Here is a 72089-nt window from a genome sequence, read left to right as displayed (position 1 = left end):
TAATAAAAAAAAAATTTTTAAGTAAGTGCTGTAGTATAACTAGCAGGAGACAAGTAATAATTGAAGTAAGTTTGGAGACATTATGTTATTTAATCATTTAATTAATAAATATTTTTGTTGTAACTCTTTTCGGTGTAGTAATTTGTAGACGGCCCTAAGCACTCGTCTAACTGCAGGTAGCAGCAGCAACAGCAACAGAGAGCTGAAGAGAGCAGGCAAGTGTTCATAAACTTCTGGTGTACTTACAAACTTTCCAATCCATCGTTTTATAAACTTGACTAGCCGGCGGTCGCGTAATTTTTGTAGGATAGCAAATGAATTGGTGTGCATAAGTTTTCATGCGATATCATACAAACTCTTTCATGAGAATGCGTTGTACATTTTATTGTGAAATGTAATATTTCTATGAATTTTAAGTTTAAGTGAAAAAATAAGTTGATGCCTGTTTTGAACAAAAATATACAACAAACCAGTTCTCTTCCCTCGCAGCGTTCTTTTTCTAAATGCTGATGTGTTCTTTGTTTTGTCAATTTGCATTTGTTTTCTAACTTGCAGTGTGTTGACCACTCAGGGCCACTGCAGTTAAAAACCTTTGATTTTAACCAAATACATCATAACATGGTTCAGCGTTCAAAATACCGACCACAAATCGGCTCCATGTGTGGATCACAACCTTTGAAATGAGCGATTAGCAGGTCACAGCTGCAGCTGAACTATTGATTGTTTTGCTCTGACTGTCTTTGCAATTCATAATTGTCTTATTGTCCACATGAGCAGTGATAACCCATACGAAAAGAAAATTGCGATGACTAACAGAGCAGCAACAGCAGATCTGCAGATGCCCGAAGCGATCATAAGGGTTCAGCTACAGTGGAAAACTCCATGAAATTGTTCAGACCTCTGTGGTGTGATTTCAATTTGCCAGCAGTTGAGGCTTGTCAGAAGGCAAATTGACAACTTTTCATAACATTATTCAGGCCTACTTGTCATCATTTCATTTAATTCAAGCTGAAATATGAATAGAATACAATAGAATTAGAAAGAGCAGAAAAGAAAAGCATAAATACTCTACTTTGACTATGGTCAAATTCACAATTTATATTCTTACTACAGAGATATAATTACAGATCTCTAAATGGGTAAATCTGTATAATGCAGGCTAGTTGCATTACAGATCTTAAGTGCAACTCTTCTTGCTGGAATTAGGTACATACAGTCAAAAGTTTATTTCAACTAACCACACAATTTCAGACACACAATTTCAATTTTTATGTATACAGTACATATATATAAATATATATATATATATATATATATATATATATATATATATATATATATATATATATATATATATACACACATATATAGTACATGAGTGAGTGAGTTACAAGTGACTCACGGGACATAACAGGACATTAAGTGAAATATCATGGACATGACTAAAAAACATTCTGTACTAGCCATGCACTTACAGCGGGAGATTTCCTTGTTTATTCTGGTGGATGTGTACATCCCACCTCAGACCACGTGTGTTCCATCCACACTACTAGGTTTTCATTTTTAAAACCACACAAGTTTCAACTCTGTAGCGGAACTCATCTCCGTCCATATTAACACTTCTGACAACACATATCACATGACCATTCACATCCACTGGGCACGTGCATTCCGGTGTCAACAGACAGTAATAGTAATAAAATTAGGTGTTAAAAAGAGACCCATATTTCTGATATAGAACTTTTAAAAATGGGTCAAATTTGACCCGAAGACAACACAAGGGTTAATAGCACTTCTTCTGTCTTACTTGTGTCTCATTAAAGTCGTACACACAGTACTGTCCAACTTCTATCTGTGGACATGTTGCTATGGTGTTTGCATGCACAAAATATAGTGTAACGTGTTGTTATCAACTGGTATTGCCAACAATGGCTAACCTGGCTAGAGCTAACATCCTGACTTGTACTGGAACGCGATCAACTCAGGTGTGACATCATTCCCAGCTTTGGCTTCCGACTTCCAAGGTAAATGGAACACAGCATACATCCTGCAACACCTCGACTCCCCAGGGACATGCGCAAGGATCCTGTTTGTGGACTTTAGCTCGGCGTTCAACACCATCATTCCAGAAATACTTCACACCAAAGCACCATCAGCCAGCTCACTGTCCCAGCCCCAACCTGTCAGTGGATCGCAGACTTCCTGACGTTCCGCGGGCAACAGGTGAGGCTGGGGAACATCTGATCCAGCATCTGGACCATCCAGTTCTGGTACCCCCCAGGGATGTGTGCTCTCCCCACTGCTCTTCTCTCCTCTATACCAACAACTGCACCTCAGGAGACCCGCCTCCCCATGGTTAAATGACTCCAATCGCTCTTTTCAACGTTCATGTCGGAGGGCTGAACGAGAGTGGAAAACCACCAAGCTTCAGGTGTACAGGATCCATCACAAATAACTATTATCTGAATATAATAACATGGTTAAGGAGGCGAGGACATCTTACTTTTTTAACCTTATTGCTTCCAAGCGTAACCCCCAAATCCTTTTTGACGCCGTTAACAACATTGTAAATCCTTCTCCTCCTGAAGTGCCAGTCTTTTCAAATAAAGACTGCAGTGACTTTCTATTTTTCTTTGAAAATAAGATCAGAGATGTCAGGAATAGCATCATCTCCACTGCTACTGTATGTTCTTTTCAGTCTACTCGGCTATTCATTTTGAATCGTTTTGCTCCTATTTCTCTGCTAGAACTCACTGACTTGGTGAGCAGTATGAAATATCCTTGGGTCTGTAAGTACTTGTACTGTATGTACTCTCTATAATCAACTGCTCTCTGCAAACTGGCTGTGTCCCATTGTATTTCAAACATGCAGTTGTTCAGCCACTTTTAAAGAAAACAAATCTGGATCCATTAATTCCCGCAAACTATAGGCCAAGATGACTTTTATTTCCAAAATTTTAGAAAAAGTTGTTGCGAAACAGCACTCTGCTGTTTTGGCCACACACAACATACTAGACAAATTTCAATCTGGCTTCCGTCAGAAACCGCTCTTCTTAGAGTGTCCAATGATTTAATGATGTCTTCTGATGTGGGTAAATGTTCTGTTTTGTTGCTGTTGGACCTTAGCACAGCTTTCGATACTGTGGCTCACGTCATCTTGCTGGAAAGATTTAAGCACTGGGTTGGTATCTCTGGGAGTGCCCTGGACTGGTTCTCCTCTTATCTTTCAGATATAAGCTATTCTGTGTCACTGGGTCCCTATTTCTCTGAAAGCGCTGCCCTTTTTTGTGGGGTGCCGCAGGGCTCTGTGTTAGGTCCAATTTTATTTACATTGTATATGCTTCCCCTACGCCACATAATTAGGCAATTTGAAGATAAAAATTATCATTTCTATGCTGATGACATCCAGCTATATGTTTCTTTTAATCCGGAAGAGACTAACAAAGTATCAGTGCTGCTCAAATGTTTGTCCTCCATTAAGGATTGGTTGGCGAATAATTTCTTGCAGCTTAATGAAGATAAGACCAATGTCCTTATTGTTGCTCCGGATACTACAGCCTCCAAGGTTGTTCAGCTTTTGGGGTCCCTTTCTTCAGCGGTACAGCCAAATCTTAGAAACCTTGGTGTTATATTTGATCAGAATATGTTTGTTGACCAACATATCAAATCACTAATCCACACGTTTCTTTCAACTGAGAAACATTGTTAAACTTAGAGCCGTGGTTTCGCAATGTGAACTTGAGATGATCATTCATGGTTTTATATCATCCCAGCTTGATTACTGCAACTCTGTTTTCACTTGTCTCAGCAAGGCGTGCCAGGACTGTCTACAACTAGTCCAGAACTCTGCTGCTAGGCTGTTGACCAGGTCCAGCAGAATGTCGCACATTACTCCTGTCTTATCCATGTTACATTGGCTTCCAATAAATTTCAGGATCCAATTTAAAGTTCTTGTTCTTACATTGTCTCATGTTTTTAGTCTTTTAATCTTCATTGGAATTGTATTTGTTTTTGCTTGTTTATTTTCTGTTTTGGATCCTATTCTATTTTAATCAAATGTCTTTTGTGTGAAGCACTTTGTGACTCTGTCTGTAAAAGGTGCTATATCAAATAAAAAATAAATTAAAAAAAGTATTAAATTCCTCAAATTTGCAGACAGCTGGCCCTCTGGTGTGTTCAGAACAAACTGGAGCTGAAACGCTCTCAAAACTGTTGAGATGACGGTGGACTTCAGGGTGAGTACCCCATTACATCATTTCGTGGGGATACAGACGTCTCTTTCGCCATATAAGTCCATGGTAAAAAGTATTTTTGGGGTTCATGGCATCACGTGACGGAGACGGAGGAAGTTGTAATCCCACTGTTTGGCCGTTATGTAGAATTGCCTTCAAAGCCCGGTGCACTTCCTGGGGGACTGAGACACCATCAAGAAAAAGGCCCAGCAAAGGATGTGTGTTAGATTCCAGACTGTGGACTGGAATGTAAATTATTATCCTGACTCCAACTAAATTTTGACTCTGCAAGCATTACTTTAATAATAACAAAGCTCTGAGAAAACACACCCCAAGGCAAGCAAGAAGGAACTTGTATAAAGCAAACAGGATACAACAGATTACAACCTTATAAGTAAAAAAATCTAATGCAAATACAGTATCTATAAAACTACTTATTTCATGTTTGAATAGAAAAAAACATGAAAGTCAGAAATAAAAAACAAACTTATTTACAGCTTGCAATTGTTAGTAACAGCCTGACTAGCAAACCACCGTAGATAATAACAGTAGATCCGATTTCTTGGTTTGGGGGGCAAAATTCTTTTCTCTTTGTCTTACGTCTTTGTGATCTTAGGGGATAAGAGTGTAAACCTTAAACCATATCCAAATCTGGGCACCAGGTTCTTGTACAAATGACAATAAGTTTGATGCATGCAGAAATTGTCCGTAGAACGTGACTCACAGTTGTATTTAGGGCCCGAGCGCCGACAGCGGCGAAGGCTCTATTGAAACTGAAGGAATTATTCTATTTACATTTGCAATTGCACCATGGGACATGTATCTATATATGCTCTGACAACTAACACAGTTAACATAGCTATTCACAACGCCATTATCCTAAATTATTAACCAGAAAAGCAAGAGTCAAAAGTGCCAAAAAAAGCACTGAAAAAAAGAGTCAAAGTGTAAAAAGAAGCATCAAAAAAAAGCTTTAAATTAATTAAATGTGCAGTAGGTAAGACTTATAAAACTAACTTTCTGTCATATTTGCTGATACTGACCCTATTCATGGAAAAAAAAAGGTTTGCAAACGCTGTGGTATTGCAAAACATCTAATCACCAATCGGAGGGTCTAACTGTGTGTCAATCACTGCTCATGCATCATTCTCCCTCTGGGGGGCTTGGAGACTGTTTACAAGGTAGTAGAGGTACCTGGACTACCTACCTACAGCACCTTTAAAGAAAAGATTTAATTTCAGAAGATTACTAACTGAGCAGCTTTGTATGTAAGCTTTTGTATTGTCCTTGGGTCAAATTTGACGCATTTTTAAAACGCTTCTATATCAGAAATTTGGTTGGTTGGTAGATAGTAAAAAAATAATAACACAGGTGGTTCCATACAATCAACACACTTCAGAAGTAAAATAAATTATCAATTCACTACTTTCATTGAATTTGGGTGTTTTATTCGATTTTATAGCATTTTAATTTTTTTTTTTATAAAAGAACGTTGAAAAAAGCTTCAAAAAAATAACACAAAAACACCCACAACAAAAGCATCAAAAAAAGCGCTGAGAAAATCAACAAAGACATCGGATAAAAGGGCAATAAACTTGGAGAAAAAATGGTTGACGGAAAGACAACACAAGGGTTAAATAACTTGTACTGTAGATACAATTTGGATTTAATTACGGGACAAAGTCCGGGTAATGAGCTGCAGGTACTTTTTGTTATTTTACGGATTTATTTCTTAGAGTGTGGGTGTGTGAAAAAGTGTAGTAATTAAAGTGTGAAATATATTTATTTTCTAGTCATCCAGTTTGGCTGTATGTTGGATCGGTGAAATTGCAGTTTTAAAAGATCTGTCAAACCAGCTGAGCAGCTCCTAATCCCTCCATGATCCACAAACCGATTAGTCCCTCCCAAACACACATGTCTTCCTCATGCCCTATCTTTTACAGGGCAGCCATCACTTGACATATGCCAGCAAGCATTCTGTTTTTTACACCATTGCACATGTTGCCATAGCAGTTCCAGGGATGCTGGTCAACACCTGTTTCCAATTTATGATTGATTTAGAGATCACAAAGCCTAACTCTTTAAACTGTAACAGATGTGGAAATATCATGGACATTACTGCCTTCATCGATAATGTGAATGATGGCTATACAATAGGGAATAATGCCTTTAGTAAGTAAGCCAAAAAACAAATTTTTAAACATTTTTTTTTATATATTATTTATTAATCTCAACATTTATTTTCACTAAAAGATAGGTTCAACAGAGGTTCCAACAGTATTTTTTTATACCTAGGTTTTTGTTATACCTTGCCATCATACTGTCTGTATGTCAATATTGGCTTAAGCAAACAGGGCCTGCAGGAACAGCTGCAGGAGCGTCGCTCAAGCTTATTCTCACAGTCTATTTTCTTCACCTGCCTGTTTCCAAGAATTTGGTCAACTAAAACAAATAGCTATGGAGGGAATTTAAGGAAGAGGATTAGGACCACTTGTGAAACAAGTATTTGAGTTCAGGGTTTAACCCTTGTGTTGTCCTCCCGGGTCAAAACTCGAATTGAACACTTTTTTTGACGCTTTTTCCAACATTTCCTTTGCTTTTTTTCACTACCATCAGTATACTGTGTACACCACTTACACCAACTTATTACCAGTAGTTTTACACTTATTTTTTCAAATTCGTGGTAAAAAAAACTGATTTATATGAAGTTACATCTAATTTTTGTATTAGAAAAGCAAACATTATTAATTATTTTGACTAATACTGTAGGAAGAGTCAAAGTTTAGTTTCAGGATACTGTTCTAGAAACCATTTAACGTGCCCATATTATGGAAAAAAAAATCACTTTTTCTGGGTCTTTCATCCATGCTGTTTTGAGTGAGATACGGGTTTCTGAATGTGTCCTGCCTTCAGTCTCTCCGGGTGACGTATATTTGTTTTTCGGGCGGGGGAAGGGAGGGGTAAGAAAAAAAACAAAAATTATAATTTTTAAGCAGGTAAAGCGAGCTGCTACAACACACACTAGTTCACCATAATCTACAAAATAACTACTTCCATGTCCCTGTTCTGCAGGTATTCCACGCAAAGTTGGAAGTGCGCCCTCGTTTAGAAGAAGTCTCCCGGCTAATCCTGCCTTGTACTGACTGAAGTTGTAGAAACAAACAGCTAGCTGATGTGATCTTACCTAGCTACTGAGCATGTGCGCCTCCCAACAAAGATGGAACAGAAGTGTAGCTAAATCAGAGACCTGAACACACAGGGGGAAAAGAGGAGCTGCCGCAATGTGCAGTACAACAAAAAATATGGTGTTTTTTGAAAATTAAACCACTTAAACCTATTCTGGTACAACCTCTAAATACAACTAGAACTGCAAGCAGTTATGACGGGGTCCAACCCTGAAATGAGCATAATATGGGCACTTTAAACCACTTTTTTTTTCTTCAAATGCTATAAAATTGGAAGAGAGTGAACTGATCCTTAATTTTACATGTGAGGAGCATTGTATGGAACCATCCATGTTATTTTTGGGCAATTTGGTTGAAAGAAACCCATATTTCTGACATAGAAACTTTGAAAACAGGGTCAAATTTTAAAGACAGAGTTTTGTGTTTAAAGGTAAATTCTCAGAGGAAAAAGTCTGAATTCTGAGAATAAAAAGTCAATTTCAGAAACTAAAACAAATGGCTATAGAGGGAATTAGCGGAAGAGGATTGGTGCCAAAAGTCAGAATTCTGATTTAAACTCAGAACTCAAACAGATCTTTCACATTACATTTTTGTCCAATTATGATTCACATCCAAGGAAATTGTTTTGAGTAAAATATCACACCAGCCTTGGTGGAGCCATATTCAAGCTAACATAAACATTCTCTCAAAGCTGCAATATCCAGTCATGAAGCTCAGCGCAAATTCTTTCAGGAAGACTTCTAATCACTGCTCTCTCTTCCTAAAACTATCCAGCTGTTTAGAGGCGTTCACTTTTCAGTAAACCAACCAGAATTGGCCACGAATGATCATGATCCAATCACAGCATGACATCCTGCTTTAAATGTCTTCTCTCCTTGCTATCAGCTGTCTTTTCAGGCAAACGTGCTAGCCTCATCCTGCCCTTCCACCTCTGGTCATTGTCAACCACGGCAACCTGAGTCCCCTTCCGGCAGACAGCTCCTTCGTTCGGTCTCCAGGTTCCTTCTCCCCCATCACCAGTGTCTAGGCTCCATCGGGGGGAATATGTCTGGCTTCTCTACCTCTTTAAAATGATTTTTAACGATGGAGTCTAATCTCCAAAGACTCTGTTTATTTCATATTATGCATATGTACAATAAATCTTTGCATATCTGCAACAAAGTCTCTCTCCTGATTGAAATGTCTATGTCGTACATGTGTCTCAACTCCAGTCTTGTATAAAGTACTTGAAAGCAAAACTTGAGTAAAAGTACAAGTAACTTACCAGAAGTAGAACAAAGTTTTATAAGTCTTACCTACTGCACCTTTAAGTGCAGTAACGAAGTATACATTACAGCACTGCTCAACTCAAGCAAAAAACAGCCTTCCCTCTCTGGGAAACTGTGCATTTAATGTCACAGGGTGATAACTGACAGCTGGGCCTCTCCGCTGTACAAGTGGAATCTAGACAATATTAAAGTATAGCTGTGTCAGACCTGCTACTTCCTCTCTTGTAACTCTCAGAGGTTCATTGCACTCTGCTGGCATCATGTTGATAGGTTCACGGTTCATAACAAACAAAGCATTATAGTGGGAACGGGTTGCAACAAGTTCATGTGATATGCATAAAATTGAAGGAAGTGCAAAGTTGACAATTTACACCATAGAGTACTTCAAGTGATAAAAGCTCATTTTTCATTCTGGACTCTTTTTAAAAGCAGCAGTCACTCTGACTCAGTGTGGTCTTGGGAACCATCAAAATACTACACTAGTAAAAAAACAAACAATGATTCACTATTATTGCATTTGATAGACATAGCCTGTGTGAGAATAGCTACTTTGGTATACAGACTTATTTGACAATGACCTCTAATATGTTTGAAATAATGCTAATCATTGTTATCATTCTGGTCCATAAAAACTGTGGGATTATTTTTGTGTCTTTAATTTCAAGCAAAACTTCTCAAGTATCAAACAAAAATCACTAATTCAAGCAAAACAAATTGTCACCTCAGAGGTAAAACTTAAAACTTGCAAACAAAACATTTGTGTAGTCGTAAACTATTGGTCTTTTATTCGTTTGATATTATGTCCTTTTGTTTACAGTTCCCTCTGCTTCTTTCTCAATGATCAGTCTGTTGCTCTCTCCATCACGTTTGCAGTTGCGCTCCAAGCTTTCCCGTTTGCGCTCCCAAAGTCTTTTTGCAATTATTATTATTATTAACATATTACTCAGCAATCATCATTGCATATCTGACAAAAATACTAATGCAAAAAAAATGAATTTAATAGATTTGTAGCTTATTTATAGTAGGTATTGTTTGTTATGGGAAAAACTCAGTAGAAGCTTGACTTCTGAATACATGACGAAAGTTCGGGAGACTTTAATGACTTAAGCTTGATTTATACTTCTGCTTAAAATCTATGACGTTGCTACATACGTATGCCGGACCCTACGCCGGTGCCTGACGTGCACCTCTCAAAAAATGTAACTACACATCGCAGCGACGTATGTGGCTCGACCGTGGCTTGATAGCGTTGCGTTTCCCCTGACCCATTATCTGGTTCTCCTTCTCCATAAACAACATGAAATCAAAGAGAGGGTTAACTTCTCCTGCTCCAGATTTCCCACCGTGGCCAGAGAGAACAGAGGAGACACTTTGTTCCTCTCACTATGACTCTAGAGTCGCTACTCGCTCCAAAGTTAATCACCGTCACTCTCTCACTTCTCCCTCGCTCTATCACCCACGCCCCATGCATGCACACACATGCCGGCTCAACGCACACACCAGCGCACAAGTATAAACATCAGGCCGCTTACGTAGGCTACGGCGAAAGCTGGGGAGAACCATAAAACAGGCTAGAAATACCTCCATTCCTGAAGCGGTATTAAAACTCATGCTGGAGGTGTTAAGTTTAGCTGAACCTTCATTGTAAACAAAGTTATTGCTGGCGCTGTAAACACATACCTAAATCATGAACCCAAACACCTCAGCACAGACCGAAAACAATGTTAGCCTGACCATACTGCAGTAGAACCTATCTTCGGGCGTGTGCGTATGAATTTGAGTATGTGTTATGTGAGACCTGGGATACCCAGGTAGGATTTTGTTTTTGATTACGACTATTTTACAAAAACAAACATGCTTTTGCCTCTTCGAGGGCATATTGCATATCATTTTGCAGCCCAAAATCCTCCCTGTCACCATCTGATCATTCCTGCCTGTTACACGGAAAAAAAGACTTATCTTCTTACCAGCTCGTCTGTTGTCTGCATTTGGGCTCTGCCTCAGATTCGTGATAAAGAGCATTCTTGAGCACATTGTTCATATTGTTAACATTTCCAAAAAGTCAATAAACGGACCCAGCACATCAAGGCAAAGCATTTTTATATAACACATTTTATACCTAAAGGCAACACATTGTTTATTACTGATTACACAGAGTAAATCAAAAAACAAAACAAAAGAAACAGTCGTATGCACACAGAAAAAAAAGAAACAATGGTAAAAAGGTGGGTCTTTAGCCCAGACTTTTAAAGTAATCAGCATTGTCTCAAGTCTAAGCTCTTCTGGCAATTTGTTCCACATTTTGAGCAGCATAGAAGCATTCCTCCACGGTGCCTTTTGCTTACCAGAAGTGACTTCTAACTCTAACCAGTGCACTTTGTCAATCAAGATCTAAAAAGGTATGAGGGAAAACAACACAGAAACAGTAGAGAATCAAATGGTACTTTAAAGTGACTATTTGTAACTTTTTAATGATTCTGAAACTCTGGCATTTTTCTTACAATGATCTTAAAGGTCCCATGGCATGAACATTTCACTTTAAAAGGGTTTTTAAAAATTAAAGGTCCCATGGCATGAAAATTTCACTTTATGAGGTTTTTTAACATTAATATGAGTTCCCCCAGCCTGCCTATGGTCCCCCAGTGGCTAGAAATGGTGATAGGTGTAAACCGAGCCCTGGGTATCCTGCTCTGCCTTTGAGAAAATGAAAGCTCAGATGGGCCGATCTGGAATCTTCTCCTTATGAGGTCATAAGGAGCAAGGTTACCACCCCTTTCTCTGTTTTTCCCGCCGAGAGAATTTGGCCCACCCATGAGAGAGAGAGACATCATGGCTTGAAAACGAGCAAAGTGGCAGTTGGTCAAGGCCACACCCCCACCCGCCACCTTGCCCCCCCCCCCTCTCCTCCTCAATAGCTACAGACACAGAAATGGCACATCCTAAGGAAAGCTCATTGTGGGACTGGCTCTAGTGGCTGTAATTCTGCACCAAGGCTGAATTTTGGGAAAGAGACTTCAGATACAGTATTAGGGGACCACTACGGTCTATATAAAAGCATCCAAAAAGCAGCATATCATAGGACCTTTAAATGACCTGTAACAGCAAAGAGACTAACAGTAAAAAGAACACAATTTTTATATAGCTTTCAGTAAGGCCTCTGCCCGGGTTTGATTTTTCCCGCAAAGTCACAGAATGATTTGGGGGGGGTAGACGGAGCTAAAGCAACATTCTGATGGGTCACAGATTTCTTTGTATCACCGGAAAGCCTGTGTTAGTGTATCCAGCCTTTTGAGCCAGGTGAAAGGCAGCAGGAGATTTCTTTATATAGGCCTAATTGTACTTGAATTGTTATTGTACAAGTTATCTGCTGTAATTATGTCTGATACTGGGGCAGGAGCATCACAGAAAAGAAGGAAATTAAACGCAGAACTAAAAGGGAAAGAGAAAGTGAAAGACGAAAGGCGATAACGCGAGTCACACTCGATCGGGCTATCAACGGAGGGAGACAATTACGGGATTGTAAATGATTCAAAACCGTCAAGTATGTAATATGTCTATTTCATTCATAAAATAACTTTACAATGCGTGATACGGTTGTAAGTCAGTAGCCCACATTAAATCATGTCCCCCTTCCCCTTCTTTCACTCCGTGTTTGTGTTGGCTTACTATTTTCTTTTCCCTTGTCCCCCTGTATGTAAAGCGTCCGTGGGTTTCATGAATTGTGCTATATTAATCTAAGTTGTTACTACGTTGGTTGCTACAACAATCTCTCAATGCTTTGGCTCGTGACACAGTGACAGTGATACCCGGTTTAGCTCACAATACATCCAAAGCGCTGGGGTCAGAGACTCTGAAGTTGAAGGCTCCGTAACCAAGTCCCTCTTCCATGCATCACCCCTACATCTACAGTATGCATCTCCACATGTAAAAGAAAAGAAATATTTAAAATGTTTTTAACCAGGAAAAGCCTCATCGTTTGTGCTTATGTAGATATGCATACGCCTGCATGCACCTGCAAGCGGTTAAAGTAAAGTTGGTCTGACAATTTTATCAAAACTGACAACCAGTTCTGTAACCATGCACTGAGACTCTGTTGCTCATAAGCGGATGGGTACAGACTAAAAACACACAAGATTTAGCATAAAGACAAGCATTGTGTTCCTACTTCCCTCTCCCAGTCCCCTTGTCTTCCCTTACTCTTTTAACCATCAGAGGAAATGTTTTGGACAGAGACACAGTAAAAAACATAGTTATGGAGTCTTAGAGAGGAGACAGAGGCTTGCTCTATCTGAGCACAGAATAGACAAAACAATGTTTTTTGTTTTTGAGATGTTCTGGCTAAAGAGAAACTAAACAAAGTTTAGCTTTGTTTTTGTGCATTATCTATGTTGAGAATCTTAAAAGCAACTTGTAAATCATCTGGGTTTAAGTTCCCCAGTCAATAACCGGGCTTTTGGATTCACAACATGCTCTCTTTGATTGGACAACAAGTCCAAATGTTACACGTATTTTCACATGTAAAAATCATTTTCTGTTATCCTAAAAGACATTTACGTGAATGGAAAAATCAATGTGTGATAAATGATGGGTCTTCTAAAGGAGTTAATGCTTCGAGGAAGTTAAATTAGAGATTTGGTTTCAGTGTGTAGGCCATTAGAGCCTTTAAGAGTGGTCTGTGGTGCTCACGCTATATGAGAAATGATTGTGGAAGATATTAAATGACAGAAATAATCTATTGAGGCTTGAAATGATTGTTCATACCGTCAATGGTGTTAAGACATTTTTATACCAAGCATGTTTTTCTCAAATGTACTGCGTATGGGTCCAAAACTGAGTTGTTGCACGCAGAATGAAAGGAGCTTGTTATTTCAAACTCTCCTCTGGGGAAACCTTGTCAGATGGCAGGAGTCTTGTGTTAAAGGGGTGGTTCAGAATTTTGGACATAGGACCTCATTTCCAAGTTAGCCAGTGTGTTATTTATCAGTGGAGACCGTTTTCAACACGTTTCATCCAGTCCTTCTAGTTGCAGAGTTCACTGGTGCTAGGCTAGCGCAAGTCAACAATATCAGTCTTACACACTCAGTCTTACACACTCCAAAGTACACCATTATTTTTATCAACACAGACATTTACATCGATAGTCTGGCGTTATAATTTACTTGCCTCGGGTGTACTGTGGAGTGTGTAAGACTGCTTTTAATGACAGGCTAGCAGATACTGTAACAGTCTCCACTGATAAACATCACACTGGCTAACTTGGAAATTAGGTCCTATGTCCAAAATTCAGAACCACCCCTTTAAATAACTATATTAGTACGGCAGCCTGCAGCGCTTCTGTGCTTCAAGTACTTATAGCATTCATGACTAAAATACACATAAACTATACTGAATGAGGAGGTAATAAGTATTTACTGAGCAGATTAGTGGTTTAGCTAAAAACACACATGAAGTTACTGTACATGCATCCAGCCCATGTCATTTGAGCCACATTGTTAGATTTTGAGTGATTACCAATTACCAAAGCATGCATCTCAAATTTCATGACATTTGTTTAAATGAGTTAGTGGTAACATTCATGGCCTCGGGCTTAAAGTGTCACCACAAAGTTGTTTGTAGACCAAGTATGACATTAGTCACACAGTGTTTGGGTTTGGGGTTGGTATGAGGCCACACCAACAGCTAAAGTCATTTGCATGTGCATCCAAACATTGGATGTGGATTGGTCTCTGCCTGTATGTACCAACAGAAAAGGCCACATCCAATAACTGTATGTAAATCATAGAAATTAAATGAATAGACAAAGAAATGTCATAGTCCAAATTACAACTGGTAGAGGTGGCAGTTCGTCTGGAGTTGGGTTGGGAACCGGAGGTTCGCTGGTTCAAGTCCTGGCCTTGAACCAACGAGCTTCTTTTAAATCAGACCGAACATATAGGCTATGTGGCTCTTAAAGGGGCACGCCACCAATATGACACAGCCAAGGGCAGTTTACTCATCATGGAGAGTACTTCTGTGAAAACAGTTGTGTCATGTTGTTGTTGTCTCTGAAGGGTTATCTTTAGTGTTATGTGTGAAGCATTTGAACTCAAGGCAAATATCCCTCTGGGGACAATAAAGTATCGCCTGCAAAGTGGTCTCCATGATATGTAAAACTTAAAACGTTGTCGGAATTCCATTTTTCTTTATTGAAACGGCCGTGTATAATCCACTATGCCAATTGTCAAATAGGTGAAAATAGCTTATTACCATATATATTAGTGCTTACCGTGGGTAAACTTTGGTGACCATATCTACATGACAGCGGAGGTCCAGAGCTTTCTATAACAGCTGGTCTTATGTGTGTAGCACCCCCTGTTGCTAAATGACAAGCCCTCAAACATGTACTGGGTTCAAGGTTCAGAGGTCAATATTTCAAAGCAGGAGTAATATGTCCTCTTCAGACTGACATATGTTACTCTCCAGGTTGAGACCTTTCCAACGATATGTTTGCTATAGTCCTACGACAAGGTTTTAAATTTTACATATGATGGAGACTACTTTGCAGGTGATACTTCATTGTCCTTAGAGGGATATCTGCCTTGAGTTCAAATGCTTCACACATAACACTTGACATATTGTTTCATCATACAGCTGACATATACTTAGAATAAAAAACAACATGAACAAAGTGATATGTAGCCAGACTGAAGCACATCACAGCCCCAATCTATTGCTCATCTTTCACAAACAGTGACAAGAGCAACCTACACAAAACCCTATATGCATTATATCATGAAGCTATTGCAAAACCCCTGCACCCTCAAGCAACATTGTTTAAAGTTTTAATTGAGGTAGGTCCAAATTAGGCCTGGTTTAGAAATGCTAAGTTTACATTGGGGTACCCTATTTCTTCTGCCAGAGGATAAGAACTCATTCTTGGCATGGAGAATAAAGATAGATCAGGCCATATTCTCTGTGCTTGCCTGGAGAGACAGTCACCTGACAAGCAAGCTTCAAATGATATGTTTTTAGATATTACCATGCTTTCTGACATATGAATATGCTCTGTAATGCAGCATTGTACAACATAAATAAATCCTCTGATTCACCGTGAGTGTCTGCTCTAAATTATAACACACACTTTCAACACGGGCCTTCCAGCTAAAGGTCTTGTCCATATCAACACCAAGGTGCCTGTAGGAGCAGAGCCGATTGATTGGTTTATCATTTATGACCTCTGATACCCTCTGACCCATGTCACAACCGTTTCCTCAGCTTGTGAAATTGTTGAATGAGATTGTTGGCATTGCACAACTGCACACAGGTCTCTATTTCAGCAAAATATGCCAAATGACTCGTGTCTGTGTGTAGTATAGGCTGAGGTAGAAGTGTGCCAAAAATGCCAAAAAACATGTTGTATATGAACACATACCCATACAAAGCTATATATATCTTACTCTGTGAACAAAAACCTCGGCAACAATCTGTTTATCCTTTTAATTTCCAGAAAATGCTTCCTAAAACTAGTCCCTTCTTAATTTTGAAAAGGTATAGTCTCAGTAAAGGCTACAAAGGTTAGGATGGCTACAAGCTGTTACCACTGTGATTAATATGAGGATCATCTTCTGAATATAACAATAAATATGTTAGGCCTACCATGAATTGTTATTTCAAAAAAGGTCATTTATTTAAAACAACTAATAATGCAGTGTGGTTTTAAATCAAACAAAGTCCCACAAGTCCCCGGCTGAGTGCCGCTACATTGGAGTTTACCCCGGTGGACGAGAAGGTCGCCTCCCTACGCCTGTGGGTGATGGGAGGGAAAACTCTGACTGTTGTTTGTGCATATGCACCAAACAGGAGTTCGGAGTATTCAGCCTTCTTGGAGACCTTGAGTGGAGTCCTGCATTGGGCTCCAGTGGGGGACTCCATTGTTCTGCTGGGGGACTTCAACGCGCACGTGGGCAATGATGGAGACCCATGGAGAGGCGTGATTGGGAGGAACGGCCTCCCTGATCTAAACCAGAGTGGTTGTTTGTTGTTGGACTTCTGTGCTAGTCATGGATTGTCTATAACAAACACCATGTTGCTTATAAGTGTACTTGGTACCAGAGCACCCTAGGCCAAAGTTCAATGATCGATTTTATAATCGTTTCATCTGATCTGAGGCCGTATGTTTTGGACACTCGGGTGAACCAGTGGTCAGGGAAGCCGTCCGACTGAAGAAGGAGTCTTTCCGGGATATGTTATCCCAGAGGACTCCGGAGGTAGTTGCAGGGTACCGAAGGGCCCAAAGGGCTGCAGCCTCTGCCGTGAAAGAGACAAAGCAGCAGGTGTGGGAGAAGTTTGGAGAAGACATGGAGAAAGACTTTCGGTCGGCACCAAAGTGCTTCTGGAAAACTGTTCGCCACCTCAGGAGGGGGAAGTGGGGAACCATCCAAGCTGTGTACAGTAAGGAGGGGACACTGTTGACCTCAACTGAGGAGGTAATAGGGCGGTGGAAGGAGCACTTTGAGGAACTCCTGAATCCGACTAATACGCCCTCTATGTTAGAGGCAGAGCTGGAGGATGATGGGGGATTGTCGTCAATTTCCCAGGCGGAAGTCACTGATGTAGTCAAACAACTCCACAGTGGCAAAGCCCCTGGGATTGATGAGATCCATCCAGAAAGTGTGGAGGGGCTGTCTTGGTTGACACGCCTCTTCAACATTGCGTGGAAGTCTGGGACAGTGCCAAAGGAGTGGCAGACTGGGATGGTGGTTCCCCTTTTTAAAAAGGGGGACCAGAGGGTGTGTGCCAATTACAGGGGTATCACACTTCTCAGCCTCCCTGGTAAAGTCTACTCCAAGGTGCTGGAAAGGACGGTTCGGCCGATAGTCGAACCTCGGGTTGAAGAGGAACAATGTGGATTCCGTCCTGGTCGTGGAACAACGGACCAGTTCTTTACTCTCGCAAGGACCCTGGAGGGAGCCTGGGAGTATGCCCAACCAGTCTACATGTGTTTTGTGGATCTGGAGAAGGCGTATGACCGGGTCCCCCGGGAGATACTGTGGGAGGTGCTGCGGGAGTATGGGGTGAGGGGGTCTCTTCTCAGGGCCATCCAATCTCTGTACGACCAAAGTGAGAGCTGTGTCCGCGTTCTCGGCAGTAAGTCAGACTCGTTTCAGGTGAGGGTTGGCCTCCGCCAGGGCTGCGCTTTGTCACCAATCCTGTTTGTAATATTTATGGACAGGATATCAAGGCGTAGTCGGGGTGGGGAGGGGTTGCAGTTCGGTGGGCTGGGGATCTCATCGATGCTCTTTGCAGATGACGTGGTCCTGATGGCATCATCGGTATGTGACCTTCAGCACTCACTGGATCGGTTCGCAGCCGAGTGTGAAGCGGCTGGGATGAGGATCGGCACCTCTAAATCTGAGGCCATGGTTCTCAGCAGGAAACCAATGGAATGCCTTCTCCAGGTAGGGAATGAGTCCTTACCCCAAGTGAAGGAGTTCAAGTACCTGGGGGTGTTGTTCGCGAGTGAGGGGACAATGGAGCGGGAGATTGGTCGGAGAATCGGCGCAGCGGGTGCGGTATTACATTCAATCTATTGCACCGTTGTGACGAAAAGAGAGCTCAGCCAGAAGGCAAAGCTCTCGATCTACCGGTCAGTTTTCGTTCCTACCCTCACCTATCGTCATGAAGGCTGGGTCATGACCGAAAGAACGAGATCCAGGGTACAAGCGGCTGAAATGGGTTTCCTCAGGAGGTGGCTGGCGTCTCCCTTAGAGATAGGGTGAGAAGCTCAGTCATCCGTGAGGAGCTTGGAGTAGAGCCGCTGCTCCTTTGCGTCGAAAGGAGCCAGTTGAGGTGGTTCGGGCATCTGGTAAGGATGCCCCCTGGGCGCCTCCCTAGGGAGGTGTTGCAGGCACGTCCAGCTGGGAGGAGGCCTCGGGGAAGACCCAGGACTAGGTGGAGGGATTATATCTCCAACCTGGCCTGGGAACGCCTTGGGATCCCCCAGTCAGAGCTGGTTAATGTGGCTCGGGAAAGGGAAGTTTGGGGTCCCCTGCTGGAGCTGCTCCCCCCGCGACCCGACACCAGATAAGCGGAAGAAGATGGATGGATTCCGGAGTATTCTGCAGATTTTTTTTTTTTTTTAAACATTACATACATTACGCTGTATTACTTACTGGAACAATACTGAGCAACGTGTTGTTGCTGGTAACAAAATCACTGATTAAATATGTATTAAAAATAATAATAATAACTTGGATTTATATAGCGCCTTTCAAGGTACCTAAGGTTGCTTGTACAATGAAGCGACACTGGCGTTAAAGACCCGCTGATCTCTGATATGAATGCCTGCATTGCATTGTGGGATATCGGCTTTGAATGCGCCGATATCCTCATAAGGGCCGTCGTAGTGTTCTGTCTCACAGCATACTGTAATATTTCACTGGTAATAAGACCGAAAAAAATATTAATAAAATAAAGAAATGAATACCATGATAACATCTAACTAAATGTTGATATATGTAGTGTTATAGTTTTAAAACATTAAAAGAAATACATATAAACCATGATAAGATCTTGTGAATAAATGTTGGTTAAATCAGCGGTTATAGTGCTAAAAATATCAATAATTGCAAAGCTGTATACAGCTTCTCTGCTGCAGCCCGACTGGCAGAAAGAATCGTGCTGTGATCACGAAAGATGCTTCCCACTGAAATACATTAGTTTAAAAAACGTGCTGACCAGTGGCGATTCTAGGATCAGACCTTTAGGGAGGCTTAGCCCCTTATGAGAATGTGTTACGGCTACAGTGCCATGAAATTACCAACTTTTTCTCTGGGGACTAGCAACATTAAACTTCACACCCGCACTCCTGCTCTCCCTCTGACAGATCAGATAGAGCGAGACTGACCACCTCTGATTGGCTGGATTACAGGTGCAAAGCATCGGCTACAGCGACACAGGTTATTAAACCTGTTTCAAACCCTTCAAACCTGTAATTGTTTGTCCTCTGTCACTAACAGACATGTTTGCAAACTTTTTTTTAAATATTTTTTATTATTATAATTTAGGGTGTGCATGAACCCCCCTAAAAAGGGTCTAAAATCGCCAACCATCACGAAAACAACGAATCCATAGATTAAATTACGTGAACATTTCACGAACTGGGAACACCATGGTATGCGTGTTTCATAGCCAATGGGAAATAGGCCTACTCTGGAAGCCTGTGAGTGCGTGCCAGTGTGCATGGCACGTGATCATGAGGCGGCAAATGACGGGTCGTTATGTGGCCTTCTCGTCTCAAATTTGACTAATTAGACTCAAGTGTTTGTTGTGAAAACATTCTAACAAATGAAATGAAATGAACTGGAATACACTGGGAGAGCGTTTATGTAATCGTCTCCCTAGAGCTGCCTGAGTGTTGGGGTAGTACTTTCTGTCTTTGTAGAAAGAGTTCCAAGATTTCTAACAGATAAAAAAAAGGCACGTAAAAATTGGAATGAGTCAATGAATTAATAATTGTTATTATTGTATCATGGATTTTGAAAAGAAATATGCCCAGCTGGGACAGGCTTCCAAGACACCTTTATTTTCATCAAAGGACCAGATACCAGGGTAGCAACATAAATTACATAACAAATAAACCTTCTTGACGTTTTTTCCTATGCTTTAGAGACAGAGTTTGCCAACTTATACACTTTATATTTAAACAACCGCACTCCATATATCGTCATCTCCAAAAACTTCTGGATTTTAAACAGGCATTTCATTCAAGATGGATGTCCTTAACTCATCATAATACGGACAATGGCCTACAAAAGAAAATGGGATTCATTCTCAAGTCCTCCTAGCTTACATAGTTCATAACAGTTTTATCTTCTTGGATGTATAATTGTCTTGATCTGTCAGACTGCCTCTGCTCGGTCTATCTTTTCTCGGGAAACACGCAGCAGGTCACAAACACCTCCCTCTCTGTGTGTGTAGCGTGCGTAGGCTCCACCACTGGCTCCGATAAACATGTTGACGCCACACAGATACCTGGCCGTCCTATAGGCTATCGTCCCCCTCAGGCGCGCTCCAGGAGAACGGCGTGTGCAGATAGGCGACGGCTGCTGCTGATGCGAGCTGTATACGTATATACAGAGCATCTGTGCCTTTAACTATACGTGTTCAGTGCGCCTCTATCACAGCCCGCAGTCAACTTCCCACAACTCCGACGCGCTCGGCGAGTAGACTAAAGACACCTTAACCGGAGAGACACTGGCTCACCTTCACAGCTAGACCCATGGAATGATAACTATGGAATACCACTGGATACTGCTGGCTGTGTTTTTGCAGTTAACCTTCCATCCAGGTAAGACTGAGCATATTTGCGCCTGATGCGCCAGTTTACGCACGCAGGCAACTTGTTGCTGTTTGGACAACGCAGGGTCGAGCATCTCTTAATGACTTCAGGTGTTAAGCTCCTTTAATTACATAAGGTAAAAAATAGGGGATCTACATTATTGTGAATTGAATTGCTCCACGTGCTCCGGGTCGCCTTCGCGATGCATTTCTCCACACTTTTCTTTGTTCTGGGAAGTGGTGCAATGAGATCTGAAGGCTGCTGATAAGACAAACGCGAAGTCACTGAAACCTGATGAGGAAAGTAGATACTTTGGTTGATGATCTGGATGCCAGCGCGCTATTTTAATAATTAATGTTTTAGTCCGAGAACAGAGCGCCGTTAACAACCAAAAAAAAAGTAATCAAACAGTGGAGGTAAAGTAAACTGCTGATATTATTCAGAGCGCGATGCAAAGAGACTATTGTGCTCGATGGACGCGACATGTTTAAATGCGGTTTTTCCTCCTCGCCCATAACCGTCATTATGGAAATATAATGGCAACTCCTGATTTCTAGGAAGCACGCAAACTGCCAGCTGGTTTATCCTGAACCAGTTTGCATTCTGCTGTAATTTCTCATTTCTTGGATAAATACTGTCACGTTTTACAGAGTGCTTTAGACCATTTTGGTTTATTGCTTTTGAATACACATTGCAGCTATTATGGCCTGGCATTGTCTTCAGAGTATATAGCTGCAGAGGTCAAGGTCCATAAACACCTAATTGTATTTTTTGGAATTTGACTTTTCTGAATAGTCACGCTCTGTTGTTTTTATTGGAGGGTTTTATTGAAGTGTTGTTTAGTCTGTTCTTATGCAGTCAACTCTATTCAAAGTCAGCTTTTTTTTTACCTTGTCAGGAAACAGAGTTTGGGGTTTCTCCAGAGTTGGCTCGCAAATGTACGTAAAGCTGTATTGGAAAGCTGCGCGCGCACACACACACACACACACACACACACACACAAAGCCATTGTTGCTGAAACAAGCAGTGAACCACAGTTGCTGTCTAACTTTGCGATCCTTTTTCAACCATCATCTGATTCTGCGAGGAGTTGGGGGTCGACTCAATTTTCTGCCCCCATTTCCATTTGATTTGAAAGTATACGATGCGCTCGTGGGAGGCTGTTGATGTCCACGCCATGTCGGTATCATCAGGGAATTTGAATCTTCACGCAGTGTGAGCAAGCTGGCCTGTCATGTGATGCAATAAGTCACCCCATGAAGTTTGCCTGTAAGCCATGTTTACACAGGCGAGAAAAACCTATAGTAACTTCTCCTATGTTTCTTGCGCTTATTCAAATATGATTCAAATAAATAATTAATTAATCAATACCTCACACGGAGAACTTGTAGATCCTCTTTTTTTTTATCTCGTCCCTGCCCTGTTGACAACCGACCCTTTACGGTAAATTCCACAGTTGTCAGCCAAATATTTACGCACAGATGCTGTGCAAACACAGAAGCAATTAGAACTAACAATGATACATTACCGTTTGCTGACCTGTTAGCAAATCACGATGTGCCAGTTATAAGCGTTTCTGTTATCACGCCACCACACCCATTTTTTTACGTTTTATGGTGGATCTTTATATAGCCATCGAAGTAGGCCTAAAGACTGTGGGAATGGGAGGGTAACTGATTTCACATTCAGAGATTAATTAATTTATTGTACCAAAGCAGGGATGGGAGGATGGATGGATGGATGGATGGATGGAGCATCTTTGTCAGCAGCACCTTGTTTGTTTCGCACTCCTGCTGCAGTCTCACAGTCCTGCAGTTTGTCACAGGTGGCTTCGAAGGAAAAATCCCCACAATGGTGGTGTTTTCTCAGGGAACATCAACATTACTCATTCGCTTCCCCCACCTGTTTTCAGTTGGTGCAGCAGATTACATCTCTGTCTTTGAAAGCACTCCACAGCGTCTCTTGTCCTCATGCTACACATTCCTTCTTATCTTTCACCATGACTGATAAACAACAGTACAGGGAGAGCAACATTTGTATGCGACAGAAGATACTTTCTGAGGTCATACCTGTGATAAAACCATGACAACCATGAATGTTTACTTGTTATATAATATCATTTGATTTCCTCTGCCTTATGATTAGCTGCTCAGATGTCAAAAGCCTCATGGTTCAGTCACTGCTGTCATACTAACCCTCTTTACCTGCATTATGATGAAAGTCAGAGTTTAAAGACTCAGTCTGTCACTTTTCAAATATTCTAAAATTTATAAAAAAGTATAGTCACATACTGCATCATTATAGTTGGAGCTATAAGAATATCAGAATCAGAACGTTTGGGTTTTTGAAATGATCAAACATAATCATAGTTTTGCTACTGCTGCTTTTACAATTATTACTAATGTAGACACACCTTAAACACAGTGGATCCCAACATCGAGCCGGGACGCCCGCCAGGAGGTCCCAAGACAAATCTGACGGGGTCACAAGATTATTCAAGCTTTATTTTTAATTTTTTTTGCTCTTTACTTGTGAAATACTGCATAGTTTCAACTGTTTATGTTGACTAAACTATGGTTGAACTGCTCCCAACTTGTGTCCACCCTGAGGCTCTAATCCCAGTGCTTACGGGGCCACAAGCCATTATCTGATTGGCACCACTGCTGCTACAGGTGTTGTTGTTAAGTGTTAACCTGTGTATCACCAAAAATCTCCCAATCAGTTTGGAAATGAAAGCGGCTGTGGCTCAGATGGCAGAGCGGTGGCCTACCAATCAGAAGGTTGGTGGCCCTGCAGTCCCATGTCGAAGTGTCCTTGGGCAAGACACTGAACCCTGAACTGCTCCCTATGCTGCGCCATCGGAGTGTAAATGTGTGTGAATGTTTATCTGAGGAGCAGGTGGCACCTTGTACGGCAGCCTCAGCCACAGTGTGTGAAAGGTGAGTGATTCCTGTACTGTGTAAAAGTGCTTTCAGTAGTCGTTAAGACTAGAAAAGCGCTATGTAAATACAGTCCATTTAAATCTTGTGTTTTGAAGTTTGGAGGAGGGGCGATCCTGTTGATTACTTTTGGATCAGGGATTATACCTTTAAGCTGTTCTAATGCACATGGGTATTGTGGGTCTGTAGGTGTTGACACAACAGTGGTGAGAAAATGACTTCCCTTCTGTAGCATTACTCTAAACTTTGAGTTTTTTCGAATGGACCTTGACTGATATTGGATTTTTGAGAGCGATCGGATACCAATTTCAGAATGGAAAAGCTCACCGATTACTGACATGACGGTCGATATATTGAGTTTTTGAGCTGGAATGAAGTTATACTTTTCCTATGTGGATTGTGCACCAATTTGGCACTGATATGAAAGGTACTCAGAAAGCTGCTTTCTTAGAAAAAGAACTTTATTAAAGAGTTAGTGCGTAACTTTTTGATATTAATGAACGTCCGTTATAAGCCATTGCCAAAATGAGTAGCTACAAAGTTAATTAAGACTCAGCTCCACACAACTCTCTCTGTATATCTCAGTATGGCTATGTTCAGAAGTTTGTGGCGTCCGGTGTTTTTCGCTCGCAGAAACTCGAGTGAAGATAATGACCTCTTCTGCATCATGCATCATGTTTTTTTAATCCTCCGTGTCCTCCGTGTCCTCCTTGGCTGCTAGCAACTGCGTGGAGGAGGGGTGGGGATGATGCGCGATCACGGAAGGCTTGTATCATGTGGACGCACCGACAGTGTTGTTGTCGTTACTTAGAATTCCTCATGGGGGAGACAGAAACTACGCACTGTAGCTTTAAAGAATATTTAACATTATTATACATTGTCAACCAATTCTAGAAATGAACATCAGTACTGTGTTCAGTATCAGTCAATTGCTACATAATGACATCATTTCTAAATACCCCAAGCATTGTTTTCTGCATTATATGTACTTTAAAAAGTTTTCACATGGGCGCACAACATACACGTCGATACCGATAGATAGCGATATATCTGTGATAAGCCAATATCGTCAGATAAAATCGTCCAACCAATCTATTTTAAATTATAAATTATAAAAACTCTTAACTATCTCTCTACCTGAGTGAACATAGAGAATAGCAATGTGGCCATGATCATGTGTGATGTTGTCTTCCAGAGTGTGGTAAAATGGGACTGCTTTGTAACATATCAATAACACAAATTGGCTCACCATGATTTTGGTATGTTTGACATGCAGCTGATTTCCCTCTCTATCCCTTTATAGGCAGCACCAAGCCCACTATCACCCCCGTCGGCCCCCACCTTGTTGTCCCGCTCAACGCACCCTTCGAGCTGCTTTGCCAGGGTGAGAAGGAGATGCAGTGGCAGCGGGAGGACCGGCCGAAGGTGCGGGGAGAGAAAAAGAGCGCTGGGATGTCCTCGCTGCGCATCCCCAGGGCTCAGCCCGTCCACATGGGCCGCTACATCTGCCTGGAGGAGAGCTCCAAGGAGCAACTCTCCATCTACGTCTATGTGAAAGGTAGCTGGATGGATCCATAAATGTTTGAGCGTCTTTACTAGGACTGGGACGATATGCTTTTGTCCCGATTCAATTCTTTCACGACACATTGGTGCCAATTCGATTTTTATTGCGATTTTCATTTATTGCGAGTCGATAGTATTGGGTATTGCGATTTTTGTTTGCTTCTTTAACAAAAACAAAAGTATATCAATAACACCCTTCTAGAGACAATATATCATGTGACATTGTTTTCTAAAAATAATGCTCGTCACATGTCAGTCAGTCAGTCTGACATTTATTTCATCTGTAAAGGAGTACATAACATGGATTTTCTGCATTTTCTGCTTTCGCTCTTTTTACTGGAAAACGGATATATTATGTAGTCATATACATACCGTCAGCGGTACCGTATAAAGAGACAATATTCAAGGTCCCATGACAGGGTGCTCTTTGGATGCTTTTATATAGACCTTAGTGGTCCCCTAATACTGTATCTGAAGTCTCTTTTACATAGACCTTAGTGGTCCCCTAATACTGTATCTGAAGTCTCTTTTATATAGACCTTAGTGGTCCCCTAATACTGTATCTGAAGTCTCTTTTATATAGACCTTAGTGGTCCCCTAATACTGTATCTGAAGTCTATTTTATATAGGCCTTAGTGGTCCCCTAATACTGTATCTGAAGTCTATTTCCCGAAATTCAGCCTTGGCGCAGAATTACAGCAACTAGAGCCAGTCCCACAATGAGCTTTCCTTAGGATGTGCCATTTCTGTGTCTGTAACTATTGAGGAGGAGAGAGGGGGGGGGGGGTGTGGCCTTGACCAACTGCCACTTTGCTCGTTTGAAAGCCATGATGTCTCTCTCTCATGGGTGGGCCAAATTCTCTGGGCGGGCAAAGCAGAGAAAGAGGAGGTAACCTTGCTCCTTATGACCTCATAAGGAGAAGATTCCAGATCGGCCCATCTGAGCTTTCATTTTCTCAAAGGCAGAGCAGGATACCCAGGGCTCGGTTTACACCTATCACCATTTCTAGCCACTGGGGGACCATAGGCAGGCTGGGGGAACGCATATTAATGTTAAAAAAACTCATAAAGTGAAATTTTCATGCCATGGGACCTTTAAGGTAAATCATTGGTAAAAAAAAAAATAACTAAAAAATATCTATTCCAGGGAAAAGAATCAATTTTAAAAATCATCACACCATTACATTATGTGTTTGCATGTGTTTGAGATTTCATGGTGTTTTTGTGTAAGAGAGAGGAAAAAGAGAAGTGAAATCGAGAGCAGTTTAGACAGAGGAAGGGAGCAGTGTGTGTGGGTGGGCTCGCAGAGAAAGGTGTTTGTTACTTTGCACCGGACAGGTACAGTAGATACTGTAACTGTTTATCGAGTGCATGACTGAGTTTTACTGTATTTTCTTCTCGATGTGACTCCACATCCCCTTGGCCCACTGCCATCACTGCAGGCCTATATCATGTGCTGATCATTCACTCCACAATCCACACATCTACCGCTGAAGCACCCAGCAGTTCTTAGATGAGAGGCTCAGATGTAGCCTTTTTTTTTAAGATTTGGATTAGATTAACATGGACAATTACAGCAGAGTCATTGCATTGGCATATCATGTCTTCCTGCCTGTTAATTCCACAAATTTGAAAAATAAACCAGTTGAATAATAAGATTTAAAGTTGTAATCCCTGCGAAGTCCCAGAATAAGTCAGAAATACAACAGAAGAGCAGCTGGTGTATCTGTTAACAGGGCAGCTAACCAAACTTGTGTTGTTTTAAGCAAATCCGCGTTGTTGTGATCTGCTGTCAAAAATCACTGTCGTTTTCTTCTGTGGACACATTTTGATAAAAGATTGCAGTCGGTGCTAAGCATGGTGACAGACACATTGGGGTTTTTGTGACTGCTTCACAAAAAAAACATTCATGGGGCACTTTTTACAACTTAAGTTCAGTAGATTCGCGGGTAAAGTTACAACATTGTTGCATTTTTCATTTGGTTCTGTTCACACTGCACTTTGTCAAGCACACCAGACATTGTAAACAAATGTCACGCAGTCGACATCGGTTGCTCGTGGACAGAAATCGCACCGCTCTCAGAAATAATAGAGCAACACCAAATTTATGCTGTCTTGAGTTTTCCGGTTTGGCTTTGATGTTTTTATCCATCAAATATTTTAGAAGAAGCCGAACAATATGAGCAGCTGACAAGAATTTGAACTTTTGCGTGTTATGCGATCGTCTGACCATATTTCAATGAAAGCTTGCACCTCCTCATTTGACCACGTCTGTCCCCAAGATGTTTTTTTTAATGTCTGCTACTACCTGACTTAATGTTGATTCCCAGTGCGCGATAAAAGTTTCCACTCACCTTTAACCCACAATACACAGGGTTTTTGGGGTTCACTTCCTATATTTGGGTCAAATCGCTTTCCAAAACTCTACTACACTTGGAAGCGAACCAAGACCCACGTTTTCAGTCAGACCAGAGTTCAGCGTGCCCACAAACATACTGCGTTCTATTTAACAGCACAGCAGCCAGCCAATCACAGGGCCCATCACTGTCCGTTATGAAAAAGAGAGTAATTCCTAATAAACATACGGCAAGAAGTCAAATTAACAAAAAAGAATGGTGGGAAAATGGATGTTAGCACTGTTACTGTATATTATGGCTGTCGCAAACTAAAGCTTCAACAACTCAGTGTGCAAGCCCCACTTACACCTCTAACGCCTCCATTTTTTGGCAGATCCAGACAATCCCTTCAGAAAATCAATGGTGTTCAACATTCTCACTCGAGTGGGAGACAATGCTTCCATCTCCTGCCTGGCAACCGATCCAAGTCTGGACAACCTGCGCCTGGAAACATGTTCCGGTAGAGCTCTGGCCTCTGGTCTCCAGTTTACTGCGAGCCTGGAGCAAGGCATCCTCATCCACAACACGCAAAAGGCCTACGAAGGTTGCTACGTGTGCACGGGAAGACTCAGGGAAGAGCACGTCCAATCACACGACTACTACCTGACAGTAAGACCAGGTAAAGTGGTGGAAATGCACGTATGCACAAATGTGCGTGGTTGCGTCAAAAGCGCAGGTTGAAAATTCAGTCCTATTTGTTTTTGGTTTCCTGTCAGTCCCCGTTGCTCCTCCTGTGATTGAGATGGCAACCAAAAGAGTGATTCTCACTCGGGATGAGAGTCTCTCCCTCACCTGCAACACCTCTAATGTCAACGGAGAAATCACACTAAAATGGGTCACCCCGCCTGGCTCGGTGAGACCCTTCTGCCTTTTCTTTGCTCTGTACTGTGCCGTTGGCGGAAGATTCGACTAGAAAATACTGCATATTGAGTGTCGATGGTTGCCTTGTAGGATTTAAACGGGCTTTGATCAGTTCAAACAGATATTTGACGTTTTGGAACCACTAAATATCAGCTGCCCTGGGGATTTATACCCACCACCAGTGTCATTTTCTGAATCCACTGTAAAATATACTTTATACATAACCTTTTACGTGAATTTAGGAAATGACACTTAATCATAACTACCTCCCAGCTGCATTGATTATTGTCTGCAATCTGGTCAAAATGAAGCTGTCGCAACAGCTGGCCTTTATGTGTCCCAAACAAAACCAAAAACCGGAGCGACAATCGTGAAAAAGGGGGCGTTCTAATCCACAAAACCATTACAAATTGAATAATTGTTTTGTATCTTATTGGTTTCCTTTTACTGAGAGGTTTTGTCCTTGTGGACAGTACCTGGTATCAGTGGTTGTTTCTTCTCATAAACAAGAATGAAGGGGGGTCAAAGTTCAGCTGTCTAGGCTTCAGGATCTTGGCTGTGTGTGTACCATGTGGAGTACTGTGCGCATGCGTGTGATCGACAGTATGTGTGTGTGTGTGTGTGTGTGTGTGTGTGTGTGTGTGTGTGTGTGTGTGTGTGTGTGTATCATGTGGACTACTGTGCGTATGAGTGTGAGCGACAGTGTGTGTGTGTGTGTGTGTGTGTGTGTGTGTGTGTGTGTGTGTGTACTGGCATGCAGGCGGTTGTGTGTCTGCGTCTGTGTTTGTGTGCTTGGCATGGGTAGATGGGGTTAATCTCTAGAGATCTCTGGGCGTTGACAGGGTGCCGTCTGGTATCCACAGCAACCAGCAAAGGTTGACGGTGCTTCGCGTATCCTGACGGAGGACTTCACTCACGTGCGCAGCGCCACGTTGCACAATGCGGCGGTCGGACATCAAGACGCTGGGAGGTACCAATGTGAAGCACAGAATGAACGAGGGACCAGCTCGCGGTCAGTGTGGCTCGATGTTTATGGTGAGTATACCGAGACTTCAGTACCAAGAGGAGAGAATTGCTTTCAGTTAAAGCTGCAGTTGGTCACTTTTTAAGTCGTGAAAAAAAGAAGAAATATTTGGAACTTTAACCGGCCAATAAAAAAAAATGCAGCAGAAAGCAGAAACCTGTCAATTCATCGTTCTTTTGCTGAATTTCTTAATATAAAATACAACATTTCCGACAGCAGCTTTAAATTTACAATCTGGAAGATCTCTGTTTCTATCTCTTTGGCGGCACAAATGGTGTATGGGTCATCTCATTGTTTTCTGACCAGTGACCTGTTGGGTTACTTTGTGACTTGCCTGTAAGTCTCCGGACCAAACACCACGTAAATCATTTTGACTCCGATAAATATATGCAAAATGTTACCTTTGCAAATCCTTGTAACAATCTCTCATGTCCTTATTTTTCAGAAAAGGGATTCATTAACTTAACACCCACAATCAACGAAACCATCCAGGTCCGTTCAGGTGAGAGTTTGCCCCTAAATGTTGACATGGAGGCTTACCCAAAGCCTCACACTTTCTCCTGGAGCTTCATGGGCCGCGAGCTCAGGAACACAAGCGACCATGTCATCACCACACACAGCCATGAATACAGGTGAGACTGCGCACAAACACACACTTGCTTTAAGTGTCCTAGTTTTAACACATAGATGAAAATGTTCATTACCCTCGTTCAGTGGAATTTCACACCGTTGGTTTGCCTGCAGGTTTAGTGGAGGTACTAGTGTAACAGCTGCACTTGTCACAACTCCCTGAGAAATACAGCTTTCATTCTAAAGAAAAATGCTCCGGGGTTTTTAGCGAAACAGGAACTGTGAGAATATAAATGGCTTTCGGAGGAAAAGAAACCATGAAATATCTGCAGTATTACCCCTGTGCTGCATATAGAAGTATTACATAATACTATCCAAGGCGGCATGTTGGGCGTAATGCATTTTAACTCGCGCTTCATGCTGTTTGTTCCAAACATTTGTAGAACATGTGAAGAATAGGACATGACCTTTATGCCTTAATTGGATGTGGCCCCTTCAAGCAAAAGGGACACGAGGGAACACAATAATCAATAAGTCCATGTCAACTGTGGGAAAAAGAGATTTCTAAAGTAGCCTCGAGACTACTTGAAAACTGCAAAGCCTTAACATAAGACTGCAAATATCGGAAAACATGCCAGAGAGTTTTTTCTCTGGCAGCTTTGACATTTTCTGTTAATGCATTCAAAAACATTTGTATTGATAATTCTTAAACAATGATGAATACGTGAATGCTCAAAATGTAATTCTTTTACGATTAGGTACAGCAGTGAGCTGAGGCTGGTGCGCCTGAAAATGTCAGAGAGCGGAGTTTACACCTTTCAGGCCTCCAACGGTGACGCTTCAGTAAACCACACGTTCACCATCTTTGTGATCAGTAAGTTGTGTCAAAGAGAGGTTTTTTTTAAAGGTTTTTTGTTCCCTTAAGCAACATAATGAGTCACGTTGCTCCACACTGCATTAATCTTCAGGAGGTGACATGTGGGAAAAGGTTTCATTGACCTTTTTACCTTGTGTGAAATGAGCCGGCCTTGCTCTCTACCTCACCTCACTCTGTATTATTTATGACCCACCAAGGTTCAACAACACAGCAAAAGAAAAAGAAAAAACTCTCTCCAGCTTGTTATTTATCTCTGACCTGACATATTGTGACATTAACTTGCGTTTGTTAGGTAAACCTGAGATCGTATCTCGCGAGGGCCCAGTGGATGGACAGGTACGCTGTGTGGCAGAGGGGTTCCCCGCCCCGCAGATCACCTGGTACTACTGTGAGCAGCCCTATGCCAGGTGAGAGTTTTAAAGGCCATGAAATCCCAGTTTCTCAATCAGATTCTAGCAGTAGCGGTGTTACCATTCAATTGTCAAGGGAATTTTAAGCAAACTTTTAAAAAGTCACAAAAACGTAGTCTATGTGAGTGAGAAAACAAGTAGATATTGTGCTTTCTTCCAATCGTTTATAATTGTAAAAGAAAAAAAATAGGCTAATCAAAGCAAAAAGCAAAGACAGAATATGCTGGGAGTGTGTAATTAGTGCACTGAACTTTAGAACTACAGCTTAATGTGATTACATGGATCGGACACTGATATTAGGCAGACCAGTCATGAAGCCAAACCAAAAAACAAAAACAGCATGTGCTATATAGCGAACAAAATACTCTACATTAATCCAATCATTTTTATATTGTTTTCCAATTGCTAACAGATGTCATGGCTTTTGCGTTGGCAATGCGGCCTGCATGTAGACACAAGATGTATTTGTCAGTGAGACTCCATCGCTGAACAGCACCACCCATTCTTTTCAAAGCATCCACCCACCATTTCAGATCTGTACTGGCGCTTACAAAACTCATATGACACGTCCGAAAGGTCACGTTAAAGACACATTGGATCGAGTCAGGAATGATGATCACGGTGGAATGTGGGATTGTGGGATTTGACGGGGCTGACTTGTGATTGGTTGAGTGATAAGTTGCCTCTCATGTGACAGGAGATTGGAAAGAGTTGACTTGTGATTGGTAGGGGCCCGGGACGTGTGCCTGAATGGACGCGGCTTATGTCGTGTCACACATAAAGTGTGTGGAAGGAGGAGCACCTGGTTGCTATAGCAACACCAATCCCGAACGGCACAGGCAGTGAATCATAAGTGATTATCCAAACTTTATCCTGTCATTTTTCAATTATAATCAAATCCATTTAATAGTTATTACGTACAGGCACGCAAATGTCTTCGGTGGATGAAGTATTCAGATCCTTTACTTAAGTAAAAGTACTAATACCACACTGTCAGAATACTCTGTTACAAATAAAGGTCCTGCACTGAAAATGTCTGAAAAAGTCTGGAAGTATCATAAGGAAAATGTACTTAAAGTATTAAAAATAAAAGTACTGAATGCTGAAAAAAAATCCTCACATTTTAGAAACTGGAAACGATCCAAACAGTTCTGTCAATCAACTAAGTGATTAATCGCCATATCGTTTCAGCTGGACTTGTAGGTCTGTGTATTGTTGGGTAGTTTAATTTAAAATAAAATATCAGATTTTATAAACTATATGTGTTTTGTGTGCAAAAATCTTAATTTGTAACGCAACTGGTAACTAAAACTGTCAGAAGAATAGTTACTTAATTAGTGTGCTTGTACCCAAACCCTTCTCAGTTGTAACTGAGAGTGGGTCTGGGGAAGCTTTTTTCTTGCGATTTCTCCAAAGGCCCAACGCCGCTCAAATGCCTCTGGGCGCAATTGGATAGTCCTTCAACCAATCAGAGCAACAATACGGGTGACGTAGCAGCGACAGCGGCATCAACAGGTTCCCTCGCTTCAATGGCCGTTGTGTTGAATGTAAACAAAAAGCTGCTCGCCGTCGCTGCGCTATCGTCATCGTGTAAAATCCGCCTCAGCGGTTGTGATTGGTGCCTCGATTTGGAAAAATTGGAAATGGATTTGAATGGCCAGAATTACTTGCAGAGCAAATCCGAATTTGCCGGAAGTTCTTCAGGGTTTTCCCAGGCTAATGTAGTGGAGTAAAAAGTACAATATTTCTCTCTGAAATGTAGCGGAGTAGAAGTAGAAAGTGGCATGAAAAGGACCTCAAATTTTTTATTGAGTACAGTACTTGAGCAAATGTACTTAGTTACATTTCACCACTGGAACATTTACAGAAAGACAAAGTAATGTGACCTAAATGAGCCTGTGACCAGAGGGCACTTAGAGTAGATAACAGCTGCTTTTTTATGGTGTGGTGATGTGAAATATGGAGCTGTGGGTAATTATTTACACATTTCACCCATGAGGAATTCCCTGATTTTATTATGACTTCTAGTGAACATGTTTCTGTGGTTCTAAATGTTGTGCGTAATGTTTATGTCACAAAAGTGTTTTCAAGACTCAAGAAAACAGAAATGTGTGTTTTGCAGAGACTTAGGGCAGAGATGCCAGCGTGAGAGAGTGAGGAAGAGCTCAGTGATCCCTTGAGGGCTTTGTAAACAGTGTATAATCGTCTGCCTTCAGGTGCTCCCAACAGGTGAATGCCACCCAGGAGGAGCGCAATGTCATCACCGTCACCCTGTTCAGCCCCCTGTTTGGGAAGACGGAGGTTGAGAGTCGGGTGAACGTAAGCAGAGGACGGTTCAGTACTCTGGAATGTGTGGCTACGGTGGAGGGAGAGCAGGCCTACACACTCTTTTCTATCAGCGGTGAGTTGAAATCACGTATATGCATGCTCAGCTAAACAAACCAAGGAGCCACGTGATTTTAAAAGGGGGCGCCTGCCAGTCTCATGTTTTGTTGCTGATTTGATGTAATCCTCTGCATGTCCTCACCTTCAGATTAGAATTAAGTGCAGAGTCAACAGCACAAGAGAGGACATACAGACATGAACATCTCCTCTCTTCAGGTTGCAAATCTTGATCCACCTGTTAGTTTCATTAAAACTTACTGGAGTAATCCTTAGGGATGTTTAAAAGCCTGTGACTCCCTGCCCTCCCCTGTGCGCTAAAAAAAACAAAAGATATTTTAGCAGTTCTGTAAACCCCGCGTGGGATTTAACCCTCTAGAGTATTTACTACAAACATGATTGTGGCAAGGATTAACCCATAAATGTGGTCTCACAACAAGAGGTTGGTCTTTTATAATCTGCTAAAAATAAGCGATACCTCCGACATGATTGGCCACGATAAGAAGGTTATCACTTACACATAGGAATTAGCTTTAGTCTATTGTTTACTTTGTCTCCAAATCTGTTATCTGTTATAACGGCTTCCCCATCTGCCATACAATTTCCCTCAAAGTGGTGCGAGTGCAGGAACTGAAAGTACAGCAAAGTTGTCCCTCCCTGAGCCTGGAGACCCAGGTTTATGCAGGACACGGGTGGGGATAACTGTGGCTATACAGCGGGCATGTGGGCGAGCAGTACGAGGTTAGGACAGTGTTTGTGGCCAGGCAGGACAGGCCTTTGGGAGCGTGTGCCCAAGAATTTTATGCTTCACTGAGTAACAGCAGACCAGGCGGAGGCGCTGAGAGTGTGGAGCGCAGTGGGAGTCCTGGCGGTGCTGGGCGTTCTGGGGCTGTGGGAGGCTTGGAGGTGTCAGTGTGAGCTGCAGCAGAGAATACACAAAGCTTTAGAAACCACTGACAGGTTTACAGCGGATTAGTTCCTGCAGACTCTGCATTCTCAGATTTGAAGTGGAGAGAAAGCTTCTTATCTCTAAAGAGCTTATTACACCCCACTGTACAGAGGAGCAAAACAATAAGGGATCACAAACAGCCAGACACAAAGGAACAGAACACTGATAACATAGAATTACTCACAGCCACAGCTGTAGAACGGTACAGTATGTTCACATCTATAATTTGATTAGTTCGCTGTGATTTGACCAAAGTGAGCTACACTGTGACTTAGCCTTCTCTGGCTTACCTTAATGCCCCTATGCAATGTCATTTAGAGTGTGAAGATGGTAAACCATTGAAAGAGTCACTGATTGACTCTATTGCCACTGCTCTTGCATCTAACATTATCATTTCTGTCTCCCTGCAGAGAGAACTGTTCCCCATGATCTTTTCACCCCTCTGCTAATTGGCTCTGTATCAGCAGCAGGCATCCTCTGCCTTGTCCTTATAATGCTGTTCTACAAGTACATGCAGGTAAGACAGTTCTGCACTTATCCAGCATGGCACTCACTCTTCTGTCACATTATGAGGCATAGCAAGCCAAGCAAATGCGTAAAGCATGTTGAAATATCTTACAGTAATTGATGTTTTTGTTTTTATTCATGCCAGAAACCCAAATATCAGATTCAGTGGAAAGTTATCGAGGGCATCCATGGAAACAACTATGTGTACATTGACCCCACCCAGCTACCGTACGATCACCAGTGGGAGTTTCCTCGAAACAACTTGCGTTTTGGTGAGTGTCAATCGAAAATGATCTGCGGCGTGTCTAAGTCTCATTAATCCCATTAATCTTTAAGTCATTTCTGACACTGAAGTGTAGATCCCGGTTTTCATGTCTTGGGTGTAAATCATCGTAGGAGCAGAATAATGTCGAGATAAGTGATGGTGTGTGTGTGTGTGTCACTAATAGTCTCAGTCATAAAAACCTAACAGTGCAGACCTCATGACATCACCGCTGCCAGCCTCAGGCTACTTCATGCTTTCTGTGTATATGGATGCCATGTCTGTTTCAGCTATGTTTGTGATCACTAACCAGTTCCACAGCTCATTAAAGATGAAACCCAACTCCCTCACTGCAAACATAATATTGTTGACATATTCTGGGTGTTGTTTTGAGCAAACCTCCTTAAACAGGATCCTGCGTGTCCTGGTGCCTATGTACACAGCCCGGGGGCTAAAAACTGGTGTTGTCCTAGGAACACTGGCATGGGGCCAGTTTTGTGGGAGGGAAACGGGATGGGGAGTAACAGTTTTGTGTCTGTCTTGCTGTCTTCAGGGAAGACACTGGGATCTGGTGCATTTGGGAAAGTGGTGGAAGCCACTGCATATGGACTCTCCGAAGCAGATTCAGTCATGACAGTGGCGGTGAAAATGCTCAAAAGTAAGCGCTGTCAACACACATGCAAATGAAATGGGACGAGCACAGCGTGGCTATTTTGACTCTCTGAGGCCTGAAAGGCAATTTCGCGTATCTTCTTAAATTTATCTTTTTAAGATATTTGCATATAACTGATCCCTATGTGTTTCATATCAAAATGTTCAGAACAAACTCGGCTTTCTGTTTAGTGACGCCCGCATGTTTTTCTAGAGCAGTGTGTAAAGAGATAATTTGGCGCTAACGCTGAAGCGTTGATGTTCGCTTTTTGAAATTCCTAAAATCTCTTGTTGAAAACAAACCTTAACTTATGATGTGTTGTACGAATTGTTTCAGTGCTTGAAATTAGTTTACCAAAGTCTTAGATAAAATAAGCAAAATAAATAACTTTCCTGTAGGTGTTCGGAGACAGATTGCAATTATGTGGGTATTTTTATGTAGTGGCTTGAAAACAGCCGCCAAATCAACATTTACTGTAACAGCCACTTTTAATTTAAATTTGCCTCCAGCAACAACCACTTTCTTTTATTCCTGCACATTGCTGTATATTTACTATGTATTAGTCATCCTAGTTCAACCTCACCTGAGTTTACTCCCAATCCTTTTGATTCTGATACTGATTATGTTCAAATTTCTTTTCCTTTTTTTTCCCACAGCAAGTGCTCATGCCACAGAGAAAGAGGCGCTGATGTCAGAGCTGAAAGTTCTCAGTTACTTGGGAAACCACATGAATATTGTCAACCTGCTGGGAGCCTGCACTGTTGGAGGTGCGGCAGCCATGTTGTCGTGTAGTATTATTTAAGACTGCGGAGTGAAACTGGAAACTTGAGAGATTGTTGACACAATTTAGGGGACTAATTTCGTTGTGATTCTTGCTAATCTATGTAATCTTCTTGAAAGATCATCGTCATGAGGCATGTTTTCTTGCTCTGCAGGCCCTACACTTGTGATCACAGAGTATTGCTGCTTTGGAGACCTCCTTAACTTTCTACGCAGAAAGAGGGAATCCTTCATCTGCTATAAGCTTGAGGAAGACTGCTACTACCGCAACGTCATGCCGCAGAGAGACGCAGCTGGGTCAGCTTCTTTTTACTTTTATTGTATTTCAGGTTGATTTATCAGGGGCATTGCACACTAATAATACATACAACCAAAATGTGCCAGAATTAGCCTGGAGGCTATTTTACATCCGCTGTCCCTGGACTGGTGGTAAGAGGTCACCTTAAAAAAAAAAAGATGTAACGATTAAGCTATCAATAATACACACAGATTTGGCCCTATAGAATAAAAGTTGATTATACTAATGCTAAAAGACGACAGCATAGAAGCAAGAACAGTTGGTTAAGATCAACACACATACACACACAGCTTAACTGTCAGACCAGATAACAAACAAAGCGCAATAGCATAGACCACGGATCTTCAACAGGGAGTCCGGGACCCGTAGGGGGTCCTCAGAGTCAATGTAGGGAAGCCTCCAAATTATCGTTAATTTTTTAAAGGTTTTTCAAAAAATTATAAAGTCTTAACATGAATCCAACATATTAGCAAATATAAATCCCCACTGCTTACTGTCCTATAGGTAAGGTAAGGTCACTAAGGAAGCCATCCACATATACAGTTCATCCTAAGGATTCACTGTGCCACATGTATCTTGAACATTAAAACATTATTTATAAAATGATGCCAACAATTAGTAGGCTATTTTAATAGCTTAGTATTCTATGCAAAAAAAGGTATGTGTAAAGGCTTTAGGCCGCCCTACACGTTATTGTAGGCCCAATTTAATATACAACTTCATATTATACAATATATATAGGGGGTCCCTGCTCTGTCTCTCTTTCAGTTGAGGGGTCCTTGGCTTAAAAACGTTGAAGACCCCTGGCATAAACATTGTGTATAAAGAAGAGCGGTATATTGTGTGTAAGAGAAAAGCACTAGAGTACTAGTATTTACTATCCAGAACGTGCGTGGGAGGAGGGTATTTGGACAGCAGCGTGCCTATGTGTGGCTGTGCTCAGCTGAGACCAGACTGCTCCTTTCCTCTTCACAGTGGCAGCTTGAACGGCTACATGTCCATGAGGCCTTCTGCTGCCGGCAACCTGCCGTTCAGCTCATCCTCAGAGAAGAGACGCTCACTACGCAAAGGCAAGCCAGCCAGCCATTCATCCAATATCTCAGTCTTAAAATACACAAAAAGGCAGTTAAAGTAAAATGATCTCCGTCCTGCGTGTCCTCTCAGGTGACTCCTACGTCGAAGCAGATGCAGAGAGTGAGATGTTCGACGAGGATGGTCTGTCTCTAGACACCGAAGACCTTCTCAGCTTCTCACACCAAGTGGCCAAAGGCATGGAGTTCTTAGCCGCCAAAAATGTGAGCATCAAATAACACATTATCATACTTGCTTTTTGGATGACCTCTGATGTGAATTCTTACAGAGTAAGAGAGTATCTGATAGATCATGGATCTTCTTTCCACAGCTAGTAAACAGATCTAAAATGCATGTTGGAGCATGCTGTTGAAAGATTTATTAGCTGTGGAGGCAAGATACTGTGGCCAGTAAGCTCATGTATCAGTGTCAGTGGTCGTGTGTTACACATCCAAGTGTGGAAATTCAGTACCAAACTGTGTTTGAAAAAGCACTTTATCCATGCCTAATTGATTGGTCATGTATATGACATGTATCATTAGATATTAAAGATAGTGGGGCATTTGTTTTTCAGTGCATCCACAGAGACCTGGCTGCCAGAAATATCCTCCTGACTCAAGGAAGAGTAGCGAAGATCTGTGATTTTGGCCTGGCTCGAGACATCAACACGGACTCCAACTATGTCGTCAAAGGCAACGTAAGTCTGCACTTAAGATTTGACACTTTGGAATTTGAAATGAGATGGATGCAGGATACATCCATCATAAAAGTCCCCTTCAAGGTGTCATTCTTATCTTAAGGTAAACTCTGTGCCTCAGTGTCCTAGTTTAAAACAGATTGGTGGAGCCCCTGCTAGTCCACCATGTCTTAACTTGTCAGAGCTACAGTGTAAGCCAACTTCGTCTTGTTGCAGTTTACTTAGTCTATATCGACGACGATTCATTTACGGGAGTGTTCCGCAGCCACCAGAAGATGTGCCGGATCGGCCTCATTTTGGGCCGGATGTCCGTCACCTTCTAAACCGGTGGATTTATGAGGACTATGGTTAAAGCTATAGTGTGTAGATTCTGTCGCCCCTATGAGGAATTATAAGTAATGACAACAAAACTGTTGGCGCGTCCACATGATAATAGACTGTATTTTATATAGCGCTTTTCTAGTCTTAACGGCTACTTAAAGCACTTTTACATAGTACAGGAACCATTCACCATTCACACACATTCATACATTGTGGCCGAGGATACCGTGCCACCTGCTCATCAGATAAACATTCACACACATTTACACTCTGATGCACAGCATTGGAGGCAACTCAGGGTTCAGGGTCTTGCCCAAGGACACTTCAACATGGGACTGCAGGGCCAGGGATCAAACCACCAACCTTCCGATTGGCAGGCAACTGCGCTATTACTGAGCCACAGCCTTCCATGACTGGAAATGCACTGGGAACTAATTCTCAGAAGGCAAAGTGGTTAGAAGATGGCTGTGTCTCATGTGACCTTGTTATTCATACACCCTGTGACTATACAAATCACAACATGCAAATAGGAACATGTTGGCGTTATTTTGTCACTTATTGAGAGCAGTAGGCTAGATGGAGCCGGTTACCTCCAGGGTCTGTGCTAAGCTAGGCTAGCAGTGGGTGCGTCAGACAGAGTTAGGACACGCACAGAGATGAGAAGGGTATGTAGGGACTTATCTAACTGCCATGCAGCCATCAGTAATGGTTTTGAATACTCCTGTGCTTTTCTTACTATGACATGTCGGCATGTCTGCCGTGAAAAAGGTCTATTGTTGGCAGCAGAGCTTGTGATGCTACATTGACTTAAATAGTTGATTGCTTTTGATGAGACAGTCTTTAAACTAGCTAGTAGTTAGACTTCACACACATACTTTGTAATGGATTAAAAAAAACAATCCAGAGGTGTATGTGTGCCTGCAGCTGTCTTTGCATTTTTCAATATTTTAGATCCTCAGGTGAACATTGTGCGCATACCTGGTATTTGGTACATTGTGTTCATTTAGCAGTCGTCAATCACAATAATTATAGACCTGAGTCACAGTAAAGAAAAAAAGAAAGGAAACAAAAAACAGGGGGAAAGGTTTCAATGAATGAGTTCAACTTTCCATCTACTCACACTGTTCTTTTTTTGTTTAGGCTCGTCTGCCAGTGAAATGGATGTCTCCAGAAAGTATCTTTGAGTGTGTGTATACATTTGAGAGTGACGTGTGGTCCTATGGCATCTTGCTTTGGGAAATCTTCTCACTCGGTAAGTCTATCCATCCGTTGTGTGTGTTTGTTTGTCTGGCTGTCTGTGTGTTTTCGGAGGCGCACAATGTAACTGAATCTCCCCACTGAACGTAGGAAACAGTCCTTATCCGGGTATGCCAGTGGACGCCAAGTTCTACAAACTGATAAAAGAAGGATACAGAATGGATGCTCCGGAGTTTGCACCCAGTGAAATGTGAGTTGTTGTTGAAATTAAATATGAGTGTGTGTTAAAGGTGTCCAAGTGAAATGTGTGCTTTAAAGGAATCATAGGGGAGATGGTGTGAAATGGTAGATGGAGGTGGTTAGACTGTAAAAGAATGCAATGTGGGGGATTTGAATAGCAGTCGGCTCTCATCCTGTTGCATTTGGCTTTCCACAAGCATAACTAAAACTCTTAGGTGGAACTGGGGACAGAAAACAAAATGCAAACAAAAAAGAGAGCGGATGTAATAACTGCAGAGAAATAAAAGTGTTTGTGTGTTTCTATGCTGCTGTGCAGGTATCAGATTATGAGGTCCTGCTGGGACGCTGACCCCTTCAACAGACCCCCCTTCAGGAAGGTCGTGGAAAGGATCGAACAACAGCTATCAGATGCCACTAAACATGTAGGTTGCACCCTTTTGACCTTCTTCACTCTCACTATAAATATTTCAAAATGCCATTCCTTAAAAATAATGAACCGAGAAGACTTCACAGGGGGGCTCAGAAGGATTATGAGTTAACCCTTGTGTTGTCTTCCCGTCGACCATGAACTTGTCCTTCTGGGTCAAAATTGAAAATGAATTATTTTTTTTATTTTTTTTTCGCTTTTCGCTACGCTTTTGACGCTTTTTTAAAAGTTTTTGTCACTTTTTTCAACGTTTCTTTTAATTCATGGTCAATGAACCTAATTTATATGACATTATTCTTAATTTTTGAGTAAAAAACAAATCAGAAATTAGGAATTATTTTGACTAATAGTTAAGATCAGAGGATGTTGCATGGATCACAGACTGGTACATGTTTAGTCAGGATACTGTTTTGAAACCATTTAAATTATTATTTCTATAAAAAATGAAAATGGGTCAAATTTGACCCGAGGAAAACACAAGGGTTAATGAAATAGGAGCAACTCCAGCGTCACAAAGTGGTGAAAGCTGATGTGACATGGTTCATGTGATACCTCTGACACAATTTGTGAGCCTGCACACAAAAAAAAACAACATAGAAAATGTTCATACATATTAAGCCCCTGACACACTAACCCGACGGCCGACCGTTTATCGGGTTGGTGTGTCACTGCCTTTAGGCAACATGAATCAAAGCATTGTTCTCTATGCTTATATGAATATTTTATTCTTACATATTTCTTATGTAAATGTACACAGCTAGGCCTCATAACTACGTGTGTGATTGTAAGACACATCAGTTCTCGTGGGAAAACTTGAAATGTTTGCACATGATTCAGCTAAAGGTCAGGGACCTCTCACAGTATGTATGGACAGATGTGTTTGAATCCTCAGCTGGTCTGAATTTGGGGGCATTTGTTTGTTGGTATTTTGTGCTACACATAAAGTTTGACTTGACTAGATTTAATCATGCTACATGGTGCATGCTGCGTGAGGGCCTCCGTTGTTCTCACAATCGGATGCAGAACGAATTCTTTGTCGGGCTGTTGTAGTCCAGTTATAATAATTGTTCATTTTAAAATACATTCGAAAAATATGTTCTTCAACAAAACAATATCTGCCACCATACTGAGCCTGCCCACCAATGCTGTTCCAGCAGGTGAGGGGGAGAGGAAAAAGTCACGGCAAACGTCAAAACTCCACAGTGCCTGGAGCACATTTGACAAGGCCTAGGTGCTACAGTAGCTGTTAAATCACATACAAAGCTTTATGTTACATTTATTATTTCATATTTATTAATCAGAGCATTCACAATAAGCACTCAAAATCAGCAGAGGGAGACGCATGGAAACAGCTGTTAACGCAGCTCTCTCTTTCTCTCTCTCGCTTCCCTTCTGTCTGTGGATGAAATGGAATTAAAGCAAGCCAAAATTTCTATTTACAACCACAAACCTGACCGCCCTCAGGTGCTTCATGGCTCTGAGTTGACGTTTTTTCAACGCTAGGCATTTCATGCAAAAAATGTGAGACACTCTTGCTTAGCTGTGGGGCTTACAGTAATCCTGTGCCAAAATATTCAGTATTTATTTTTTGCTACGCTATTATTGATCCGTATGATGAGAATACTGAAATGTTACTGAGCTGTTTGAAATCGCAGAACTGAAACGATATAAAATATCGAATGATCCCTTTTTTTTTCTCCCTTTTCTCTCTTCCACGTCTTCTGTATCTTCAGATTTATCTGAACTTTAGCTCCAAGCTTCCTGTGACGTCCAGAGCCAGGGAGGAACCCGGTCCTCAGGGCGCTCCGTTTCACCGTCTCAACTCAGCCAGCAGTAACAGCGGACCGACCCAGCCCTTACTGCTCCAGCACGAGGTCTTCCTCGAGGGGACAACCCTCAGAGCCCAACGGGTGTAAGGACCCACCCAACCTGTTGGGCTGCCTCAGAAAGTGCCTGTAATGTTCCGCCACAAACTACCCAACCACTACACCCGCCCACCTCCCCGGTACCGGCAGCACGTGTTGCAGACACATGGTAATTGCCATCTATTACCAAAAACAAGAAAGGAGGAATGGCTTTTATCATTGTTTTTCCTACCATTGCCTACTGATTACAGGGAGGAGAGTTGGACTAATGCTCCCCTGCTCATAGCAAAAACTCTAAAACTATATTAAGTACATTATTACACTGTTATCGGTTTTGTTATTTTGGCTACACATTTCATAAAAGGTTGTTTTGTTTCTTTCTATCTATTGGAGTTTTTTTTTCTATTCTGTGGTTTTTCTGTCATGGATATTTATGTAGCGTATTTTTTTAGTTTTTTGGGGGGTTGGCGGTTGCAATTGTTTATAGGGAAAGCACTTGAGGCACTTGAACTTCATGTCACTACACACACCACATAATGCAGCTTTCGTTTCTTTCTTTTTTTTACTCTTTTTGTTTTCAGTATTATTTCCAACTGTTGCGATCTACGTTGTTACGAAGGAGATATTTTGGGGGCCAATTTAAATGTAGATATGGAGAGTGGTATATAAGCTATTAGACAGCATGGTCGGTCATGCTTAGGGTCCGTAAGTGCTTCAAGTCGATAAGGAAATACATTTCCGCCCTTTTAATGTTGCCGTCAATGCTACAGAACTGTCTTTACTAGATCTGTTACCACATGACATGGGTCAGCCCACGATTACACACTCACAGTTGTCTTCAGAGATATGGTTCAGACATGGTACGCTAGCTTTTCATTTATGTGCTTGTTGACTGTATATGTGTACATATCTGCAGGTAATGATATTAGTCATTGCTATACAATGCGATGGACAAAGATGGACAAAGAAGACATTCTGAGAAGCCTTGGCATTCGTCTTAGCTTTGTTAAGCATGTGATGCAGGTGTATAGTTTGACTTTTTGACACCTGGACTGCTGGAAAGTTCTTTTGTAAAGGTGTAAATAACTGTTTGGGTTTATATGGTTTGCTCTACTGTCACATCCAGTGTATGGTCTTTGTTTACAAGCAGTAGACAGGTACTACCATTTCTGACATGTCTTTTTTTTTTTCTTCCACTTTGTGAAGGACCAGGAAATGGGAACCTTTGCGTTTTGCAATTGGTGTGTGTTTTGCCCATGCTAACGCTGTAGTTCCCCATTTTACAGTATTAGGGCTGCACCTTACTAATTATTTTCATTATGAATTAACGATTGTCGATTATTTTTTCGATTAATCGATTAGTTGTTTGGTCTATAAAAGGTCAGAAAGTGTTGAAAAATGTTGATCGAAGCCCAAGATGACGTCCTCAAGTGTTTCTTTTGTCCACCACTTTCAAAGATGTTCATTTCACTGTCACAGAGGAGAGGACTAGAAAAACATTTAAGAAGCTGCAATCAGAGAATTTAGAAAATTACTCAAACCAATTAATCCATTATCAAAAAAGTGGCCGATTAATGTAATAGTTGAAAACTAATCGATTAATCTTTGCAGCTATATACAGTTTACATCATAGCTAAAGTCAGGGTGATGTGCATGTGAAATTTCATTAAGTAGACTCTGCATTGTTCCCTGCGAGTGGCGACAAGCTAGTCGGTCATCAAGGCTCTCTGTTCAGACATCGCCACTGGGTAGTACAGCGCTCCGTTTCAGTGTGTGGGTCATCTCATTGTTTTCTGACCAGTAGCTGGTTTCCCAGCAGTCCTTCTCTTCTTTGTATCCAGCTGTTTCCTCCATCAGAAGTGGGACTTTTCAGCACCTCACAGCCAGTAGTCTGTATCAGCCCAGACCATTATAATTCCCCTCTTCCTACTGGTGGAGGTTGTTGTGAAGAGCACCATTGTGTGTGTGTGTGTGTGTGTGTGTGTGTGTGTGTGTGTGTGTGTGTGTGTGTGTGTGTGTGTGTGTGTGTGTGTGTGTGTGTGTGTGGTGTGTGTGTGTGTGTGTGTGTGTGTGTGTGTGCGCGCGTTTGCATGTGTCTACTTGTCTTTGTGTGCATGTCTGTATGATTGCAGAATTCAAAGAAATATATATTATTATATAAGTATCAAGAGGTGCCACTATTAAAGATTAATCAAGTCCTTTAGGCTACTGAAACCCCACAGTCTTACTGCTCTGTCTTTTTGTAAATATGAATGTGCATTTATTGTAAAGTTATTTTGATGCTTTTGCGGTTTATCCCAGTGACGATGTGGTACATTGATGCAGAATTTTCTTATGCTGTATTTTCTTATGTGTGCAGATTTCAAACAGTAGGTCCAACTGGAGAGGAAAAAAAAAAAAGCTGCTTGTGTCTCTGTCACCATGGTAACTTAAACGGAAGAGATTCACTTTGGCTAATGTTATTTTGGCTGTTTCATAATTTCAATCAGTTATGGCAGTTCACTTGGTAACTGCCTCAGCAAAACAGACTAAACTGCTCCCAATGGTCATATCTGATCACCAATATTCACCGCAGTAATAAATGCCAGTGAAATTTACAACCAGGAATGAGATGTTTCAGAATAATAGAGATTATTTTTCATTTATTTCTCCCCTAAGAGTTCTCCCTGCATTTTGCTACATATTTATTGAACCTGAGGCTTTAGTGTTACTGTGTAAATTTGATGTGTTGCTAATACATGTGTCAATGTAAATAAAATTGTGTATAATGAATTCCCAATGAAACTTTTTGTGGTCCCTTTTGTTGCAATCTTGCAAACAAACGCAGTTTTTACAGTTTTTTTAAATTGCCAAACGACAGTGGTCACAACTCAAGCCACATGTGCAAAACTCTAACTACAGTGTGTGCATTACCAACAGTCACCTGAGCTCAACAGTTCACATCACCTGCAAAACGCATTCCAAGCAACACAACTCGTCACACAATCCTCACTGAGCTAACACACACTGTCACTCAGAACACACTGAGAGTACAGACACTAGCATCAAACACCAATACAGAAATTAGAAACTTTTCATCTTTACAGTTTGAATAATTTAAGTGACTTCACACTACTCAATATTTTCTTTAAAGAAAAGAGTGGAATTCTTTCACATGATATTTATTCTAATTTTATACCATACCAGTTTTATATGTAAACAAGAAGGAATGAAAATCAGCAGTTTGCTTTACTGTAACACACTGCCATTCTGTGCAGCTACTGTCATTGTACATATCTTCAATGCTGAATGGAAATGCATGGAAGTCTTCTCATGGCTGACATATTATTCCAAGTGCAGTGTGTTTTGTTTGTGTGTGTGTGTGTGTGTGTGTGTGTGTGTGTGTGTGTGTGTGTGTGTGTGTGTGTGTGTGTGTGTGTGTGTGTGTGTGTGTGTGTGTGTGTGTGTGTCAGGTTGTCCCCTGAGGCGGTTGTCATAAGTAATTCAGATCCTCTCTGCTTTACTGTGAAATGGGGGTTCAAATGCTTGTGTAAAATGCAGTAATGGATGACAAACTATCTTATTTATTTTAACCAGTCTTCCAGCTCTACTCATAATCCTTTGGCTGAAGCCCAGAAAGGGACATCTGGTCGTGAGGGGAAAGCTCAGCACTGAGAGCAGACAAGCCGGGTGCACAAATTTGCGTGGGCAGAGTCCATTGTTTCAGGATCTAACTGATAAGAGACAAGCAGGAAATCCCACCATTGAAGTAAATGTTTGTTTGTCAAACTTAGGAGGAAGTTTTAAAAGAAAGAAAGGCTGAGATGTATCTTTGTAGCATCATAGTAATTAGGCCAGTAGTGCAATATAGACACTCAACACAACTTTTACAATATAACATGTTACGCTCACTGTGGTGGAATTTACAGAAACACCATGTTGTGATAAGATCAGACAAGGGGGAAACTTACATGTAGGTAACATCAGGTTACTCCTAGGTCAAAGGTCAGGGAACCAGTAGTCTCGCATTGCCAGACCTTCCTCCACAGCGCTGCAGAAGAGGGTCTGGCTAGTCCACACAGCACTCCGGGATGGGAGAGAAACCTGCTCTGATTTATTGGCATTTCTTTAAACCAATCACAATCATCTTGGGTGGTGCTAAGCGCCAGGCAGAGCCACAGTGCCTCTGCAAAATAGTCTCGGGAAGGAACTAGTTTTGGTGGAACATGTGAACGTTTAAGGGTTGTTTTAGTCGTGCAACAGAAAACTCATATTGGACAGATAGTCTAGCTAGCTGTCTGGATTTACCCTGCAGAGATCTGAGGAGCAGTTAACCATAGTCCTCATACATTTTTAAATTAACAACACAAAGAAAGAGGAAGATAAAAAAAAAAAGAGTGACATCCGGCGGAATTTCCGGCGGGACCGGAGCAATCTCAGAAGTGGAACGTCGTGGATATAGACTAGGGGACCAGAAGATCTATTCAGCCATACTCCCAACCAGGGCTTTAAATTTACTTTTTTGATCACCAGCCAACATGGCTAGCTTATTTTTATTAAACTAACTTTACTACTTAATTTCAGCTCCTTTGGGTTGTCCATTCGTCTTCTCCGTTTCAACGCTCTAGGCACGTAGCCAATGGTTGTATGACACGCCACAAACATAGTGTTCATGGGAATGTGGGATTGGTACTACAACCAGTGTTGCCAGATAAAGATTATGTTTCCAATATTACGATTTCAAGCCAAACACACACAAGACCGCCCAAAGTTTTGGCGGAAAACAGACCCATCTGGCAACACTGACTTGTTGCATTATTTCTGAAGCCTTCCGATTTCAAACAGACGCAGTGATATTTGCTTCATTCATCAAGAGCCAAATTGGCTAGTAACTAACATAACTAACAATGCTTTAAACTTCACCATGCTTTAAATTGACACCTGCCCAACCTGCATTTGTCAATTACAGTTTTTCACGATCGCTATGACAATTTTTTCAATACTTTTATACAACACACGACTGGCGAAACAGTTAGTTTCATGCTCAAAATCACACATTGTAAACTAAACTCCAACACTAATTTTCAAAATACAATAATACACTAACACAATACACTATGTCCACCAAAACAATGCAAACACGTCTCAAAATCAAATTATTCTTCCAAAACACTAAAACATGTTCTCTCCCAACAGGAACATTTAGTCAATCATAGCACAATGTCATACAAAACACTAACATCAACTGGAATTACAGAAACTGCATTATCTTATACAACAGACAATAGTGATTGTATTGATTATAGATTGGGTTTTGCACTGCAGTTTCTCTTGAAGCCTCTGTATATTTTTGTTTTGTTGGGTTTAGTAAATGCATGCATATTTTTTTTCAAAGATAATTTTTTGGGCTTTTTTACAATATGATCAGTTGTTCACCTTGACTTTAGCCTGTAAGTTAGGTTTAGAACATACAGTGTGAAAGCATTTGTAAATTTGTCAATAATAATCCATTGTTTTGGTCTTGGTGGAGCTTGTGTCAAGCATTTTAAATTTGTGTTAACTGTATGCATTTTGTGTCAAAGCAACAAGAAATGTGTTAATTGTAAAGCCTACACAGACGGATGTTGTGCTAACTGTGTTAAGAGTTTAGGAAAGTTGTTAAAAGTATTGAAAAAATAGTATCATAGCGATCGTAAAAAACTGTAAAAGCCCTGCTCCCAACACCAAACCTGTCATGTAATCGAATATGAATTGATGCGTCTGAGTTTGAGGGAGTTTAGGCTTAAGCAAGTCATCAAGTCTCCAGAACTTTCTTCACGTATCCAGAGTCGAGCTGTTTTTTGAGTTTTTCCGCAACAAATCACAACATTTTAATGTCAATCAAATACACATAAATGTGTTTATGAAGTATAATTTATCATCTTGCCTTCAGGATTGGCTTGCAGCATGGCTACAAGAAACATCTTAATGCTGTTTCCCAAAGAAAGATTTTTACTCACACAGTTGCTCCTTTTCTCCTTATGCGACTGTTTTATAATGTGAATAAATTACATTACGAGCCCCAATCAACCTCTTTAAACATGTAGCTCTGATCTCATCTTGTTGACTTTATTGATCCAGGTTTCCTTGAGGGCTAATAGGTGTGTGCACTTCGCTGGAAATTCAAGTTGTTTTTAGAATGAAGATGTTCTTGTTGAAACAAGCATACTACAGTAGTACTAATGTCAGTTTTAATGTAGTTTTATGCAGAAGATCCATCATTTATTTCTGTTTTCTCTTTCCCTGAGAAAGATCCAACTTTGAGATGTGATCTGGCTCCAAAAGCGTAGACTCCTATTTTGTAATGTAAAATATTAAAAATATTAAATAAGCAAGAACGTGCATGTAGCCTCTGTGTTTTGTGCAACAGGTCCCCTGTCAATAAGCGCTGGCTGCGATTGCTCAACCCACTGCGGTTCCTTGCTCTGGTTGTAAATTTGATAAGCATGTCACACTCCTTCCGACACTGTTTGTGGTAAATCTGGCAGTTTAATATGAAACACCTCCTGTGTGTTTTTTTTAGGTTAAGGTAAGAAGGAAACAGAAAGGCTGGTGCACTTTGGCCAGTACTAAGACAAGAGGCTGTTTCTGTGAACAGGAGCACGACTTTTTCTGATTTAAGATTGTCAGTAATTACAGAAATTCATATGTTGCGGAAACTGCCTTCAGCTTCTGTGAAGCTGCCTAAGAAGTATTCAACAGTATACCTCCAGGGCCTCTATTAAATGATCTTCCTTGACCACCACAATGTCTTTCATCAGCATCATGTGATGCTTCATACCTTACCATGTGATGTTTTTCAGTGAGCTACTATGTCCGGAAGATAGCATCAAATCTTTGGTTATAAAAAAAGGGGTTTTCTTGACAAATTCCCATACCCACTAGCCTCCCACGGCTCGGCTGAGCTGAATACAGCCATTGTCACGGACTATGTCACAGACTGTATCCTGCATGAACCGAACTGAACCAATACACCATAAAGTCTCTCAGTTGTTTTTAATTGTGCACTTTTTTTTTTTTTTTAGCAGTTAACCGATGTACTGGGGTGAAATAGGAAGGCAACATGGGTGCCACATATGGGTTACTTTTTGGGTCACCACCACTTCCCATATTTGCTCAAGTTGCTCAGGAAACACGCACCCCTGTGTGCACCCTGACAGAGCCGAGGAGGGGTGCTGCTGTGGCCTGTCAGCCAGAAGCGCCGAGATACACGGACCGCAGAGGGAGCAGGCAGAGATGGTTGTGTGAGGATGAGTAGTGTGTGTGTGTGTGTGTGTGTGTGTGTGTGTGTGTGTGTGTGTGTGCGTGCGTGCGTGCGTGTGTGTGTGTGTGTGGAAGGGGGGTGTCGAGGGGCAACATTTTATCTAAGGTACACCGCACTTCCTCATGTGTTGAGAGTGAACCTTCTGTTCCCAGCACTGCGTGTAGGGTCAGTAACAGGCTCAGGGCTCAGGACTCCAGCAGATGGCTCTTATGACTCTGTTGTAAATGTAAAAACACTGACCAAACTTGATGGACAAACAACTTTTTCATACTTTGTTTGATTTGTAACATTTTATAGTGTCTTCTCATCACATGTTAAAAGCTATAGTGCATAGTTTCTGTCGCTCCTATGAGGACTTCTAAGTAGTGACAACAACCCTGTATCGTGCACCACCCCCCACCCCCACCCCCACCCCTCCTCCATGCAGTTGCTTGTAGCCTGGGAGGACATGGAGGATTAAACAACATGATGGAGTCTTCACAAGAGGTAATTAACTTTGCGCAAAAGTCGCCGGACAACACCAATCTTCTGAACATAGTCATACTGAGAAATCCAGAGAGAGTTGTGTGGAGCTGATAGTCTTAATTAGCTTTGTAGCAACTCATTTGGCAACAGCTTGAATGTAACGGACGTTCATTATTATAAAAAAGTTACGCACTAAAGCTTTAAGAGAACATAGACATTTTCTTGTTTGGTTATATTGGTTGAATGTAGGCCTAAGGTCTTGGAAATGTATTGGAATAGTTCAAAATTTTGGGAAATATGCTTACTTGCTTGCTGCTTTGCTGCAAAATTGATGCCACTCTTACTCTTATATCTGTCTGTTTAATATGAAGGTGGAGCAAGGAGACAGATAGTTGTGCTTAGCATAAAAACTGGAAGCAATCCTGAACCCTAAACCTAAAAAAAGATCACGTTATATCTTATTTGTTAATTCCATATTACAACTTAAGTGTAAAAGCCATTAATTGTGGTTTTTATGGGGGGGGGGTATGTGTTTTTTGGTCGGAAACAGTGACCTCTTGGAGCCATGTTGTCTCTCTGGCATATCTGTCTCTGAGGCTTTAGCCAACTGCCAGTTAGCTTCGCATAGCACAAAGACTGGAAACAGTGGTAAGCGTTAGCTTGGCTCTATGAGAAGGTAACACTACACACCCCTCTAAAGCTCACTAATTAACACGTTATATCAGGGCTGTTTAATCTGTACAAAAACCAAACAACAGAGAACCAGCAGACTCCAAGAAGTTATTAATCCCAGCCGGGGGATATTTTGGGCATAAAACCCTGTACCCCCAAGCAAGTATGGCAAGTATGATGCAATGTACTCAAAGCTGTTCACATGGCACCAAAAAGGACTAAGAGTCTACAGCATGCTAGCTTCTTTGTGAGGCATAAAACCCTGTACCCATGTCATTTTTACACTGTGGTTTTCAGCCTGTATGGGAAGTTTATGCAACCATCTCCTTGCTCCAGCGTGATATTTATCCTACAGAAATATAGAGAGTGGTATCGGTCTTCTCACCTAATTTTTGGCAGGAATCTGTATTTCCCAAAATGTCTTAAAATTCTTTAAAGTGCACACAGCCTGGATGAATTACTTTTCTGCAACACATTAAATAGCAGGAAGACAATAAAGCATACAACATGTTTCACATATAAAGAGCCTGACAAAATTATTTCATGACAACACGTCCAATATTTGTTTTGCAACGTTTTACTTGAAACCAAAAATATTAATATATATATTAATAATATATTGGCACCACGAATGTCTGTACACAAAGTCATGGCAATCCTTTAGAAGGTTGTTGTGTGGTGGACTGACAGACCATGTACATTGCATAACCAAAAATATATCTACAATATAAAAAAGATGAACTGTATAAGATATATAAAAAAGTATAAACATATTTTTTAACCAGTCTTATAGGGAATGAAAGTGCGTTTGGAGGAATGTGTAAGAGTCATGTCAGTGTTTTTACATCTTTTAAAGATGACTCAAGATGCCATTGTCCTTGTGCAGTTAAGGTAATCCTAAAATTGACCCATCAGGCTTTATTCCACATTGTGTCGGCGCACAACAGGGCGCCGTGGCAATCCTGCTGTCTTTTTTAATAGGCCCATAATTTCTGGGTGTCAGCCAGTCACTTGAGAAAAATGGGTTAAAGGTTAACTTGTAACAGCTGTAATTCAATCTCTGACAGTTCTCACCAGGATAACTTCTAACAGCTTTAATTCAAGTTCTTACACCCGAGGTGTGTCACAGAGTCCGACCTCAGGCTGACATCCCATTTGAAAGCATTATGTGCTACTTTTTTTCCCTGTAGCTTTAACACTATTATTTCTGACTCATCTTCAGGTAATGGTTCTGAGATATAATAAATTATAATATCTGTTTTTTACAATTTCATCCGCTCCCTTATCTCCACTAACCTTTCAGCTATTTATAAGGGCTGGCTTTCTGTGTGCCGGAACATTCCGTTGGGCACGAGGATATCACCTGTCCGCTCATCAAATATTTAACTGGAGCTGCAAGGCTGACAAAAGCAAGGTATTGAGTTCATTTTAATCTCCAGTTTCCTTGCAACTGGCACATAGATCATGACGTTTTCCGAGAGGTAACTCTGCCAAACATGCCATTCATGCCATTTCAAACTATTGTTCGCTCCACTGTCTAATCTTGACTTGGGAGAAATATATTCTAATGCTGCAATTGAACGCAGATGATCACAGTAGATTGGGCTTTATCACCAGTGACACCTTTTATTATCTTAATTGCTCTGTGTATCAGAAAGTTGGATAACCGTCCATGCAATGGTGGAATGTAACTAAGTACATTTACTCAAGTACTTTACTTAAGTACAAATTTGAGATACTTGTACTTTACTTTTCTTTTCATGCCACTTTCTTCTTCTACTCTGCTACATACAGAGAAATATTGTACTTTTTACTCCACTACATTCATCTGACAGCTTTAGTTACTAGTTACAAATTAAGATTTTTGAACACAAGTTGTTTATAAAATAAGATGTTTTATTATAAATTAAACTTCCCAACAATGTAACGGCCTACAAGTCCAGCTGAAATGATTAGACCATTAAACACTTAGTTGATTGACAGAACTGTTTGGATCGTTTCCAGTTTCTAAAATGTGAGGATTTTTTAGCATGGAGTACTTTTACTTTTAATTCTTTAAGTACATTGTTGTGATGATACATACATACTTTTTCTTATCTAACATTTACAATGCAGGTCTTTTACTTGTAACAGAGTATTTTCACAACGTGGTATTAGTACGTTTACTCAAGTAAAGCAGATGAATACTTCTTCCACTGCTGCTTCCATGTTACAAGAGGGAACACACATTGCATGATGGTTATTGATAAAGCTCAACTGTCACATCTTCCAAACTACCACACATCTCCACTCTCATTTTGATCTTGCAATTATGAAACATGATCCAATACTTAACCTTGAATGCCATTATTTGCTTACTAATCCTTGCAGGACTGGTCTTGTACTGTGCACCTTTAAAATGTAATGGAGCTCAGCGCAAATTCTTTCAGGAAGACTTCTAAATAACTTCAGTCACCACTATCTCTTCTTAAAACTATTCAGCTGTTAAGAGGCGTTCACTTTTCAGTAAACCAACCAGAATTGGCTAGGAAATTCATGATCCAATCACAGCATGACATCCTGCTTTAAATGTCTTCTCTCCTTGCTATCAGCTGTCTTTTCAAGCAAACGTGCTAGCCTCATCCTGCCCTTCCACCTCTGGTCAGCGTCAACCACGGCAACCTGAGTCCCCTTCCGGCAGACAGCTCCTTCGTTCGGTTTCCAGGTTCCTTCTCCCCCATCACCAGTGTCTAGGCTCCATCGGGGGGAATATGTCTGGCTTCTCTACGCCTTTAAAATATATTTAACGATGGAGTCTAATCCCCAAAGACATTTCATATTCTGCATATGTACAATAAATCTTTGCATATCTGCAACGAAGTCTCTCCTGATTGAAATGAACTGCAAACAACTCTGAAACGCAACTCGAGATTTTGAATTACCAAAACTTGTTTAAACCTTAATGACACTTGAGCTTTTGTCAATATTTTAAAGTCAGTTCTCTATTAGTTTCACTGTTGGAATGTTTCCCCTTATGCTTGGTGTATGTACAGTAAAGTAATTAGGAACTTTCTGTAAAGGTTATATTTGTCCTATGATAAATCTTTTAAAAGATGACCTTATAAAATATAAGATGTACAAACATATGTATAATATGTGCATACAGTATATTGCCATATGTCGCAGTGGATCAGGTGATGATTGCATGCATTGGATTGTGGAAGTCAAGCTGTTTCTCATATTCCCTAAACCCCTTCACATATGGTTTAAATGAGAGAGGAAATCTGGAAGAGTATGCATGACCAGAGGCAGGAAACCAGGGACTAAGGCCTTCAGTTCAGTGAGACATAGGTTCCCTGCTTCAAATCCTGCTCCATAATAAACTAAAAATTATTTTATTAAATAATTGCTGTTTCAAGTGATACTCGTATTCTTCTTTTCTATAGCTTCTCAAAAACGCTCTAACAAAGATCTTCAGTTAAAGGTGCTGTAGGTAGGATTGGGAAGATCCAGGACTTAGCCCAAAAATTTGAACATCAACAACTTCTCAGTCTCACCTCTTTCTGCTAAAGCCCAAAACAGTCTCCTAAGCCCCTCCCCCCACAAGGGAGAATGAATGTGTGTGCATGAGCAGTGATTGGCACGCAGTTAGACACCCCCCCGGCCCTGATTGGTGCATCTGAACAGGGAGCTGTGGATTTTTGCAAATCACATTGTGTAAATGGCCTGCTTCATGTAGTTCTACTGGAACATAGGGTCAGTTTCAGCAAATATGACAGAAAGTTAGTTTTATAAGTCTTACCTACTGCACCTTTAAAGTGTTGGACTGGCTGTGAGGCTGTACTTAGGCACAGTGGTGCTTTGACCTAAATAATAATGCCTGCGTGCTAACATGCGTATAATGTCAATGCTAATGTTTCACAGTTTTTCACATGGCACCAAAAAGAGACTGAGAGTCCAGCATGTTAGCTTTTTGGGGGATTTTTACATTTGGGGAAATATGCTTATTTGCTCTCTCGCAGAGCGTTAGATGAGCAGATAGATACGTCTCTCATATCTGTCTCTGAGGCTTTAGCCAACTGCCAGTTAGCTTCACATGGCACAAAGACTGGAAACAGTGAACAGTAAACACTAGCTTGGCTCTTTCAGAAGGTAACACTATCCTTCTACCAGCACCTCTAAAGCTCACGAATTAACACGTTATATCAGGGTTGTTTAATCTGTACAAAAAACAAACAACAGAGAACCAGCAGACTCCAGCCGGGGGATATTTTGGGCATAAAACCCTGTACCCCCAAGCAAGTAAGGTAAGTATGATGCAATGTACTCAAAGTTGTTCACATGGCACCAAAAAGGACTAAGAGTCTACAGCATGCTAGCTTTTATGTGAGGCTGTGGATGTATTATAACTGGATACCAGATCCTATCCTACCAGCATCCAGGTTTACTTCAGTTATATGCACCCCACTGAATATGTGCGGTGGTGGTTCTCACGAAACCCGCTCAGCCCTTAGACTTTACATTGTGGTGACATCATAGATTTTTTTTGGCTGTGCCAAAGACTGAAACCCTGAACATGGGGCGGACGCTAGCCAGGTGAGCTACCAGGGCGCCCCATATTGGACACATGTCTAGATGAAAAGTCAGAGTATCACTAAAGTTATTACAATTTATCCTATGCGAATATGAATCGTACCGAAGTTCGTGGCATACTATCCAACAGTTGCTGAGACATTTCTCTCAAAAACATTAATGTCAACCTCATGGTGGCACAAGAGAAAAGGTCAGGGGATCACCAAACTCATTAGGATTCATCCTCTGGGCCGTTGTTAGGACATTTCACAAACAATGAAAAATGTCAACCTGTTGGTGGTGCTAGAATAAACATCAGGGGATCATGAATGTCCGCACAAATTTTCATGGCAATTCATCGGATTTTTGTTTTGGACATTTCAGTGGGGATTAAAATAGTGGATCAACCAACAGACCGACTTTGCCTTGCATCCAACCCTCCTGCTAGCATAGCGTCACATCATTCCAACTAAACATAATGCCTGTGACGTATAACAAGATACTTTAAGTGTAAGAAATACCTGCAGTTTTCTGTTTTTCTGTTGCTCTGCAATTTCCTGCACACAAACGATAATTGAGACCTTCGAGCTGTACAATTGTGACAACTGCAATTTAGCAGTCTGCTTTGTGCTGTTGCATACCAGAGGGGTTAAGAGTAGCTTTCTTCCCTTAAGCACTTGTGACTGAAGCAGATGCAGCTATTTGCAGAGGTTTAAAACAAGGCCTGAGGCTGTTTCCATTGCTCCACCTCTGTTTGAGAAGTGCATGTTGACACACAGTGATACAAGTTTTGTTGTCACAAGGTTCTGTACTTACACCCCTCTGTACTACCACAAACAATTCAAAAAGCCAACAATGAGGTTATCCTTTCCAACATGTTGTCATAAGCATCAACATCAGCAACGATTCAAGTTCATAATTGTGGTTTGGATTGCTTCCATAGACTGTTAATATTAATTAATAATAAATAATAAACTAATAATATACAGTCTATGATTGCTTCATTGTGAGGCGAGTTCTGCTGAAACACCGAACTTTACTTTCATTCCGAGGAATTCTTCTCCTTCTATCTTCTCTTTATCCTGGGCTGATCTGTAGGTGAATGTGTGTTTTAGTGGATACTTATTGGGAAAGAGATAGTAAAGAGGACAAAGTGTGCCGTTAAAGCGTAACTCTCGCCAAAATGCAACCTCTTTTTGTGAATGTACCCGAGTCAAACTTTCGTTTAAAAGCATAATTAGGACGGAAACGCCACTTTTAAGATTTACTGTATTCTCGTTTTTCGGTCAAATGGCCTTTTGAATGGGAGAGCTAGGGGCACTACTATGATCCCATCAAAATAACTATTTTTAAAACACAAAAAAGGCTCGACACAACATGAAATTTTGCTCCAACTATCACCAGGGGCTCTACACATGAACTCAGCATTGACAACATTGGTTGTGTTCACAAAGTTTACTAAAAAGAAAGATTTTGAACAACTCACTTTAGCTGTTGTTTTTCCGCTCGCCGCCATCTTGCCAGTCAAAAAGTGTCGATCTTGATGTGATCATAGCAGTGTCCCTAGCACTCCCATTCAAAAGGCCATTTGACCGAAAATACGGTAAATCTTAAAAGTGGCGCTTCCGTCCTAATTATGCTTTTCAACGAAAGTTTGACTCGGGTACATTCACAAAAAGACCCTAGATTTCATTTTGGCGAGAGTTATGCTTTAACCTCTTGAAAATGAAATGAACTTGATTTCAAGATATTTCTTCTCTATTGAATAAATTTACTTTTCATAATCCTACTTTACGTATTTTCGCCCCAGGCCATTATACCTCCAATTAAACATCTGTGTTTTTGAGTTTCAGTGTTCCAATCATTAAAATGGGATTTTGCATCAGCCTCAACTCAAAGTCAATGCCCAAGTAAGGAAAGGTCCATGTCAGGGAAGACTGCTCCTTGCCAACTCAGACTGAGGAAATGATTAATATACTGTGAGGGAAAACTGCAGTTTGAGGTTCTGCTAGTTTATGTCATATATCCAGGATCAAGAGGTAGAAGAAGTATTCAGATCCTTTACTTAAGTAAAAGTACTGATACCACAATGTAAAAAAAAATTTTGTTACAATTAACGGTCCTGCATTGAAAGTGGTACTTAAGGAAAACTATGTATATATCATCAGGAAAATGTACTTAAATTATTAAAAGTACTCAATGCAGAAAAATCCTCACATTTTAGAAACTGGAAACGATCCAAACAGTTCTGTCAATCAACTAAGTGTTTAATGGTCTAATCATTTCAGCTGGACTTGTAGGCCGTTACATTGTTGGGTAGTTTAATTTATAATAAAACATTGTATTTTATAAACTACATGTGTTTTGTGTGCAAACATCTTAATTTATAAAGTAACTAGTAACTAAAGCTGTCAGATGAATGTAGTGGAGTAAAAAGTACAATATTTCTCTCTGAAATGTAGCTGAGTAGAAGTAGAAAGTGGCATGAAAACAGTAGGCTACTTAAGAAAATGTACTTAGTTACATTCCACCACTGCCAGGTCCATGGTAATACTGGAGATTATGTCACCTGCACATGATTTTGAGGCTCTAAGTGAATGTTTTTGTTCATGTGTGGTGTTATTATAAGCGGATTGTTGGAAATATTAGCTTTAAAATCCCCGAAGACAGACTGCCCTGAGGATGCTTTTTGTTATTCTAGGGATCCATGGTTAAAAGCTGTCTGAAATTCCACAGGATGTTTGGAAGTCATTGACCAGAAGCTCCCTGCTTAAAGTCTCTAGTGCTCTGTTTACTTGACTTGGTTTCAATTTAGTGAAAGTAGATTTTGGAAGACACAAAATAACAAATTCACTTTCATTTTATGACTCTTTAGTGATTGATTTTCACTTACACTTGTATATTTCTGTAAAAGGACTCTACCTTCAGATTCAATCAGTCATTTTATGATTCTTCTCAAAGGACATGGGTCAGAATTCAACACTTGTTGTTTTCAGTCTACTTGTTACAACAAATGCCAATTTATTCTCTTGGCTATCTTTGATAATCCCAATCTGCCTGTTTAATCTGATTTAATCACATTTTTTCAATTGTTTTAACGTTTTCACCTCAATATGAAATGTCGAGACTTGAGGGGATGGAAGTCTATTGCAGCACTCCCAATGACCATGCTGTACACAATGCTGTTATCTCGTCACCTTGTACGTACCAAACATCCTGTTTCTGCATTCATTATTTTGAGAGAAAGGATATCAGTCTTCCTTCCCTTTCAATCTGAGCTGTTTACAGCTAAATAAACATCCATACGCACACATGCACACATTCTCTCTTTCTCTCTCTCTCTCTCTCTCTCTCTCTCTCTCTCTCTCTTAGACTTACGTCCCAGATCATTTAGACAGCACCAGATTCACTCTCCCTCTAAACCATAATCCCCCATTTAAGATGAATTAGAATCTAACCCATGCTTAACCAAGAGTAGTCCAAAAATGTCAAATGCTGTGGTTCTGCTACTTTTACTAAAAATTACAATCTTGAAGATCTCCTTTTTGTTCTATTTAAATACGGCGATAGCTGTAGGTGTGAATTTGGATCTCACTTGCCAGAGATCTAAACAGTATCACCTGTGTGACGTCAGTCAGTTGGCAGTTGAAGAACTTTAAACCCGATTTGCTCTACGCATGTGTGAAGATTGTTGAGGTTAGACATACACCTTGAATGGTTTGGGTCAGAGTAGCCAATTGGTGATCCAGGGGATAGGACCTGCTCCGCCTACCCTCTCTGGCAGACCAACCACTGCTGGGTGATGGTGATGGTGAAAACGTGTCACTAACTTGTGATTTTTTCTGGGAATGACGCCCCAGACACCCAGTTCATAATACTGCAAATGCAAGGGCTTTCATCAGTGGGCCATAGAGTCAATAGCCATTGTGTTACCTCATTTGGCGATAGATAGTGACTTAAAGAGCCCCTAGTATACTCCTTTTCAGCGTCACATTTGTACTCTTGGGGTCTACAAGAATAGGCTTACATGCTTTGATGTTCAAAAAACATATTATGTTTCTCATACTGCCCATTGCTGCAGTGCCTCTCTCTGAAACAGTCTGTTTGAGCTCTTGGCCCACCTTCCCAAAAAGCAGAGTCTGCTCTGATTGGTTAGCTGTCCCATTCTGTTGTGATTGGTCAACCAAATTCAAACAAGCAACTGGGTGGTTCATTGCTTGTTCAAGCAGCACCTATGGGCAGGACATATGAAAAACTGGGCTGGTATTCTCAATCAATGACATCACTAATGGAGGAATTTCAATCAGAAATGTAGGCAAGACCTTTTTTGGCAGATGAAAAAAAATGCTTTCTGTGGGAGAGAAATTTGTTTTTTGCACTTTATACATATATTACATACACAAAAAAACTATATAACACACTTAAAGACGGGGGAAAAAAGCATAATGGGGGCTCTTTAAAAGCTCTAAGTAAAACCACAGCAATGCTTGAAGTTGTTAGTCATGAGGGCTTTCTTTATGTGCACATGTCTGGAGACAGTCTACTGTAGGTGGGTTCTGTCTTAAAATGTGTCTGGAAGCACTTTAAAGATAGTTAGGGTGTTACAGCATATATAGCAGCAGAAGTCTAGCACATAACCTCCCTAGCCCACAGCGTAGCTAACGCTTAAGTTCGCACCTTCTCAAATATGTAATTAGCGTCAGGTGCAGGCATGGATTAGCCATAGGGAGTACCCGGAGATTTCTCAGTGGGCTGTGGGCTACATGTGCTGCACACCGGTTGAAAGCTTTTTCTTTTTTCTTTGATTTGCCCATAGAGAGAAGAGTGATCACATGATTGGCCCACTCGTGTCTTTCATGTGAACACTGGCCAATCACCTCCTCAGGCTTTGGCTGACCGGCCCACAGAGAGGAGAAAGATCACATGATTGGCCTACTTGCCACGTTGCCATCAAGAACCAGGCAGCCTTTTTGACTCGGTGAGTACACTATCATACTATCTTACTTACCACTCAGCTAAGTGGCAGTATTAGGGGCTGGTATGCAGGGTTACAAATTAACTTTTGGTCCACAAGCCAAATGGCTAGTGAATGTTTACATATTACCAGCCACTCATAGATTACCATTGGGTTTTTTTTGGCTGGTGAGTAAAGCAAATCTACCAGCCACTTGCGTATTTTACAAGCATCAGGTTGAACCTGGGTGGAGTGTATGTGAGGTCACTGAACACACCTGGCAGACAGAGAGCGAGGGAGATGTCAGATAGCTGTTGGTGAGAAAGGAATCTTTTTACATAATACAGAAGCCACAGTCATGCTGTATTTGTTTGTTTTATTCATTTGATGACTTAAAAAACAAGAACACTTATAACACTGCACCGCAGTAATTACATAGGACGATACTCAAATTCACAGAGGATAAAATCACAATAAAGTCGAAGACTTATTTCCATTTTGGTCCTCTTGTTAAACACTTATTACGCAGCACAACATTTAAGACAAGTGCAGACAACACAGTGAACCAGTGTTGGGCAGTTAGTTACACGTAACGACGTAATATAATTTAATTACAAAATAAAGGCAACTGTAATCTGTTACAGTTACTGGGAAAACGTGTAATTAAATTACAGTTACCTATGAAAATGTCCATGATTACATTCGGGGTTACATCTGAATATTTTCTGTAAAAAGTTAGGCTATATGTTGAATAATATAATTTTTGTTGCTTTGCATGCTTTTCATGTGCACTATGCCTGCTTTTGTCATTTCCAGCTACAGCAGTTTAGTAAAGTTTGATGCATGTACGGGATACTGTACTGGCACCTCCTGAGTCACAGCCGCCCCAGGACACGAGAATAGAGAAGAGCCATTGTTAATGTTTTGCTTTAACTACAAGTAAAAAGGTCTGCTTTACCATTTCAGGATCCCTAATCTCTCTCTCTCTCTCTCTCTCTCTCTCTCTCTCTCTCTCTCTCTCTCTCTCTCTCTCCCTCTCCTGACATGAGGCCCTCTATCTCTAAAGCAGCTCTCACTATGTGTTTATTTAAATATCTAACTGTGAGCCTGGTGTGCTGGCTAATTTGGCTGTTTTATTTCCTTCTAAACACCTGGAAAGACTAATAGTTGAACAATTATGTGGATATTACTCGAGTGAATAGGCTATCGGCCCCATTTCAAACTGCCTTCAGGTAAAAGCAGCAGAGAAGTGCATTGTAGGGGGAAAATAACTCACCGATTATCAAGATTCCTCTTCCTCAAACAGTTTTAGTTCCTCTTCATTACTTCCTCCAGTTGAATTGATCAAAATATCCTGACATTAGCACCTGTAAGACCACATTTAAATTGCAGAGTTTTTTATTAAAAAAGTCATCCCCTGGTTGCTCTGAATTTGGCTTGGCATGCCTGAAGGTTCACTTATGGCCCCATGGCCCTTGTCTTGTAACATGTGAGCTCTTGCCAAAAAAACTATTTACCAACTAGACCTGCAAGAAAGGGAAGTTTGGGGTCACCTGCTGGAGCTGCTGCCCCCACAACCCGAAGATGGATGGATGGATGGATGGATGGATGGATGGATGGATGGATGGATGGATGGATGGATGGATGGATGGACATGTAAGCAGGTATGCGCCCTCCGGCGCGAGTCGTCCTCTGAACAAGTCGTGCCTGGCAGGCCGTGGAGGCGATGTAAGTTTAACCTGCATGCCCAAGGACAGAATGCATGTTGCAGTATGAAAGAAAAGTAGTTTTGAAAAAAAAGGCATGATTTTGCAGAAAAAGCACCACTTAGGGCCTCCTCTGACCCGACGTAATAAGTTGTTCCTCTATAACTTGCGCACTTTTTGGACTATCAAAATTCTTTTGATGTCTTTTTGACATAAGGTTCCACCGAGTTTACGTGCAAAATGTCATGCAGATCAGACTCGCGGTCTAGAAGGAGTTTGAAAAAGTAGGTTTCACATACATCGCAATTTTGCTAAATATTAAAATAAAATCAAAACAACGCCATCTAGTGGACGATAACAATTAGGCCTGATGACAGATCTCAACACTAAAGGCTGTTTATGTACAGTCCACTAAGGGTTGCCATTAAAATGAAATGTTCCCAAATGATAAGCATGGGCCCTAAGAGAAAAAAAAACATTTTATGCTGCAAACAAATTAACACGTTTTATAAATCAACATATAACAGGATTGGCATGCAACAATTTGCTGCTCGTTATTGAGTTTATTTGGTTTTATGACTTTGTCTTGATTTAAATGTCAGATTATTTTGAGGAGTTGTGAAACAACGCTACACAGGACGTCTCCCTCTGTTTTATGTCCCCATCACTGCGGTAGTTTCCCTGCCATGTTTTCCATCCGAGGACAGAGAAAACACACATCTGCGGCGTAGCTGGGGAATGACGCGAGAGTCCGGTGAGAGAGCTGATAACCTGAGAGCATCTCCTTCCTGTACAGCTGTGCTCGACCGGCACAACAACACTTGAATGAATGAATTATTCACCAAAGACACGTGTGCGCACACACACACACACACACACACACACACACACTCATACACACGCAATGACACAAAGAAGTACCGGTGACATAGATACCACTCTTTTCCTTGATGTAGTGTAGTCACTGTAGTTGGACATTCCTTTTTTTCGAAGGAAGGAACCGGCAGTGTTATCATGACACAAGAGAAAAACATCCTGAGGGTTAATACTTTCTTGTCTCCCCCTGCCAGCACTACCTCAGCCACCCCGCTGGCTTTTAATATCCGAAAGCTAAGTGACCTCATGAGAAATTTGTGAATGGACAGACCGGCCAGACTCTTATCGGGCCCTGCAGATTTCAGCCCCTTGTAGGACCATGAGACACAATAAGAGTGAGGCAGCACATCCTGCTTCACTCAATACATAATGGATAATTGTGCAATCAATTGTTGTGAATATACAGTGCAGTTGCGTAGGAATCCTTCAGTTCATGCCCTGATAGCAGCTGCAGATAGCCGCATCAGAGTAACAATGTTTAGCTGGATCGGGGCCATTTTATTCATGTACTTTTACACCACACTGACTTTTGCAAACAAACTGATGTGGATAAAAAGTACCATGGGAAATCTGAGGCTCTGTGTTATTAAATAAACTTACATTAAAATAATCTCTTGACAGTGTTTGTTTTTACTGTGATCCAACAATGAGCATTTTGCCATTATTATCTCTGACACGATATTATCTATCATCGGACGTGATAGAACAATTTCATCACATCCACATTTTTCATCCCTAACAAAACAAACACTTTTTAAAAACTTTATGACCAATCTTGCGTTCCCTTATATTTTCGAAAGGCTTTGTGGTGTTATTTATTACATTCCCATTGCTGTCCATGCTCTTCATCTGATATTTCACTTCCAATAGTTGGGATGTGTATTTCACAATAACAAAATAAAAGAAGGTATACTTTATTAATCCCTCAAGGGATATTCATTTTTTTCTCCCTCTGTATCTAATAAATATTCACACACACACAATACTCACACACACACACACACACACACACACACACACACACACACACACACACACACACACACACACAGGCTCAAGTACACAAGCTCAAGTACAGTACCTACATGCACAAACAGGACCTACACATACATGTTATGTATGGAGAGATGTCAAAGTGAGGGGGCTGCCTCACAGGAAGTGGCCACAAGCAGTTGGAGGTTGGGTGCCTTGCTCAAGGGCACCTTGGCAGTGCCCAGGAGGTGAACAGGCACCTCTCCAGCAACCATTCCACACTCCGTACTTGGTCCATACGGTGACCCTCCGGTTCCCAAGCCAAGTTCCCATGGACTGAACTACTGCAAAATTATGTATTACAACTACAAAAACTGAAGGGGTGTCTTGATAAATGGATACAAAAAAGCAATATCAGCATGTTTTTTATTTCATCGCCGATATTACAGTAATCAATGCGTGCACTGTTCAGAGTTTAGTTGGTTTGGCTCTCTGTCAGTGGTTGGCTGAATTATGACTATAAATCATGCCTGTCTTGGCATGCTTGGAAAATCAGGTGTGTGTGTGTGTGTGTGTGTGTGTGTGTGTTGTGTGTGTGTGTGTGTGTGTGTGTGTGTGTGTTGTTTGTGTGTGTGTGTGTGCGTGTGCGTGCGTGCATGCATGCATGCATGCATGCGTGCGTGTGCGTGCGTGCGTGCATGCGTGCGTTTGTGTGCGTTTGTATTTGTTGCACTTACATTAAATCTGTCATCAGAGTTTTTAGAGAGAGGAATGTTTGGTTTGGCCTTTTCCCCCCTCTCAGACGAGCCACTCTGAGGTGTTCATGGCTCCTCTAACGCTCTAATAAGATACTGATAACAACAAAAGCACCTTGAAGGAATTGGGAGAGAGTAAAGGCACTAAAAAGAACCTGCTGCAAATCTGAGTGCAAGTGGCATAAGCCCACATTGCAGGTTGACTATAATTAGGGCTGGGCGATATGGCCTAAAAATAAAATCCCTGATTTTTTCAAAAAAAATCCGATTTAAGATTTTTTTCTCCCTCTACTTAAAATCAATCTGCAGATGACAAAGAAATTGTTCAAAACAAGTTTTATTTTGTTTTGACTCATACACACACACATGGGGCATGTATACCATTATGTTTATTCATGCCAATTTTGTGGAAATATAAATTGGTTTGAGTGTTTTCCCTACCAGTTTTTTTGTTTTTTTTGGGGGGGGTGGGGGGGAGGCTATATATTCAACAACAACAAAACGGATGCGTGAGATAAAGCTGTTTTCACACATAGGCCTACAGGTAATTCACTTCTCGTTCCTCGCTAAAAGTTCAAATCATTTTAACGTTATTGCGCAACCTTGCCCCTATTTCCATCTGTTGCTGTAACGTACGTTAACATCCCATGGTCTCTTGAATGTAGCATACCTGTAGCAAGCTCCTTCATAGCAATAAAAACGAACGTCGAAGCGGAGCTCCGTGCTACAGAGCGTTGATTGCTAGCTGTTTAAGCCACTACAGACCTCCGTCACAGCTCGGTCGTATCAGCGGCATTTAGTAGATGTGTTGAGCCGCAACAGAGTTCCTCAACACCGCCTCTGGTGCCCCGCATGGTGCTCCTTCAGGTCAGCTGTAGCTGGTTGTTCAGTTATCCCACAATAGGTGACTGTCAGCTGGGGACAGTGCACCGCGAGCTGCCAGTCATTTCGGCAGAGATTACGGATAAGTAAGTAATGAAACGACTGGTTAAGAAAATAATTAATGTTATACCCTGTCGCTGCCATGTTGTTTGTGTCTTGCAACAGATGATTTTATTCCTTTCTTGGGAACAAACTTCCCACTCTCACCGGAAGCCATGTTGTCACTTGCTGTTGCTGTTTCGTGTGTGCTATGATGTTGTTGTTGTCGCTTGCCATACTGCTATGTGAAACTAATGCTACGGAAGCTCCGGGGAGCCAAAAATGCACCATTACACAAAAACTCGATTTACTTATTTTTTAAATCGCCCGCAACAATAAAATTCGAATTAATTCATTTAATCGATTTTTCGCCCAGGCCTAACTATAATATCTATGGGGACATGCTCAATAAATGTAACAGAAATGAAAATATCAAGACATCTTTACTTTTCTTGAATTATTAGTGAAAATTTGATCTTGGTCCCTTTGTTCTTGACAACTACAGACCGATCTTAAACCTTCCATTCCTGGGAAAAGATTATTGAAAAAGTTGTATATTACCAATAATTGCAATACATCAGTGTTCGAACTATACCGTGGCCTTGCGACTTACAATGACTTACAAAGATACATAACCGCTACAAGTGTATGATTTACCCTGTTATACTTTATCGACAGGAATTGATAGGTTGATTTTTTGGGACATTTTCTTTGTTGTTTTGACCAAGCTTTTCAAGCTTTCTCTGACATTTTTTCCAATGTCTGTTGATTTTTTTCTGTTTTTTTTTTTTTTTTACGTTTTTGTTGTTTTTTCCCCTACATTTCTGTCACTTTTTTCAGTGTTCTTGAATCAATTGTTTTTACTTCAAATATTATACAATTACAATTAAATAAAACACCCAAATTCAATTAAAATAGGGAACTGATCAGTTATTTAACTTGTGAAGAGCCTTGTATGGAACCATCCACGTTATTTTTTTGGACAATTTGGTTGAAGGAAACCCAAATTTCTGATATAGAAACTTTTTGAAAATGGGTCAAATTTGACACGAGGACAACAGGAGGGTTAATAAAGGGGTAATGCAGTTCATCTGACTGTGGGGTTACGTTTGCCAAAAAATGTTGGGACCTCTGGTATAACTGCTACCAGGCCTGTAACTATACACTGTAAACCCAGATTTAGCTATAAGTAAACTTTTTAGTGGTCTCTGTACTTATTCTTTTATGTTTTGTTAAAAAACTGGGTGGTGATGGCGCAGTGGATATGTCACCTGCCTTTGGTGTGGCAGACCTGGGTTCGCTTCCCACTGCGATTCATCAACCAATGTGTCCCTGAGCAAGACACTTAACCCCTAGTTGCTCCAGAGGTGTGTGACCTCTGATGTGTAACAATTGTAAGTCGCTTTGGATAAAAGCGTCAGCTAAATAACATGTAATAATGTAATACAGTTTTTCTCAATTGTTTACACACAATTACTGGTACTTGAGACATAATGACCACAACATGTAACTCATGCACCAACCCCCTTAACCAATTCTGCTGAACTACAAGCACAACTTGCTGCTTTACACTCAAATTGCTGTTCTAAAACACACTTTTTTCAAAACACTACACACAATTTCTCTGCATTTGGCACAATTTTCATGCAGAAAATCTCTTGTTTTCACAAGAAACACACTGACATTCAAATATGAACACTGACTCATCACATGGGCAAACACCCATCACACAGTTTTACAATTAGCAATCAGAGCTTTAGCATAAAAGGGCAACAGGTGAGTTCTTCTGTTTTGGAGCAATGGATGCCAACATTGGAAACAGAGGCAGAGCCAGAGGAGTGAGAGTAAGAGGAGGAGGAGGACGGGGAGGACGAGGACGAGGACGGGGAAGGGGAAGGCCAAGGACCGTAACCTCTGATGAGATCTGAGCCACTTTGGTTGATCATGTGGTCAACCATGGTCTAACAATGAGGGAAGCTGGGCAAAGAGTACAGATAAATTTGAGCAGGTACACTGGAGCATCCATCATCCGGACCTTCCGAAATGAGAATAGGTAAGAAATACTCTCACTAGAAAATTGCAGTACTACATATCAATACAGTACTCAGTGAGTACAGTAGTACAGTATTGCCTGTGGACTGTTCTGTAGGTCTGTACAAATAAAGTATGTTTCAAGTATTTGGGAAATGCATTACTACTTTGTATTTACAGTATTTTACTATTTGTTTGGCAGAACTGAAAGATTACCAACACAAGGTGGTCAGGAACGTCTTCTGTCTCCTGAACAGGAAACTGAAATAATCAACATGGTCCTAGAAAATAACGCCATAACATTACGGCAAATACAAAGAAAAATACTAGAAAACAATGAGATGTTTCAAAATATTGATAGGGTAAGCTTATCAACACTGGACCGCGTCTTGCGCAGAAATAATCTGAGGATGAAGCAGGTCTACAGGGTGCCATTTGAACGCAATTCAGAAAGAGTCAAAGAATTGCGACATATATGTGCAAGTGAGTCCTATACAATCCCACAATTGATGCATACTCTCAACACTGTATAAATTATACATATTTCAGTATTGTAATCATAAAGTTGGGGTCCACAATAGTGACCACTCATGTCTATTTCTGATATTGTCATGTGTGTTTCAGAGAGTCCTCGAGCTAGAGGTGGCTGCAGTGGAGCACCAGTTCATCTTCATTGATGAGGTTGGATTCAACCTCACAGAAAGACGAAGGAGGGGAAGGAATATCATCGGCCAGCGTGCCATTGTTGAAGTCCCTGGCCAGCGCGGAGGGAACATCCCAATGTGTGCAGCGATTACCCACCAAGGCGTCATCCATCACCATGCTACCCTTGGCCCCTACAACACTGCCCATCTGATCACGTTCCTGGACACCCTACACAACACACTCATTCCACCAGATCAGGTAGATGGCCCAGAGCAGCTCAGGTATGTTGTCATTTGGGACAATGTAAGTTTCCACAGGGCTGCTCTGGTTCATAACTGGTTCACTGCCCACCCACGCTTTTTAGTCCTTTTATCTCCCTAAAAATCCCCAATTCCCAAACCAATTTTTGAGGACTTTTTTTCTGCCTGGAGATGGAAAGTGTACGACAGAAATCCACAAACGCGTATACCTCTTCTCCAAGCTATGGAAGACGCATGTGGAGATATATATATCTCCACATATAGCAGCTGATGCTTTTCATGGCGGGATTCGCCATGCTAGGCAATATTTCCCCCGCTGCTTGGCCAGGGAAAACATTGCTTGTGACGTGGATGAGGTGCTGTGGCCACACCGAAACAGAAGAGAGGATGCAGCATAGTTTTTTTTTTGTTTTTTTTTTACGGTATTATTTTATGTAACTGTATACAGTAAATTCTTCTGTTGTTTTGTATGTAGACCACTGTATGTGCAACTTTGTGTTGGTTTGGAATGGGATGTTTTATTTTTGTGGGAAAAATAAAATATATTTGTTACCGTGTATTTGTGTTTTCTGAGTATAAGAACAATATTCTCAAATATTTTACAACACACTTATGTACTGTCTGTAGAAAGTGTAACACTGAACCAAAAAAAGGCCTAAGTCATTATGATGAATGGAGAAGTGTTTTCAGTGTTTTACATTGAGCACATGTGTTCAACTGGTTCTTATAAATGTCTATTCATGTGATGGTTTGTGTGTGTCATTTGAAAACAAAATACCCTTTTGAGAAGAAATAACATTATTTTGAATGTAAAGTTTAATTTTGCAGGAGCATTGAGGAGTTTTGCCCATTGTGTGTGTGTTCTTTGGAATTGTGTGTAGAGTTCTGAGAATATGAGGCATGCTTTCAGAAAATGTGTGTAAACAATCGAGAAAAACTGTAATAAAAACTAATTCATAACTAAATCACATTACAGCTTAAAGGTCCAATGTGTAGGAATTTCTTCCATCTAGCTTTAAGATCATATCTCGCAATCAACTCTCTCGCACCACGCAGTTCAAAGTACGTATTACAGCTACGGTAGCCTTCACCCTTTTTGATGATGACGCCGGTCTCTTGCTCTTTTCAATATCCTTTTTATTTTTCTGGGCGAAAAGGAAGACTCCTGTTCCTGAAATTTGGATTTTGAATATGTGTGGTCCTCCGTGTTTCCTTCTTCAAACTTGCCGGGGCCGGAAGCTACGATACCCATTAGCAGCGTTAGCAGCACCTGTGAGTTTATCATGTGACAGTGAAAACGCGAAAGGCGGAGCAGTATGTCCTGTATGTCCCTTACTGGCTAACGTATTTCAAGATGGCGCATGACTATGGTAAAATTTCAAGCCAATAGGAATACTTGGAATTGATGGTGGAGGTAAATATTCATGAAAAGGACAAGTTTGTGAACGGGCAACACATATTTTATTGTATGCAAAAAAAAATTCTGATTGATTTGTAATGCTGAAATAGTCATTAGATAGCTGCATGCAGTATGGACGCCACTGTAAAGCTACTCAAGATGGGCTTCTCTCATTGGTCAATCCGTGGTTGATCACATGATGAATAAGTGTGGCCCTGATCTCATCAGAGATGGCACTCCTTCTTCCTCTTCTTCCCTCCTCCTCCTCCTCCTCCTCCTCCTCCTCCTCGTTGTTGTCCCCTGTCTCTCCCTCCTCCTCCCCTTGCTCTCTGTCTATTGTTGGCATCCATTGTTCTAAACAGGTAATCTGACCTTTGACCTATGTATAGGCCTATACTAAAGAAGTGATTGGTTAGTGTTCAGTTATGACATAATGTGTTTGCAAATGTGAGGAGTGTGTGTGTGCCCTAGCAAATAAGTGAAGCATTTTGATTGGTTGTGTTTAGAAAAGGAAAGCAAGTCACTTCCTGTAAGATTTTTGTGTCTTAGGTAGAGAATTTTGTTTAATGTTTTGAAAAAAGTGTTTCATGCAATTGAAAACTGAGTGAAAGGCTGTGAAATAGCTGATGGTTTTGGAGATTTGCTGTGTAGTTTTGCACTTTGAGTGAGAGGTTTCAAAAATCGTGTGACATGAAAAGATTTTGTGTGTAAGCAGTTGGAAAAAACTGTAATATCAAAAAGTAACGCACTAAAGCTTTAACTTATAACGTGCTTATTTAAAGGTGCAGTAGGTAAGACTTATAAAACTAACTTTCTGCTGAAACTGACCCTATGTTCCAGTAGAACTACATGAAGCAGGTCATTTATAAAATAAATCTGGCTCCTCTGGCACCACCTACAGCCTGTAGTGCGATTTGCAAAAATCCACCGCTCCCTGTTCAGATGCACCAATCAGGGCCAGGGGGGTGTCTAACTGCGTGTCAATCACTGCTCATGCACACGCATTCATTCTCCCTTGTGGGGGGAGGGGCTTAGGAGACCGTTTTGGGCTTTAGCAGAAAAGGGGGAGGGACTGAGAAGTTGTTGATGTTTTTTGGCTAAGTCCTGGATCTTCACAATCCTACCTACGGCACCTTTAAGACAACATGACAACAATAATTTATGTTTAATAATGACTTTTAGTAATGACTACTAATGTAAACTTGATTTATCTACTGCATCAACTTACCGCTCTGTGTTAATACAACTTGACCTGTTAAGTTTCACCTTGTGTAAAAAATCAGACTGTTTAAGGCAATGGGTTTCCAC

At 41.1% G+C, this 72089-nt stretch overlaps 1 protein-coding gene across 2 annotated transcripts; it reads left to right on the top strand.

Moving 5' to 3' along the window:
- The first annotated feature begins 20643 nt into the window (after positions 1 to 20643).
- Positions 20644 to 45324, top strand: kita (KIT proto-oncogene, receptor tyrosine kinase a). 2 transcript variants are annotated; one of them, XM_039811519.1, is made up of 21 exons: positions 20644 to 21013; positions 25247 to 25501; positions 28237 to 28521; positions 28619 to 28755; positions 29627 to 29798; positions 30233 to 30419; positions 31116 to 31231; positions 31527 to 31641; positions 33861 to 34045; positions 35386 to 35492; positions 35628 to 35754; positions 36298 to 36402; positions 37053 to 37163; positions 37332 to 37473; positions 38450 to 38544; positions 38639 to 38769; positions 39120 to 39242; positions 40704 to 40815; positions 40911 to 41010; positions 41317 to 41422; positions 43161 to 45324. In XM_039811519.1, exons 1-21 carry the CDS (start codon positions 20950 to 20952, stop codon positions 43341 to 43343), a joined length of 2958 nt encoding a protein of 985 aa, XP_039667453.1. In that variant the 5' UTR covers positions 20644 to 20949; the 3' UTR covers positions 43344 to 45324. The 2 variants fall into 2 exon arrangements, with proteins under 2 accessions (XP_039667453.1, XP_039667452.1); XM_039811518.1 differs by having other exon boundaries at positions 29606 to 29798.
- The last annotated feature ends 26765 nt before the right edge of the window (positions 45325 to 72089 follow it).

The sequence above is a fragment of the Perca fluviatilis genome, chromosome 9, assembly GCF_010015445.1.
Source record: "Perca fluviatilis chromosome 9, GENO_Pfluv_1.0, whole genome shotgun sequence".
Taxonomy (NCBI): domain Eukaryota; kingdom Metazoa; phylum Chordata; class Actinopteri; order Perciformes; family Percidae; genus Perca; species Perca fluviatilis.
The sequence above is the reverse complement of the archived record's forward strand: the minus strand, read 5'-3'. Positions and strand labels throughout refer to the sequence as shown.

Coding starts and splice junctions, on each gene's coding strand:
- kita (XM_039811518.1), top strand. CDS start 20,950: ATGATAACTATGGAATACCACTGGATACTGCTGGCTGTGTTTTTGCAG. Junction 28,522..28,618: donor CTACCTGACAGTAAGACCAG/GTAAAGTGGTGG, acceptor GTTTCCTGTCAG/TCCCCGTTGCTCCTCCTGTG. Junction 31,232..31,526: donor GTTCACCATCTTTGTGATCA/GTAAGTTGTGTC, acceptor TGCGTTTGTTAG/GTAAACCTGAGATCGTATCT.